At 42.4% G+C, this 72,089-nt stretch overlaps 3 pseudogenes; 2 read left to right on the top strand and 1 right to left on the bottom strand.

Moving 5' to 3' along the window:
- Positions 1–5,276: 5,276 nt before the first annotated feature.
- LOC147963562 (uncharacterized) lies at positions 5,277–8,012 on the top strand (annotated as a pseudogene).
- Positions 8,013–30,714: 22,702 nt separating this feature from the next.
- On the top strand, positions 30,715–31,799 carry LOC147963561 (uncharacterized; annotated as a pseudogene).
- A 2,189-nt stretch (positions 31,800–33,988) lies between these two features.
- Positions 33,989–42,062, bottom strand: LOC125512823 (uncharacterized; annotated as a pseudogene).
- Positions 42,063–72,089: the final 30,027 nt, after the last annotated feature.

Below are 72,089 nucleotides of genomic sequence, written 5' to 3'. Positions count from 1 at the left end.
GAAGAGGTGGCCCGGCTTTTGGCGGCCGGGTTCATTGTGGAGGTCTTTCACCCAGAATGGTTAGCTAACCCGGTGCTCGTGCTAAAAAAGAATGGCACCTGGCGTATGTGTGTGGATTACATAGATTTAAACAAGGCCTGTCCGGCTGATCCTTTTGCTCTTCCCCGTATTGATCAGATTATTGATGCTACAACGGGTTGTGCACGGTTGAGTTTTTTAGATGCTTACTGCAGGTATCATCAGATTAAGATGGCAGTCAAGGATCAAGAGAAAACAACGTTCATAACGCCTTTTGGGGCTTTCTGCTATGTGTCTATGCCTTTTGGGCTCAAGAGTGCTCAGGCGACTTACCAACGGTGTGTGCAGAATTGTCTTCATGATTAAATTGGGCGCAATGTTCATGCCTATGTGAATGATATAGTAGTGAAATCTAGGGAAGAGGAAACCTTGGTAACAGACTTGAAAGAGACTTTTGATAATCTTCGGGTGTACAAGATGATGCTTAACCCGGCCAAATGTGTTTTTGGAGTGCCAGCCGACAAGCTTTTGGGTTTTCTGGTGTCTAACTGAGGCATTGAAGCTAACCCGGAGAAGATCAAAGCAATTACATCCCTGGCCAAACCAACCTGCGTCAATGATGTTCAACGACTGGCGGGTCGTGTGGCTGCTTTGAGCCGGTTCATGATAACTTGCCGAATAAATATAACATGTCATGTGGAGCATGGTGGCTCCTTACTGACTGGGTCGTAGAGACTGCCGATTAGGCATAGCGGTAGCTGGACAGAACCTGCCAACTGAGGTATGGCGGCATGCCGACTGGGACAGGCTGAATTGGTGAGCCACTTGTCGATTGGGAGATGGCAACTTCTATCACCTTGGGAGATCTACAATTGGTAACTGTCGGACTCGTGCGCCTTTCTACAAAGTGCGAACAATACATGACATGTTCCATGTTAAAAATGAAGAAACCATGTAGCACATGTGGTAAGCAATTCAATCAATTGAAAAACAAAAAGAAGAAAAAATGGCGATGATTGCAGACTTTGTTTTTTGTACATTTGCCATGCGAGTAATACACATTAATTTAGTATTTTAGTTGCAACAGAAATTGCTGGAGGCTGCAACACGACCAAGAGGGCTGGGCGGCAGGATTCTCGTGCCTTGGATCGCAGTGACCGTTCTCAAGGACGAGTGGCCTTCGGGTTGTCTTCGGCGTACAGATCCGTTGGTCTCGGGTGACTCCAAATTTATCGCTGTGGGATGCCTCCCCTAGTTGCGCTTGGTGCCTGCTGCGCGGCAGGATCCTCCACATAACGGCGTGTGGCGATGTGTATGCGACGACTTGAGGCAGCAGCAAAGGTTGTGCAGCAGCGGTGGCGTTGAGAACAACCGACAAGAATATTGTTCGACCATACCGGAGATTCCTCCTCCTGGTATGATGTCGGCTGATGATATGTTGCCACAACTGAGGATGAAAGAGTAAAAGTTGGCATATGATGGTGTTGTCTGTACAGATCTGCCACGAGTTGCCACTTAGGAGGATGATACTTGACTGCCTAACTGTTCCTGTTGGGGATTTTTGGAAGTGCTATGACGTTCCTCCCTCGTCCATGGCGTTGTGTGGCGATCAAATCTTGTCGGAGCTCGGTCACCTGTTTGTGAGGGCATGGTTATCGTTTGCATGGAATACGTCATGACTGTGCGCACTTGTAACTGTTGGGATCGTGGAAAGTGGAGGCGACAACATACGAGGACTTCAAATTGGTGATGCTTTTCAAGTACCTAGTCTCGAGCTCTAGGGTGAAAACCCAAGGTTGGACCCTAGTTAGTCATACACATGGCAATGGCGTCGCTTTCCGACGTGACCTTGTTGAAGGCTTTGCTTGGAGTTTGTTGAGACTTGATCTTCAGGGTGAAAATCCACGGTCTCACCTCTGATGGTTGGACCCGGCGACTATGGCGCTAGCACGTCGTTTTCTTCTTGAAGGCGTTGCTGTTGAAGAATCTTACTCGTAGTCATCTGTTGTCAAGGTATGGTTGGTGCTGATGGTTGTTGCAGCATTTTGTCGATGGTTGTTTCGATGGCTTCGATTTTTTCTCTCGCTTAGGCAGCTTGGGTCTGGTATGACTTTGCTTTTGCCAACGTGATTTTTTGTGTGTGTGCGTGCGTTGATATTGGCTGTGTGCATCTTAGCTATGCAGAGACCGGGTGCATACTCATTGTGTTTGTATCCTCTTGATGCTTCATTATGAGTTAATAAAAAACGCCCTTTGTCGAAAAATGTGAGTACTTAGTTGCAACAGAAATTGCCGTGAAAAGAAATAAAGGTTGATGGACATGAAGGCATGGCAATTTCAACTCGGCTGCAGGCTTATTTCAAAAAAAGAAAAAAGAAAAAAAAGGAAACAGTATTGGTTTCAGTCTGGCCGGCACGTGGCCTCATTTCCGTGGCGTGTCCCCTACGCATGCGATTCCGAGAGTAGCTAGCTATCCGAGTAGAGAAGGAACACACACAGCTAGGGATCGAGCTACTATAAATGTGTGCTCCCAGGTAACTCGTGGACTCATCTATTTCTTGATCGATTTCCTTCCACGTCTTCTATCAATTAGCACAAAGAGCAATTGCTTTGTGGCGGCTGATCCACGAACAGCAATGGCGGCAGTAGCAGGAGCTCTTCTCCCGCCGCTGCTCCCGACGCCGCCCAGGAGCGAGATGCTGCCGATCCTCCCGACGCCGCCCAAGAGCAAGATGCTGCCTCTGTTGCCGACGCCGCACGGTGTCGTCCTCACCATGCTGGTGTCCGCCATGCATGGCCGTGCCGACTTCGTCCAGAGGTGGGACTGGAACAAGACGGGCAAAAAGCCATGCAGCTCCATCTGCTCCTCCTCGTCATCGTCGGGCAGCGAGAGCACCGGTCGTGCTGACTCCGTCGACAGGTGGGACTCGGACAAGAAATACAGGAAGCCCCGCACCACCACGTCGTCCTCGTCGTCGTCCTTGGCATCGTCTTATAGCGCCGGGAGCCCCGGACGCGCCGACTCCGTCGAACGCTGGGACAGCAAGAAACTCGCTACCTCGTCCCCGCCCACAGGTCGCGGCCGTCATGACGGCAACAACAAGCGCCTGCCTAGCCCTGGCCGCGCGTCCTCGGCGGAGCGCTGGGACTTGCACAAGAAGCCTCGTCCAGAGCACAAGCCTCAGAGTAACGCGACGGCCACGGCACCGCAGAAGTCCATGTTCGCCGGGTCCAGCTTCTACGCCTCGCCGGACCCGAGCATGCTCCCCATGCCCTCCTTCTTTCTGCGCGCACATTAGCCTTCACTCTGTACTACAAGTAGTAATTGTTACAAGTCCACCACGGCGATCTAGTTCCTTCCTGAGGAGTAGTGCTTTAGTAGGATGTGGAATTGATTGGTTCAATCCCATAATTCTTGTAGTAATCTTTTTATTTCATCTCTAGTGAAAACACATCTGACTCACAACATTTGGCCGAGGCTACTTCTGATGTTATGATTGAATATATGTGAAGGATGTTTATTTTTCATGAATTTATTCGTGGTCGTTCAATTTCAGCGACATTTAATGTACATTAGCGTTCAACTTGAAGTTAACGAAGATGAACAGATTACATGCTGTTCTTAGAACTACAAGAGTTGTTATTGCTTCATGAATCGAGCACAAACATGAACCGGTCACCCCCGTTGCTCGCTCAATCAAACACCATTCCATTCTTCGAATTCACTCTTCTCCCCGGCCAAGATCTCGCGCCGTGTGGCGAGCGAATCACGACACTCGCTACTGCCTTGATCAAGCATGGAGAAGAGTTACATATTAGTTGCCTTGCCCGTCAAGCTCGTCGTCGCCTCACTGGTCTCCCTCATCTCTTTATAATCCATGGCGCCAACATTTCACTTTAGGATAATCATAAGTTGCCTAGTGTTTTGTTGTAAGGCGAGCTTACGCCGAGTATGTAAAACCCTCGCTTTAGATGTTTTGCTCGGCATAGCCCTCATAAGGTATTCGGTTTACATGGTGTTTTCGGTAAACAGCTTGCCCAGTGGCCATCATGGATGAACTTGACGACTACGTTATAGTGAGAAGCCGAGTACTAGCCGTTAGACACACAGCTTAGATTGTACCATTTTCCCGTTGAAACACAAAAATGTGAGCAAAATGTAAGCCGTGTCCTCGATATTCGACAGTCAGTTTACATTTTCTATCTTTTTGGCCCTAGTTTTTCATAGTGCAAAAACTATTTTTCATTGTTTTCCATTGCATTTATGTTTATTTATTGCATTTCATTTCTTTCCCCTCTCTTTCTCACACATTCTTCCCCGACCAGTTATCATCACCCTTTTGATGCCCACAATTTCCTGCTCTTTCTCTGATTAACGTCACTTTAAAGTTGTGGTATTGTCTTGTACTCTTCATATCCCCTAGTGTACCCAAATTAGGATATCATTCAAAAGGAGAAATGGTTCCGACCCTTACTCGTGCGATTTGATGCCTCCCTATCATTTCCTCTTCCAGCGCTTGCCCTTCGATCTTCTTTTCTCCTTCAATTTATTATGCTTCGGTTGCTATTTTGGTTATCGCCTGTGTTGCTGACAGTCAGCGCCTGATGCCCCGGTAGATGGTGTCATGTTGCAGCCGAGCAGGGTGACGTTGTCCTCTTATTTATGGCACCCACCATTATTACAATACCTCTATCCAAACCGTACGGGGGACACTGGTTTTTAGGCCGTCAATTTTAGTTGTGAAACATGTGTTTTATATGCCACTGAAAATATATCACAAGATTTATCGTGGAATGAAGTTTCTAAAAATATACAACCTTTTGGCATGTACACACATTTCGTTAGTAAAATTGAAGACCTAAAAACTGTGCCTACCTTACAGATGAAGCGAGAATAATTATTCCTCAAATCAATTTCAATTACAAAGCCTTATCTCGATTACTTTTTTGCGAGTAAAAGAACATCAATACGATTTAGTGGGATGTTTTTTATCTTCTCCAATATGAAAATTCATCAAATTATCTTTTGATGGTTGAAAACTCATCTAAGTGTTCTAGGCTAGTTTATTGTTTTTTAGCAGTGGCTAGTTTATTAATGTGACAGCATAAGACGAAAAACAAAATCGTCTTTTTAGGGTTAAAAACAAAATCATCACTCTGTGTGCAACTCAGCCCAGCTCAGCCTAGTGCAGCCCTGACCAACGCGAATCTTCATGAGCCTCTCCCCGCCTGCCGCTCCCCCAGCCACCGCCGCCGCCATGCTCCGGCTCCGGTGCCCCATCCTCGCCCAACTGCTCTCTTCTCCCTCCGCCTCCACCATCTCCCCTCTCCACCACCTCTTCTCCACCACCACTCCCCGCATCTCCCCGAACCCTACTAGCTTCGCCGTCGAGGAATACCTCGTCGACAAGCGCGGTCTCACCCGAGCCCAGGCCCTGAAGGCCTCCGCTGAGCTCTCCCACCTCAAGTACCCCTCCAATCCCGACGCTGTCCTCGCCTTCCTCGCCGGCCTCGGCCTCTCCACGGCTGACCTCGCCGTCGCGGTATGCAAGAATCCCAAGTTACTCTGCGTGAAAGTGGAGACAACCCTGTCCCCCATCATCGTCGGGCTCACCGGCCTCGGCCTGTTGCATCCGGAGATTGCACGCTTTGCTTTGCTCAGCAGGAACTGCTTCTGCAATAGATCCGTGGTCACCAAGGTGCAGTACTACCTGCGCCTCTTCGGCTCCTCTGGCCAGTCCCTCCGGGCGGTAAAGGTCAACTCGTACCTTCTCTCGTCCAAGGTTTTGGTTACCGAATGAGGCAATTTTACCGAGGAGGGTGGATAAATGTGGTTACCACGGTTACTAAGAAATACTGAGAATATTTCGAGCGAATTTTATAGTTGAATTTTGAATTTAAATAAGTGAATGAACGAATATTCGAACAGGAGACCTCTCAAAATAGGAACTAGGTTGATACCAACATGCCAGAACCAACTCTCATGGCATTAATTAGATCCTACGTACTTTACTGTAAATTGAGTGTTTAAATTCAAAAATTTCAAAAAACTGGTATTTTTTGCTCGGTATGGCGATTTACCGAGGGGTATGGAAATATGCGGTAACCATGAGAAATCTTGAAATTTCGACTGGTAACCAAAACCTTGCTCTCGTCCAACCTCAAGAGTCAGGCTGGACGGCGCGAGCGGGCTTTTCGGCCCGCTCGTGGCCCGTTCAGGACCGGACCAATCGGTCCTGGCTCGCTGCAAAAATTGGCTGGTCCGGTTACCAAATTTCGGCCCAAAGTTTCCTCGGTCCTGTCCGGTATTTGACCGGTCCGACCGAGCGGACCAAAGCTGCAGGCCGTTTCTCGTCGGCGCGGCCACCGGGGACATCCTGCTCTGGCCGTGAGATCCGCGCAGCCACTACAGAAGAGCACACCCTGCCGACCTTCTCCCGCTCCTTACGTAGAAGAGAACAGAGAATAGAAAGAAAGCGCGGTCACGCCCGTGATTATCTGAGATAGACTTGATTTTTTTTCCTTTTCTTCAGTCAAATACAGAAGAAGACCCAGGTTACGCCCGTTATTAGCTGAGTCACACATGGACAGGCAATTTCCCCAGGGGTAAGAGATAGAAGAGGAATCAGATCACGCGCTGCCATTTTATTCCTTTTAATCAGTCAACAAAAAATTGGAAGGACAAGATCAACGAGATTTGATCCGGTAATTAAGGCGCCTTCACTTCACGCTCCCGTTCCTTTTGTTGGCGACTAAAGAAATGTGTTCGTTCCAATAATCATGTGCCACCATGCTACCGTTTCCTTTTATTCAGTCGAACATGCAGAAGAAAGAAGGAGAGAAACATGGTTCGATCCGATAATCACGGCGTCGTCACACGATCAACTTGACGTTAGATTTCATCCCCTAATCATGGCAAGCCCCGCACACAGAAAATTGTGGGCTCATGCACGCCATAAATTACTTGCATGCAACAACAAAAATGCTAAGTAATAAACATGCGCAGGATAATCGGTAACGATTGCGCCCCTGCCGGCTCGACCCAGCACACTTCCTACGGCATGTCGCCCATGATGCCGCCGGCGCACACACACACACACGTTGTCCACTCGCCGTAGCACCCGCGCACGTCGCCCACCACGTCGCTATACCTGCGCATGTTGCCGCCGATGGTGCTTGGCCGGTCCGCTCGGTCCGGCCCGAGCTTCGACGCCGCCGGTCCGGTCCCTGAAAACAGGCCCGCATAGCTGGTCGGTCCGGTCTGGTCTGGCCCGCCGGCGGCCGGTCCAAACGTCGGCTCAGTCAGGGACCGGACCGGCCCGGACCGTGTCCACCCTGACTCAAGAGGGTGGTCAAGCCTAATGTCGCGTTCCTGCGGGAGTGTGGGATAGGTGCTGGCGACATTGTCTCGGTGGTCGTCCGTGTGAAGAGGATTCTGACCACCCGTCCGGAGCGCGTCCGGGCAATGGCGGCGTGTGCCGAACGTATAGGTGTGCCCTGGGACTGTGGGATGTTCAGGAAAGCACTGCGGTCTGTTCTAAACCTCGGTGAGGAGGAGATCACCGCCAAAGTTGAGTACTTGAAGAACACCTTCAGCTCCACGGATGACGAGGTGGGCATTGCTGGGTCGACGGCTCCAATGGTGCTGCAGTCGTCTAAGGACTTTCTGCGGACTAGGTCTGAGTTCCTCATCTCTGAGGTGGGTTTAGAACCGGCATACATTTCTCACTGGTCGATCGACAATGCTCACTTACAGCCTTAAGGGCCGGCTCAGACCACGGTACAACGTTCTAAAGTTTCTTAAGGAAAATGGACTGCTCGAGGACAAGCGCAGCTACTATTCAGCAGTCTTGATGACTGAGAAGGTTCTCATGGAAAAGTTCATATGCCCTCACAACGAAGCTGCCCCACACCTTGCTGAAGACTATGCTGCCCCTTGCAAAGGGGAAATGCCGACTAATTTGATATCTACATCACCCAAGAAGGGGCTATGAGAATTGGTAACTTGTGTGTGGTGCAACAAAGTTTTCACTCTAGCTGGTAATTCCTGTTTCCGTGCCTAACTGGATGTTGGTGTGCCTCCTGTTGACTGTTATATGCTTGTTACATGCTGGTTTGGTCATTTTTAATGTGATGAAACTGATAATTTGATTCCTAAATCATGATATGTTTGTGCAATAACAAACCGTGGCTTGGTTACAAATTTTTTCATCCTCATGACATGTTATTTAATACACATATTGGAACTAAGAAAGTGCGCTCAGGCCATTCCAAATGCATTTAAATATCTAGTTTCAGTTTTTTTAGGGAATTTCTAGTTTCAGTTAGTTGCTGGTGTATTGCAAGAAGTTTGGTATTTTAACTAGCACATCATAAAGTTATTATTTTCTAGCTGTCCCTGGAATTGGTAAAAGTGGTATAGTGTTCCTCATTGAGATTAGGAAATGAATTGAGTACAATATAATGCAATTCAGAGCAGAGTTATGCTCATCAATCATCATACAGCAAAAGGTTCATATTTTTAGTTCACAATCTGCCAACTTGTGACCATCTCAGATTGGATTTCGTGGGTATGACAGTACGACAACCAGGAAAGCTAGAACATCCTGGATTTGAGTGACTATAGTTACATTGCTAAGTTGCAGTGAAATGTTTTCCACCGTGTCCACAAATTAGTTAAGGTTTCTCCAACAATGTATTTCACAGTTATGTCTAGTGCAAATTCAGCACCTCCAGTGGGAAGTATTGAGAGCATTTACATTCATGGATACGCATCAATATTTTTCTGCGTGGACCTCCCAATCTCTGTGGCAAGAACTAAATACTTTAACTGTACATATTATAGCTGAATTGGTGTATTGATTGTTGACACTTAAACACGTGGTTTTAAATCTTATCCATTCTGGCACACACCTGTGATATGATAATTCAGATAAACCTAGGAGAGCTTTGCACATCTACAACTTCTGCCTCCACTTGTCTCATCATAGTATTAGTTCTTCACCGAGCATCAACATTATGGAGGGAGGTCTGTACATCAACTGCAATTGTTTTGATATCCGTAGCACCTACAAGCAGTTTTAAGGGGCATACAAGAGATGGCCTGGTTATTACCCATCTTTGTAGATTGCCATTGGAAAGAGGGGAAAAAAGAGGTTTGTATGATATGATATATTTGTTCCTTGTTCATTTTTTGTCATCAGGTACTTTACAGAGCGTTTGATACAGGTTGTAGTTGCTCATTCATTCCACTTATCCACTGAACTAAACATTGATCCATACTCTCAAATTGCTAGGTTATGTTTCATTGGTGCATACCACTTGGAAATGTCCTCAAGATTTGCCAGCCCTGAAGCCATTTAGCTCTGTTATGACTTATTACCTGCATTTTTTTCTAGCTTAGTGCAAGTTTACTTGAAAAAATTCTGATACTATTGAAGACGCCATATATACATGCTGTGCTGTGCAGTCTTTGTGATGAATGAAACATGAAGAGGACAGCCCCAATGTTGTTACGATAGGTAAGAGGGAACTTAATCTGCAGCCATCATTTGCCATCTGCACTTTTTGTTTTGGAAAAGTTTGCAGCTCTTGATGGCTTCTGGTGTTAGAAAAGTCTCTAATTTAATAAATCCGGTGCTGCAAGAATGAATCATACTATTGCAAGAGGTGCACTTATGAGCTGCTTGCTGCATGGAAATGATTGATTTACTGTACTTTGATTTCTCTCGGTTGTTTGTTTGAACTGGAAACTGATTACTCTCGATTATGACCTCTCCTTTCACTTCCGGAAACTTTTAGTTGCTCCATTATTACTTCTGTTGGAGTAGATATTGTATGAATAGTGGAAAGCATCCTGATCACAACGTAATTCTGAAGCTAATTATGTTTGCTCGCTGTTTAATATGGATAATAGCATCCATATTTCTGTATGCGTCTTTCTAAAATTTTATCCTTTGACGAAGTAAATTTTCATCTGTTTCAGTTGACGGCTTACCTGTAGCATTGTTTTCTGCCTTCCAGATGTTGGAGGAGATGAACCATGGCAGGCTGGGGCTTTGATATGCTATATACTACACGTCATTCTGAAGGAGAATCGATTTCAGGGCAGAGGCTGATTGCAATCTATCTGGAGTCAGACTCAATGACCCTAACCGATGATGCCATGAAGCTGATTTCAACCTACCAGGGGTCAGACCCGACGAACCTAGCCAATCATTGCCCTGAAACAGCTTCAGTAACATGTATTCATGACCTGACGCAGGAAGGAAGAGGCTCCTACTTTTCTATTTTTGCATTTCACAGGTTATGCGATCCTTCTGTATTTGTCCTAAAGACCGTGGGCAAAACGATGGCGCACACGTTGCCGTCGCATGTCTACTGAATTGATCAGCTCAGCCGAGGTAACCTGGCTTGTGTAACTTCAGTTCATTATTCTCTGGTCCACGGTTCTTCAAATGACAGTTGTTTAGAAGGGAGTGATTTGATTAACGAGCGGATTTTGAGCTCGGATGATAGTTTTGACCACGTATGGCGATGGTCTTTATTTTAGGGCAAGCATTTTGTTCTGGAGCAGAATATTGCAGGGCTGAATAATCTGGGGCCTTCATTTTTTAAATACTAGCACAAATGCATGGTGTATGCGTTGCTACGAAGCCAGAAAAAGGCGAGGAGTTTGGCCAACACCGATGACTTCACATTCCTTAAGATACATTTCTCGGACCATGCATAAAGTGAAATCAGGGTCTCATTTCATTCTTATTACTACACCGCATGTTTTTTTTATCAACAGTCTGAATATGCAAGAGTTTGAGTTTGAGTCTATATTCTTACTCCCTCCGTTCCGAATTACTTGTCTTGGATTTGTCTAGATACGGATGTATCTAGACTCATTTTAGTGCTTGATACCTCCGTATCTAGACAAATCTAAGACAAGTAATTCGGAACGGAGGGAGTATTTGTTATCTGTCTTTTACAAGAATTTAACCTTTGGTTGATTCTTCAAGAGACCTTTCGTGAACTTTTTGAAATGACAGATCAGTATCAGCTCTTGTGGTTTGAACTGCTGGCCACTCCCTCCGTTTCTAAATATTTGTCTTTCTATAGATTTCAACAAGTGACTACATACAGAGCAAAATGAGTGAATCTACACTCTAAAATATGTCTATATACATCCGTATGTGGTAGTCCATTTGAAATCTCTAAAAAAGACAAATATTTAGGAACTGAGGGAGTAGATTATAATTACTCAACTTGTCAATTGTTTCCTTCTATAGTTTTTTTCGTTGCAACAAATTGCAAGTGGTTGATGTGACACCTACTATGCACCGATCTTTAACTAATCTTATGTAATGGTTATGAAGTTCGGAAGATGCTAAATCGCTAACCCAGTTCAGTTCACCTGACTTGGGTGTAATTAGTTAAGCCATATGCATGCATATCCTGGATTAATCATCCTTTGGTTTTCACCTGAAACTGAAGGTGCAAAACAGTTGGAACAATACATGCATATTCAGACTTTTGATAGTAGAAAACATACCATGTAAGTAAAACGAAATAAGACCCTGATTTCAGTTTTCGCATAGACAGAGGAAGGTACTCATCTTAAGAAATGTGAAGTCATCTGTGGTGGCCGTCTTCTAAAGAAAAATAAAATAAATTAACAGTAAACCAACAATTTTGATAAAGCTCATGAACTAGGTGGTGATTGGAATGGTACCGTCTATAGAGGGATTTTGTTGGACCTCCATGTTGCAGCCATCAAGAAACTAAAGATGGTTGATCCAATCATAAATCAACCATAGGAATTTAGTAAAAAAGTTTAGTACTTTGGTTATTGCCTTGAAGCAGGGGTCCCATTATTGGTCTATGAGTTCATATACAATAGAACTCTTTATGATCATCTTCGTGTCCAAGGATCAAGATCATTGTCATAATATGATTGGCGATAAATAGCAACTGAATTGCCAAATGACTAGCATATCTTTTTTTTTTTGCGAAACAAGAGCTTTCATTCATTAAACAATGGGATTACAATCATTTTGCAGGCAAACAACTAAAAAACTTCGTACATAATTTAACCAAAGACATCTTCTCCTAGTTGATGTCGCCAGCTTAACACACAAATGTGCCCCTTCGTTAGCCTCACGACCAACAAAATTTAATTGGAATGACTGCAAACTCCAGCTGAGCTCTTCTATTTCCTGGAGTATCGGAGCTATCACAGAACGATTTTGGTTTCTGTCCCTCCATAGCTTGACAATCTCCTGGGCATCAGACTCAACAATAACCTTTGATAGACCAATATCACAGGCGAGTCTAACACCATCACATACGGCAAGGGCCTCCATAATTAAAGCATTGGCCGTCTGACCATACCAGATGGCTTGGCCCCTTAGTAAGGCACCACTCTGATCACGTACAATCACTCCTGTAGCTCCCTCATTGTTGTTTCGCAAGAAACCAGCATCCACATTCAGTGTAATTATGCCAGAAGCTGGAGGTTTCCACCTTGGCCGCTCCTTATGGTGTTGCTTCCCTGAAGCCTGTCCTGTTAGTGTATGATCGTAGGCAATATCAGCAGTCCACTTCACAGATTTATACACGGATCTTACTCTCTCTCTTCATGGAGTCGAGCATTCCTCTCAGACCATACAGCCCATCCACCACATAATATAACAGCTGCATCTTCACCAAAAACTTTGCTACTATCAATCAGATCTACAGCCCAAAAATATGGGTGAAGCTCCAGCACCTTGACTGAAGTGAGATTCTTCAACTCCTGCCAGAACAATTTGGCCCATGTACACTCGAACAAGGCATGTTTGATGGTCTCCTCTCTTCCACATGATTGACAGAATGAGGTACGATCCATATGTCTCCCATGGAGAATCGCTTGGCAAGGTGTAAAATTTTTAATCTGCCTCCACCAGAAGTTACAGACTTTTGGCGGTACTCGCATTTTCCAAAGCTTTTTCCAAAAAAAATGTTTGTCGCCATTCGATCTGGAATTCTAGACACTGAAGTGATAGAGTGATTCATTTCCAGAAGTGCTCGATAGGCTGACCGTACTGAAGAATTGCCATTTCTCTCTAGATGCCATGCCCAGCTATCTTCTGCTAATCAGACAGTCGGAATTTGCAGAATAGCCCGAGCATCAACCGGCATAAACTTTGCTTCCACCAACTCCTCATTCCACTCACCCAAGTCCGGGTTTAATAGTTCTTCCACCAAATTTATTCCTGAAGATTGCAACTTAACAATAGGCTTTAGTCCAGGATTAGTAGTGATCCAGGGGTCCTCCCAAATTCTTGTTGATGATCCATCTCCAATGCGTCGAATGAGGCCCAACTCCAAGGCTTCCCTACCAGAAAGGATTGCCCTCCAAGTTTGTGAGGAATTACTCTTACGCCCTACTGTCATAAAATTGCCATCATTAAAATATTTTCCTTTCAACACCCGTGCACACAACGTCTCCGGATTACAAATCAAGCGCCACCCTTGTTTCGCTAGCATAGCCTTATTGAAGAGGATGAAGTCTTTGAAACCCATGCCACCGCATACTTTGGGTATAGTGAGTCCTTCCATTTGACCCAATGCATCTTCCCTTTGGTCTCATCTCCCCCCACCAGAACCGGGCAATTGCTGCTATTATCTTTTTACACAACTTCTTGGAAAGCTTGAAACAGCTCATGGAATATGTCGGAATAGCTTGGCAAATTGATTTAATCAATACTTCACGGCCTGCACTGTTTAGTAATTTTGGCGCCCAACTTGTAACAAGTTTCTTGATAGTAGCCACCATATGATCAAAGTGCTCATCAGAGGATCTTCCCACAGCCGTAGGAAGTCCCAAATATCTTCCCACCAAGGCTTCCGTGGGAATCCCCGTATTTTGATGAACTGTCATTTTCATAGCCTCATCTTCATTGCCACTGAAAAATATAGCCGATTTGTGTTTATTCACCATTTGCCCGGAACCCATACGATATTGTTCGAACACATCTTGCAATCTGTGAGCACCCTCAGTTGTTGCTTGTGTAAATACCAAACAGTCATCAATAAACAACAAGTGAGATATCCAAGGGCAATGGATACCAATTCTCACCCTCTTTGATAAATGTCCTGCACCATAATTCTTTAACATACAAGAAAAACTTTCAGCACAGAGAAGGAATAAATATGGTGAAATAGGATCGCCTTGTCTGATACCCCGTGTTGGCTTGAAAACATCAGAATAGTTCCCATTAACTCTAATAGAGAAAGAAACAATCTCCACACATGTCATAACTCTATCAATCCATTGCACAGCAAAACCCATCTTACTCATAATCACTCTCAAGCACGACCACTCCACACGATCATAGGCTTTTGCCATGTCCAACTTTACCGCACATGCAGCTGCTTTTCCTCTTTTCCTTTTCAAATAATGGACACATTCATAGGCTAGTAACTGTGAGCACTAATCTTGATCGTGGCCGGTTGGTGATGGCTGAGTTGCGCGGAGCTGGCAACGAGCAGCAGCATCGGACGGGCAGTTGGGCAGCCATGGAGTGCGGACGTGCATCAGTGGGCGCTGCATGCAGATCGTGGCCAGGCTGTTGAGTTTGCGTGTGCATGCAAGTTTGTTAGCGGCCAAGTCCTGTGGCTGTGCCATTGTGGAGAGATCGCGTGGGCGATGTACGTGCGCCTGCATGTAGCTGATTAGTTGGGTTAGTGGCCCAAGCATGGCGGCTGGCTACAGCGTGCGTTGAGTCTCCTGTACTAGGCTATTTAAGTGTGAGTCTGGTGCAAGTGTAACAAAGGAGCCAGAGAGAAATGATGTAGCCTCTGGGAGTGTATGTGCGCTCACGGTGGGGTGGTGTGTGTGTGGCAGAGTTCGAGCTCGCCGGAAATACAAGGGGTTGTTTGTGCGGCCGGAGGTGTTTGTGCGCCGGGAAACCTCGTGTCCTCTCTCTCTCTCTCTCTCTCTCTCTCTCTCTCTCTTGTTTCTTCCTTGTCTCCGGTGATCGCCGTGGTTCGGTGAGTAGGCTAGACAACAACAGTAACACATTATCCGTAATGAGAATACTTTTGGATGATACTCTAATAGCAAAGGTATTAGACTTTAGAGCTTCAAGGTTTGCTCCATTTGGACCGACCATGGCTAACAAGTTGCGCACAACACACTAGTCTAACAACATGGCGCCTCACGAAGAAACATTTTTTTTAGCTTCCTCATGAAGAAAAGTTAATTTTTTTGAGCTTCCTCATGAAGAAAAATTATATTTATAGCTTCGGTGTTATGCTTGTACATTGTCGTAAAGCTTGACGGAGAATGCTGAGGGGGGCAAGCAAAGATCAGGGGGGCAATGAGACAATTTATGCTTAAACATTGAGTAGTGTTTTATATTTAAGCTTGAGAACTGCATTGATCTTTAAGCATTTAATTTTAGAGTAGATCTTTGGCTCTATGGAAGCTTCACCCCTGCTGCTTATGGAGGTGATATCTAGAAATATTTTTTTTACCTATATAGCGTCTGAAAGCATTGGTCTTGCGGAACATTTTGCTACCTTGTTTGCAAAAGGCAATTTGTCACAAATATTAAGACTTACTCCCTCTGTAAAGAAATATAAGAGCACTTAGACCACTATTTTAGTGATCTAAACACTCTTATATTTCTTTACAGGGATAAGTATATTTTTCGTCCTTCAACTCTTTCAGAAGTATAGCAATGGTCCCTCGACTCCGAAACCAGCAAAACTTAGTCCCCGAACTTTTAAAACCGGATAAGTTTAGTCCCTCAACTTTCAAAACCAGATAAGTTTAGGCCCTTGTCTCGCTTATGAGTGTGCGTGATAACAAAAGTGGTGCGATAATTGGAATTTCAGTAGAATGTTTAAAATTAAGAGCGGAGGAATGACCAAGCATGACACAAGTGGAGTTGAGACCGGAAGCTACTCAATGACCTAAGGAATTGGAGGCAAATGGTGATGTTGCAGTAAATTCTCCATTAGCACGAAGTAGTATAGCACGGATGAAGAAGAGTAGGGCGTTTCGGTGACCAGGCTCATCTGCACCCGGTTAGAAAAACAATCGTAACAAATTCCAAATAAATCAAAAAATTCCAAAAAAAAATTGTGTGGTAAAAAATTTGATGCATGGGGCCTGCTCCAAATTTCAAGCCATTTGGACATCTGAGCAGCTCTCAGCAAAAGAGACAAATCGGACCAAAACAGTGCATGAACAGTAAACATTTATATAGACCCCCAATTTGTTTTTTTTTTCTGAGAGATTCTCATATGTCCAAATGATGTGAAAATTAGAGTAGACCTCACGCATCAAATTGTCTACCACACAACAGAAATTGGGATTTTTTGAATTTTTCTAACACTTGTTTTTTTTTCGTTAGCATGGATGCAGATGAGCTCGAGTGCAGAAATAGATTTTCGGGTTGAAGAGTGTCTACATAATATCCACAGTAGTTCTTCTTACACATGAGCCGAGCACAGTTTACTTTTGGAGATTTATGTGCACTCTTTTACATTAGTTAAAATGGGAATCCATTCATACCGTTTTTCTCTGATGGCAGCTTTGGTACTTAGCTCTTTTTTAAATCCGGTGCAAACTGGTGCAATCCGTTTTTTTCCCATTGTTGCTAAGAAATCTGTGTCCCTTTTTTTTAGTTCCACTATACCACTCTGGTACCTAGACAAATTAGAATGTTGCTGGCGCAAAATGCACCTTGCGCTCAAAGTTGAACTGGCCAAATCGAAGCGCACAGCCAACATTGAGCTCCCAAAAACAACAACCCCAGTAAAACATTGGTAGACATTTTTTGTTCCACGCTGGTGTCTAGACCAAGGTGGTGTGTAAACCAAACCAGTTAATGGTGACTAGATACCAAAATACTGCTTGCTGGAGCAACACACCGTGCATTACTGATAGATCTCCTCTGACTAAGCTTTCGCATCCTGATGTCTCCTATTCTAAAGTTCTCTACATTTCCAAATATGCATGTGCACATACATGTATCTATGCTGCTACTTGCTAGCTAGCCGGCAACACCTATGTCTATTTCTCTAGCCTTGTTCTTGCTAACTAGTCTAGTTCTTATAGTCGAGAAGACTAGTGAAACACTTGAAGCAGAGAGGAAAGTTTTGTTGAAGGGTTAATTAGATAAATGCACTCCAATTATGGGGATTCATAAAAGCTTTATTGAAATGTACTACATTGTGGTTTGTTGAGAACTTTTATCTACATTGAAACCATTCTAGGACATATATATTACTAGGTGGAAGATATTCATAAATGAGTGATTCTGAGATCCTTTGTGCGGTTTGGACTTCTGACCATTCTGAATATCATATTGTTCAACTTGTCGATTGTTTCCTTCAAAAAGTAAACTTCTCAAAAAAGTATTGGTAAATCTGCAGGTGCTGATGTGCTAATAAGCTGCACCGATCTTGTATATGAAGTGTTTATCCATTTCTTTCATAGTCCACAAGACATAGCGCCATTCAATCCATTGCACCTGGATGGTGGTCAGAGGCCCACAGGTCAGCCATGCAATATCCTTGACTAGTTAATCTTTTGTTATTACCTGAACCTGAAGGTGACAAACTGGTTTGGACTGGACGACAAGCAAGATATTTTTTTGACAAAGGACAAGACATACAGACTACGGATATTAAAAAGCTGTTCATTAGTAGCACAGTTGCAAGACGGGAGTGGACACAAGAAAGATGCAATTGACTAGCTAACAGAACTTCCTGCGATCGCCGATCAGCCTACTAACCAACCAGGCGGCCAATGAGGTTATTGCCGTAATAAAAGTTCCCGGTTGCCTCTCAATCCTAGCTAGCCAGCGGGGGCATGATCGAAAAGCTAGCTATGTTTCACCCGTTACAGTTCAATTCCATGCATGCTTGCCATGCATCATGCATTACTCTAAAGAAGGAGAAAACTCCAATAGTTGCTCTCTGCTAGCTTCTCAAAGTAACCCCATCAATCAAAATTTATAGAGGTGCAATATTGCATGTGTTTCATTAATGTCCCCACTGGCAACTATTTGCTCAAAGAAATTACGAGGGCCTGGTAGTTTCCTCTACTTGTTGGAGGTAACGAAAAAGAAGGAATGAAAATATATAAAAAGTTGCAATTCTAAAGAAGGAGAAAAACCCAATAGTTGCTCTCTGCTAGCTTCTCAAAGTAACCCCATCACTCGAAATTTATAGGGATGCAGTATTGCACGTGTTTCATTAATGCCCCCGCTGGCTACTAATTGCTCAAAGAAGTTGCGAGAGGGCCTGGTAATTTCCTCTATATATAGCTTGTTTCGTTGGACGTGACCAAAAAGAAGGGATGAAAAGATTGAAGTTTTGAGATACAAAGTTGCTCATTTGGAGAAAATCATCATTTATAGGGGTTAGAGTATCTCTAGCAGGTCCCTTAGAAGAGCCAAAACTGTAAAATAATCATTTTTTACGGTTTTGAGAGGTAAAACTGACCGAACCAGATCCCTCAAAATCGGTTGACCCGATTATTTTTTGAGGAACTCTAATACGAGCCTCCAGTACCTCAATGTTTACGATTCGGGGCAGAATTTTCAGTTCACCTTAAAATAAAAGGACGGTGGCGGGAGGGAAGTTTCAGGTCCAACGGCCAGAATAGTGCTCATTCCGTCCAAGATCCATCATGCCACTCTCGATTCCGGCCAAATTTCAGATGGACATGCCCGATTCGGAGCGATTCTAGTTGATTTCAGCCGGCACGAGCTCCGCACGCTGTTCCTTGGGAGGGACGGTGACATGCCGTTGCCGCCGCAGCTGTTCATGGATGGGAGGTATGCCGGCGTCACCGATGAGGTGGTGGCAGTGCACGAGCAGTCGCGGCTCCGGCCGATGCTCCGCCGCGTGGCCGGACGGCAGCAAGGTGGTGGACTGCACGGTGTGCGTGGTTTGCGGTGGCGAGGGTTCATGCAGATGCGGGTGAGGTGATGAAGAAGAAGACCACGAGGAATATTTGGTTTTAGGGAAAAAAATTGAGGGATCTATTCTGCCGCAGCTAGCCCTTATAATGTTTGTACAGTACCGCAATATAAGGTATCTACTAGAGATGCTCTTAGGCATGAGAATAGGAAGATGAGCTCGTAACATATTAATAACAGGCCGGGGAGGGATGAGAATTATGACGGAATTGTTTTACGGAGAAAAACTTGATACTTCGTCATAACTTCTTTTATCATCACTAAACAAACATGTCTCCTATTCTAAAGTTCTCTACATTTCCTAATATGCATGTGCACATGCATGTATCTACGCTGCTACTTGCTAGCCTTGTTTTTGCTAACTAGTGTAGTAGAGAAGACTAATGAAACACTTGAAGCGGAGAGGAAAACTTTACTGAAATGTACTATACATTGTGGTTTGTTGAGAACATTTATCTACATTGAAACAGTTCTAGCTACGACATATATATATTACTGTCTGGAAGATATTCATAAATGAGTGATTCTAAGATCCTTCGTGTGGTTTGGACTTCTGACTATTCTGCATATATTATACTGATCATTATAATTAATTGTTCAACTTGTTGATTGTTTCCTTCAAAAAGGAAATTTTCCAACAGAAGTCTTGGTAAATCTGCAAGTGCTGATGCGGTACTCACTTGCATCGATCTTGTATGAAGTGTATGTACGAAGCTTGGTAAATGTGGCAAATCACTAACTCGATCCAGTTCATCTATTTTTTCATAGTAAACAAGACATACAGATTGTAATTGGTGAATTACTAGCGCCATTAAATCCATGCCACCTGCATCTGAATGGTGTCAGAGTCCCAGAAGTCAGCCATGCAATATCCTTGACAAGTTAATCTTCGGTTTTTACCTGAACATGAAGGTAACGAACTGGTTTGTACTGGACGACAAGCAATATATACGGACTACAGATATTAAAAATCTTATATAATAAGGAAGAAATAATACATCTGATCTGACATTTTGCAGAGAGACAGAGGAAACTGATGATGTTAAAAAAAGGTAATCCGTCGTCCGCTGTTTTCCGAATAAAAGTAATAGAAAATAATACAGTTGCTTAGGAAGGCCTGATCGAGGCGTAGACCCGAAATTTTCTGTTTGTAGAATGTACTGCATTCATTACTGCCACTTGTAATTTTCTTCACTGGATAGACAGCTACTCCCTCCGTTCTAAAATAGATGACTCAACTTTGTACTAACTTTATACTAAAGTTAATACAAAGTTGAGTCATCTATTTTGGAACGGAGGGAGTAGATGGCTACGACATGTCTTATATATTCATTGGGTGTGTCTAGGGCACATCTAGATGTGCTCTAGTTATTGCACATCTAAGTGAGTGAATCAAGCATAAAGAGAAAAAGAAAAAAGAAAAAGAATATATTAACACGAATCTTAATGTAAGATCAATGACATATGACTTAGATGTGCAATACTTATGGCACATCTAGATGTGCTTTAGCAAAACTGATATTCATTTTTCAATTTGGTCTTGCTGTATATTCATTTCTCAATTTGGTCTTGCTGTAAATAATTCTCACAGGAAGATTTGGCTGTTGCAAAGTTCATCCTCGCTTCGTCGTGGCGATTGGTACTGATGACTTAGCTAGCTAAAGCTTGTTCATTAGTAGCACACTTGCAAGCTGGGGGCGCCACATGCCACCTTCCGAAGGCAGTAGTCCTTGCAAAGGAAGGAGACGGGAGTGGACACAAGAAAGAAGCTAGCTAGCCGGCCAGGGAGGTTATCGCAGTAATAAAGATTCCCGGTTGCCTCTCAATCCTAGCTAGCCAGCTCTTACATTCTTGGGGAGATCAAAAGCCATGAAAGAGCTTGATCAAAAAGCTAGCCATGTTCACCGGTTACAGTTCAGTTCCATGCATGCTTGCCATGCATGATGCATTACTCTAGTAAAGAAGGAGAAAAATCCAATAGTTCTTCTCTGCTAGCTTCTCAAAGGAACCCCATCATTCGAAATTTATAGAGCTGCAGTATTGCAAGTGTTTCATTAATGCCCACACTGGCTAATAATTGCTCAAGTTACGAGGGCCTAGTACTTTCCTCTATATGTTGTTTGGTTGGAGGTAACTAAGGAAAAGGAATGAAAATATATGTATGCACGTTTTGAGATACAAAGTCGCTCATGTGGAGGAAATCATCATTTATGGTGCTTTAGGCATGATAGTTGGAAGATTAACTTGTTTTTTTAGGGAAAGGCCTTCATGGCTAGCTTTATTAATTTAGATAACACTTACATCATCCGCTAAAAACTTCAACAGAAAACTTGGGGGGTTATCCGACCACACAGTTGGTGGACTACCTCTCCCGAAACTAGCTAGCTCATGCACAACATAGTTAGACTCTCTATTACTAAAATCTAAGTAGACCTTTCCGAATTCTTTCAGTAACACTCGACAATCATTAAGAATTGGAGCAGCAACCAATGAATGGCCTTGATTATTCTTCAATGCGTCCACCACAATAACGTTATCAGATTGTATAAGGACCTTGCTGCATCCTAGGCTTTGCAAAAACAGTAGACCTTGTCTCATTGCCTCAGCCTCTGCGGAGACCACATTAGGGACATGCTCCATTGGTGTTGTACAAGCTCCAATGAATCCACCATTGTGATCCCTCACTACAGATCCACAAGCACCTAGGCCATCTTCCACAGAAAAAGATGCATCCACGTTCAAAGCTTGAAAATCTGACATTGGCTTCCTCCATTCATTCAAGCGAGGTACTTGTCTAGTTTGTTTAGATGCACGCACAAAATTTAGAGTTAGAGCCAGCAAAGATAGAGCAGTTCGGGGTGGAGACTGAACTTGTTCTCCCCTCACCATCTCTCTCCTTTGCCACCATACGTACCAGCATGTAGCCGCAACAATCTCTGGAGTATCCACTACTCCATCATATGTTTTCTGAAATTTAGTATCACAAAGCAGGAACTCAAGGACTGCAGCGCCCGATCGGTCCACCAAAACTGCCTCATCTATTATTTCATTCAGACTGAGTTCCCTCCATATCGTCTTCGCTCTGCTGCATGTAAACATAGCATGTCTTACATCTTCGGCTGCACCTTGACACCATGGGCATTCATCATTTATAGGGATGTGGCGATTTGCTAACGTGCTCCGGAAAGGGATAGAATTATGAAGTTATCTCCAAATAAATATTTTGACCTTGCATGGCATCTTAAGTCTCCAGATTTTCTTCCACACAGGATGGTTCAGACTACTTGATTGTCCTCCATTAGAGCCAATTTTTGCTCCGTACTGATCCTCCCACTCAGCATAATAAGCAGATCTAACACGGAAACTACCCGTCTTTGTAAACTGCCATGTAACATAATCTTCCATTCCATACTGCGGTAAAGGGATTCGCAGAATTCGTTCAGCATCAATATGCCAAAAATTATCACAGACCAGTTGTTCATCCCAAGTACCAGATATAGGATCAATGAGGTCATTAACGGATGTCAAAACCTGATTACCTCGGATTGTAATGACTCTCCTGGACAGGCTATTAGGAATCCAACAGTCCTCCCATATGTTTATCTTGAGGCCATCACCAACTCTCCAAATGTGTCCCTTCTTAAAAGTTTGGATCCCAACAAAGATGCTCTGCCAAACAAAATAAGATCATTTCTTTAGTGTGCTATTAAGCATGTCACCAATAGGGCAGTATCTTGCACGAAGTACTTTAGCACACAGTGAGTCATAATTTTCAATTAGCCTCCAGCATTGCTTGGCAAGCATTGCCAAGTTAAAGCAATGGATATCTCGAAACCCCATACCACCTTTCTCCTTCGGGATACACATCTTCCACCATGCAAACCAATGCATTCTTGTCTGGTTTTCATCATCACCCCACCAATACTGCGACATTGCATCATTGATCCCCTTACAGATTTTTTTCGGGAATTTAAACACACTCACCACATAAGTCGGGATAGCTTGAGCCACCGCTTTGAGAAGAACCTCCTTACTGTCAAACGACAAAGTTCTCTCCTTCCACCCAATCACCATCTTCTGAATTATCTCTATTAGATGCAGAAAGCAATCCATGCGGTCAACCCTAATCATAGAGGGTAAACCCAAATATTTGTCAGCCAAGGCCTCTGTCATTATATCAAGAATTTGGCATACCTCTGCTTCCACTTCCACCTCTGTATTGGGACTGGAAAAAATTGAAGATTTTGCAACACTAACTAGTTGCCTCGACGCTGCACAATAGTCATCCAATATACTCTTCAAGGACGTGGCGTTATCAGAATCTGCCCGCATCAAAATCAAAGAATCGTCCGCAAACAAAAGGTGAGAGATTTTTGGTGACTCCCTACACACCTGGACGCCTAGTAACAGGCCTTCCCCATAGAGAAGGAATAAGTATGGAGATAGAGGATCCCCCTGTCGTAGACCTCTTGAGGGTTTGAATGGGAGTGTTTCATTTGAATTGAACCTCACCTTGTACTCTACTGATGTGACACAAGCCACGACAAGTTGGATCCATTGCTGGGCAAACCCAAGTTTCTCCAACATAGCTTGCAAGAATACCCACTCCACACGATCATATGCCTTATGCATATCTAATTTTACTGCACAAGTACCATGTTTACCTTTCTTTCTCTTCTTCATAGTATGTAGACACTCGTAAGCAACGATAACGTTGTCTGTAATTTTCCTCCCCGACACAAAAGCGCTTTAGGTTTCGCTGATGATTTCAAGTAAGAACACCTTTAAACACGCTGCCAACAATTTGGAAATTACCTTGTAAACCACATTACAAAGGCTAATAGGACTAAATTGTGTGATTTTCTCTGCTTGTTCTACTTTGTGTATTATCACAATTGTGGCCGTGTTCCATCCTTCTGGTATCACTTCGTTGTTCACAGCTTCTGATACTTCCTTCACCAACTCATCACCCACAAGTGGCCAGAATTTTTTGTAGAAGATCGCATGTAGCTCGTCTGGTCCAGGAGCTTTCATATCACCAATGCTAAACAGCGCCGCCTTAACTTCTTTGGCTGTGTATGGAGCAAGCAAGGACTCGTTCATATATTCAGTAACTTTAGACCGAACCTTGTTAAGAACATCAGCGTTTGGGTGTGCTACTTCCGCTGTGAAGAGCTCTTTGAAATAATCTGCGATCAACTTTCCCATAGACTCTTCATCCTCCAGCCAAATGCTATCATCTCCTAGGAGTTTCCGGATTCGATTCCTTTTCCTCCTAGCTGTCGCAAAATTGTTAAAAAAGTTTGTATTTCGATCCCCATATTTTAACCTTGGCACGGCTTCTCTGAACCCAGTATATTTCTTCCTTCTCCAATGTTTCTTCTATCAAGATGAGAATTTCACGTTGCCAGTCTGCCCCTCATCAGTAAGAGGACCCAACCGCATCTCCTCCAGCTCCGCCTTTAGCTTTTTCAGCTGTCGCTGGGGTGCACATAGCACCTCGCGATCCCACGAATGTAGTTCAGCATGTACCGCTGCCGTACGAGCAGCAAATGACGACTGAGCATCCATCCTCTCCCATGCATCTGTTACCCATTGTACCAAATCATTTTCTTTGAGCCACCGTGCTTCGAACCGCTTCACTCCCGCATGAGGTCGCTGGACATCCGAGTCTCCTTCTATGTCCAGCACTATAGGCCTATGATCTGACTTAGAATGTTCAACGTTTATCAATTTAGCATTAGGATATAGCAACCGAAAACCTCCATCACAGACTGCTCTATCAAGTCGTTCCCTTAGGCGTCTTCTACGCCATGTGAACTGATCACCGCTGAAGCCCATATCATCTAAGTGGCAGTCCACTAATGCATCTCCGAAGTCTTGCATCATGTGGTTTGGTCGTTGGGCACCTCCTTCTTTCTCATGCGAGTACAAGATTTCGTTAAAATCACCGATCACCACCCAAGGCAGGTTGTTACGGTTATGTAGATCTCTGAGATAAGCCCACGAGAGATGCTTATCATCCCATTTAGGTTCGCCATAAAAACCGGTAAGCCTCCACTTCTGCTGATTTTGGCCTTCCACTACCACATCAATAAAGTTCTTATCTATACTCAACTTTTCAATCTTTACAGAGCTTCGCCAAGCCATCAGTAGACCACCGCTTGCTCCATTACTCTCAAAAACCTCCACACGATCCATGTTTAATTTCCTTCTTAATTTTTCTTCCTTCACTATATTCAGATGTGTCTCAGACAGGAACGTCACATCGGACCCCCATTGCTTCTGGATCTCCAGAAGCGCCCTAACTGCCGCGGGGCTGGCCATCCCGCGACAGTTCCAACTTACTGTTTTCATTGCGAGCAGCAATACTCCTGGAGTCTCGCAGCAGAGAACTAGAAACCAGCGACAGCACCACCGGTGCTGTCTTGGGAAATAACTTTGATGCACCCGATGATCGTTTGTCGCAGACACGACGATGCAGAGGAACAAAAAACATTGATGAAGAGAGAAAAACAATAACCGAACACATCAGCTTGGAAGATTAACTCGTAACATGCTTGGTGTGTTTGCAAACGATGTAATCATTGTTTAAGCTCTAATAAAGCTAGCCGTGATGGCCTTTTTGTCAGAAAAAATAAGAGGGCGGGGACGGATGATAATTATGAGGGAATTGTTTCATGGAGAAGAACTTGATACTTCATCATTACTTATTTTATCATCACTAACTAACACAAGGGAACAAACTTTTGTATCAAATATGGTATAATTTCACATGACGTACCAAACATAGCATTCTGAGGTGCCAAACGTTTTTTGTTTTGAACAAGTGGATGTTTTTTTGACCAACACAGTTGGGAAAACCGCTACTGTGAATTGGTGGAGGTGGTAAGCATGTCGTCGAGTTTTTACGATGCTTGTAGAGTTGTCTAATAGTCCAAAGTACAATCATTTGACTTATAAAAACACATGGTTGACATTATTTTAGATAGATCTATGTTTGATGACTACCAAGTTTCTGCTATTCCTTTCACGAAGCGTTTCCGTCCTCTCCACCAGAGTCTCCGAAAAGCAACCATGTTTTAACTTCCTTCCATCGGTGCCTTCGGTGTTGATGGTCCGTCCCATCTGTGATGTCCTCTGAGCCGTAGAGGTGTGGAGGACCTCAACCACTCATCGTCTGAAGGGACCCGACGTGTGAAGGTTTGTCTCCGGCAGATCTATCTTTGGTGGATTTGCTTGGATCTCGTCGTTGTTCGTCGATGTTCGTGTGTCTTTGGATTGGATTTCTCTGAACTACGTTATTCTTCATCTGTGACGGTTGCTATTCTGGTGCGCTGGTCCTATGGGGTTTTAGCATGACGACTTCCCGACTGTCTACCACACCAAGTTGTTCCCGACTCCGATGATGGAGGGGTGATGACGGCGGCGCGCCTTCGGCTCGCTTCAGTGCTGATAGTTGTTGCTAGGTGGTCTACGGATCTGGATGTAATTTATATTATTTCTAGTATTCATTGTGTTGGGGAACGTAGTAATTTCAAAAAAATTCCTACGCACACGCAAGATCATGGTGATGCATAGCAACGAGAGGGGAGACTGTCGTCCACGTACACTCGTAGACCGTTAAGCGGAAGCGTTATAACAACGCGGTTGATGTAGTCATACGTCTTCACGATCGACCGATCATCAGCACCGAACGTACGGCACCTCCAAGTTCAGCACACGTTCAGCTTGGTGACGTACCGCAAACTCACGATCCAGTAGAGCTTGGGGAAGAGTTTCGTCAGCACGACGGCGTGGTGACGATGTTGATGAATCTACCGATGCAAGGCTTTGCCTAAGCACCGCTACGATATAACCGAGGTGGATTATGATGGAGGGGGGCACCACACACGGCTAAGAGATCAACAGATCAATTATTGTGTCTTTGGGGTGCCCCCTACCCCCGTATATAAAGGGGGGGAGGAGGAGAGGGCTGGCCAGGGGAGAGGCGCGCCCAAGTGGGGCAATCCTACTCCAAGTAGGTTTGCCCCTCCCTTTCCTATTGCAAAGGGGAAGGAGGAGATGGAGAGAAGGAAGGAGAGGGGGGCCGCCGCCCCTTCCCCTTGTCCAATTCGGATTGGGGCAAGGGGGGCCGCACGCCACCTCCTGGCTGCCCTCTCTCTTCTCCACTAAGGCCCATGAGGCCCAATAGCTTCTCGGGGGCGGGGGGGGGGGGGGGGGGGGGCGGTAACCCCCGGTACTCCGGTATATATCTGAAACCTCCCAGAACCCTTCCGGTGTCCGAACATAGTCATCCAATATATCGATCTTTACGTCTCGACCATTTCGAGACTCCTCTTCATGTCCATGATCATATCCGGGACTCCGAACTACCTTTTGTACATCAAAACACAAAAACTCATAATACCGATCGTCATAGAACTTTAAGCGTGCGGACACTATGGGTTCGAGAACTATGTAGACATGACCGAGACATGTCTCCGGTCAATAACCAAAGTGGAACCTGGATGCTCATATTGGTTCCTACATATTCTATGAAGATCTTTATCGGTCAAACCGCATAACAACATACGTTGTTCCCTTTGTCATCGGTATGTTACTTGCCCGAGATCCGATTGTCGGTATCTCAATACCTAGTTCAATCTCGTTACCGGCAAGTCTCTTCACTCGTTCCATAATGCAACATTGTGCAACTAATTCATTAGTCACATTGCTTGCAAGGATTATAGTGATGTGCATTACCGAGAGGGCCCAGAGATACCTCTCCGATAATCGGAGTGACAAATCCTAATCTTGATCTATGCCAATTGAACAAGTACCATCGGAAACACATGTAGAGCACCTTTTTAATCACCCAGTTACGTTGTGATGTTTGGTAGCACCCAAAGTGTTCCTCCGGTAATCGGGAGTTGTATAATCTCATAGTCATAGGAACATGTATAAGTCATGAAGAAAGCAATAGCAGTAAACTAAAACGATGGGGGGTCAACTTGTGACCATCACTATTGGTAACTGAAAGGTCATTGCTTTTCATTTGCGACCAAAAACAGAAGGTCAAAAGATGGCGGTCGTAAACTGGAATTCCATGACCAAAACAAAAGGTCGTTGATTGCATGACCTTCAGTTTTGGTCGCTAGCTCTCTGTCCAGGCCACGTCGGATCCGCCGTGTCAAGCTGACATGGCAAAATCGGGTCACTATGGCTTAATCTCGGGTCTATATGCTTAATCTCAAGTCAAATCGCACTCTGTGGTCAAACTTCCCGGAAGGTCACCCATCCTCACACTACTCTAGCCCGAGCACACTTAACTTCACAGTTATATCCAACCCCAGCACCAGCTCACTTAACAGGCACTTGTTGATATATCTATCATATCAATCCTATTAAACCTTGTTGATGTCTAGGACTTTGTTCATGTCAATGAGTGTGATGAAATTTTGAAAAATATTTCAAACTTCCCGGTCATATTACGTAACATATTTTTTAAAAATTCAAAAAAAATCGAAACCAATTTTTTTTCTGTTACTAGTGGCACACCTAGCTTGATTTTTTTTCCATTTCCCCCCCTCAAGATCTTAAAAGCCCCGTATATTTTATTCTGTTAGGTTTTTTGGGATTCTGAAAATCTTGAACAACGTTCCCCCGGTTCAATTCGGATGTAACTTTTCGAGTAGATAATCTTTCATGCAAAAGTTATGCCCCTTTTTACTAAATTTCAGAGAGATTTTGCAAATAAAGTCAAAATTCATATTTGTAAATTTTCCCAACAACTAGACCACATATCACATGGAAAACTTATTTTCTTTTATTTTTTTGACATTTTCTTTTATTTTTTAAACTGAAAAGGCGGTCAGGGGGGTGCATTTGGTTAGCAGTAGCGCACCAGGGGATAGTGCACCATTACTAGTTGTAGTATAATGGCGCACCATCACAAAGTGCGCCATTACTATGTGTATGACCTGGTCAAACCTTGATCAAACTTAGTAATGACGCACTTTATGTAGGTGCGCCATTAGTAAGTTTGACATAGTAATGTCACACTATACCCTGGTGCGCTATTACTAGTTTTGAAAGAAAAAGAGTGTGTGGTGTGGCGCATAGAGTGTGACTAGTAATGGCGCACAGAGTGTGTGGCGCATAGAGTAAGACTAATAATGGCGCACTATGCCCTTGTGTGCCGTTACTAGTTTTGGAAAAAAATTGTTAGTAGTGGTGCACCGTGGGTGTGGTGCGCCATTAGTGATATGGACACTAATGGCGTACCTACACATGGTGCGCCACTGCTATATAGCAGTAGCGCACCACATAGGTGGTACGCCACTGCTATATACATAGGTGGTGTGTCATTAATGTCTATATTAACTATCGCCCTTTTCCTAGTAGTGTAAATCATACTAATGCTACATGGAATAAGCCACGAGTGGAGGAAATCTTCTTGGCGATGGATTCGCGTGTTATCTGGGAATCCCAATCTGTACTCGAGCCATGCAGGACTTTTGGAGCTGGCAGTTTGAGAGGCATGGTTCCTTTACGGTAAAATCAGCTTATAATATGCATGTCGCCACTAGACAGCGACGGGAGGCGTGGCTGGAAGGTACATCAGGTTCTTCGAGCAGGGGAGCAGAAGCAAGATTAGAATGTTCCTGTGGAGGCTCTCTAAACACTCTTTGCCGATGGAAGATGTCCGAGCACATAGGCACATGACTGATACATCTTCTTGCGGTCTGTGCTGGTCTTTGGATTCATGGACACACTCTTTAATCAACTGCACAACATCACGAAGCACTTGGACACTCGTTGATGATGACATGGCTCAGATTTTGAGTTCTACATCCGAGCCGAGTGCGAAGCAATGGCTCTTTACACTTATGGAATCTTTATCACATGAGAATATTGTCTTGCTCACTGTCACTCTTTGGGCGATTTGGACTGCCCGACGCAAAGCTATCCATGAAGGCATATTTCAGACTCCGCAAACTACCACCGTCTCCTTTGTCAAAAGATTCATCGATGAGCTGGGGATTATCAGTGAGAAGAAGCCAGTACAGCAGCCTAGTGCAGCTCATGCACCTTCTCCCCAGCGACACAAGGCACCACCGCCGGGTTTCGCGAAAATTCACGTACATGTGGGTGTAATGAAAGGAAGAGGTGTGGTTCAGCCGCAGCTGTCTGTCGGGACAGCAATGGTTAATTTCTGCGCAGTTCAGCGCTGGTTATTGAAGGTATTGATGACCCTGCAATTCTTGAGGCTATAGCTTCAAGAGAGGGGATTGCTCTAGCTGTGGATCTCAACGTCCAGAATATTGTTATTGTATGTGACTTCAAGCAAGTCGTTTCTGATATAAACAAAGGTAGCAAAGGAAGATATGGTGCTATACTTAGTGAGATCATTCTCAATTCAGCTCATCTTCTGTGTAATTTTGTTTCCGAGGGTCGTGCTGTTAATTATGAAGGACACAGTCTAGCTAAATTTTCATTATGTCGGGGTCTGGGACGCCACGTTTGGCTTGGCCAACCCCATGACCAAAATTGTATCCCACTATCTGTGGATTTTGAATAATAAAATGGCGTTTTACCCCTCAAAAAAAATCTCTTGCACCGGTTAGCGGCGCTCGTTGCCCTTGCCGCCGGCGTAGCTACGCCGTCGCCTGCGCCACTCTCCGCCTCCGAAGCTGCATCCTCGCTACCCTCTCTGCCGTCTCACCGCCCAAAATCTCTCTGACGTCTCACCGCAGCCCCCGTTTCCCCACACACCCGATTCGTGGTTGAGGAGTACCTGGTCGACAAGTGCGGCCTCACCTGACCACAGGCGCTGAAGGCCTCCACGAAGCTCTCCCACCTCAAACCCCCCTCCAAGCCAGACACCGTCCTCGCCTTCCTCGCCGGCCTCGGCCTCTCCACGGCTGACATCGCCGCCGCCGTTGCTAGGGACCCGCAACTCCTCTGCGCCGGCATGGAGAGGACCCTGTCCCCCATCGTAGTCGGGCTCACCGGCCTCAGTCTGAGATCGTGCGCCTCGCCCCGCTCTGCGCGAACCATTTCCGATGCAATTCCGTCGTCTCCAAGGTGAACTACTACCTGCGCCTCTTCGGATCCTTCGAGAAATTCCTCCAAGCGTTGAAGCGTAACAACGGTCTCCTCTCGCACAGCCTCGAGATGGTGGTCAAGCCAAATGTGGCGTTATTGCAGGAGTGCCCGCTAGGTGCTTGCGATATTGGCAGGGTGTGCACCACTGCGCCAAGGATGCTCACCGCCAGCACGGAACAAATACGGGCGGTGGTGGCATTAACCGACGGTCTTGGTGTGCCCGTTGGCTCCGTGATGTTTAGGAAAATTCTGCTGTCTGTTGCATTCCTCAGCGAGGAGAAGATTGCTGCCAAAGTGAAGTACCTGAAGAGCACCTTCAGCTGGTCGGATACTGAGGTGGGCATTGCTTTGTCCAAGGTTCTGTCTGTGCTGAGCAGGTCAAAGAACATGCTGCAGCGCAGATCCGAGTTCCTTCTCTCTGAGTTGAAGTTGGAGCCGGCCTACATTGCTCATCGACCGGCAATGCTCACTTACAGCCTCGAGGGCCGGCTCAGACCCTGCTACTATGTTGTGAAATTTCTTAAGGAAAATGGATGGCTAGCGCACATACATAGCTACTATACAACACTGCTTTGGATTGAGAAGGTATTTATGGAGAAGTACATATGCCCTCACATGAAAGCTGCACCACACCTTGCTTAAGACTACGCTGCGGCCTGCCGAAGGGAAGTGCCGACAAGATTCAGATTACATCACCCAAGAACGAGCTATGAAAATCGGTAAACTGTGACGGTGCGAGTTTTCATTCTCCATAGTAAGCTGGTACTTCCTATTTCTGTGTACTTGGCCTAACTAGATGCTGTTTTTCTGCCCTGTTAGATGCAGAATCTGATTGAACTGATGATTTGGTTCCTGATTGCTGATATCTTATCATTTAGTAGGGAATAAACCATGGATTGGTTATGAACTTGTTCATCCTGATGCCATGTTATTTAGCACACATATTGGAGCTAAGAAAGTGCGGAAATAGGCCATTCTGCAATGCATTAATTTGTATGTCCTGGCTTACATTACTTATCACTCGGCACTCTATTATACACTGGCCGGCCGACTGGAATTTTGGTTCTGTGTTCTAAAGCTTCTTAAGGCAATTGTTTTTTTTAATCCTTACAGCACAACAAAGATTTTGCATGGCGCAAGATGGCAAGCTTTGTTTCAGTGTTGTTGCCAAACTAGATGTTGGTCTCTGGTATATTATGTATCTCACATGCTAGTTTGGTCACCGCTAACGCTTGATCCAGTAATTAGATTCACGAGTACTGGTATGTCCATGTCATCATAAAATTTCATTTGAATGGCAATTATGGACCTTTTCTTTTGTGGTGAACTGTTTTGGACTTGCTGATGGCCACAATATGTTGATCAATCTGAGGATGCAGTTTTGACCCAGTTTGTTGGTTGCTTGTTCCACTTCTTCTAAGCTAAAAATCTTAGTTCTTTCTGGAGCATCTTTGTTTGAAGAGATTAAATGTTTTGAAAGGCATTCATGCTTTGCTAGTTTGAATACACATCTAACACGCTCCAGCTGGTTTGTATATCTGTCTTCATCCATTACTAGTAAGGATTCAGCACATTTACAACAATCCCAGCCTGTATCTTTCTCTTGTGAATACGCATAAGCTAGAGTATCATTGCATTGATAGAAGGAGTGGGTAGAGGTATAAGGGTACCATCATATGGGACACGTACACAACCTGGAAGCTAGAGCGGAACACGGGATGCTCAACCCGAAGGAAAACAAAGGCCTGACTCTTGGAAGAATATTAAACCCTTTGGCTGTTGCCCTAGCCCAAAGGTGTGCATCTTCCTGGATAGACTGTACCAGGGGTGAAGCAGAGGGCTGCTGCGAGTTGAAGACACAACCGTTGCTGGAGGATGATGGAGGAAATACCTCGGCAGCAAGAGGACGCCCACCAGTCTGCGAACGTCCACGTCTGGTCTGGGGCGTGGCGGTATACCGATACCTTACCAGGAGAGGATTTTGTGCCAAATCTGCCGCTAGAAGGGGCAGTCAGTGAGTAGATGTTGCATCTCCTCGGAAGCCTGATCACAGAGGATGGCCGCCTTGTGCTAGTTGTTTGGCGGTCCACAACAGAGAATTCTATTTCATTGTTTCCTGGCCTGTTATTTTCTCAAGTTAGTAGAAGGGAAAAACTTGGCTATGTCCCAAATCAAAGGCAGACAAATAGGGACACAAGCATATATGTTGTGCGCACATATGTGTTGTGTCACAACATGAATGGGAAAGAAAAACTCGACTGTTTCCCTCATAATCGGGTCAATTTGTTTAGGTTTTCGATCCGCTTTTCCTTGTAAACTAGCTCATGGTTTTTGACCCAGTTTTTCTCATGACCTGGTTCAGTTTCTTTTGAACTGAGATCGATATTTAGATGCCCCCCCCACTGGAAAGCTTATTGGGCAAACGGATAGCATATCCTAGGGAAATTTATCCTGAATCGACGACGAGGGAGGTGTTTGATAGTATTTTTAGTAAAAAAAAGAAGCCCACCAATGTGATGATGAGACTACAGGACTTGTTCCATCGTGATATCTACCATACGGAATAGTTTACTAGACATACGCTGTAGCTATTCAGAAGAAAAACTTCCTATGACTATCCAGAAAGATACATGATAACCTCATCAATCACCAAATCTGAAGATACATGTAGCAATGAAGGTTGGAACATACTAGTGCTAGCAAACATCCTATCAGGAGACTGAATGAAATGTCATATGCATCATTGTACACATCAGGAATTATGTTCTATGGATATTGGGAGTAATTGGCCCGATTGGAAATAGAAACAAGAACCCATGTCCTGGTGTCTTCCTTGTAATTCTGAATACACCAGTCTAAGACAAATCATTCAGAATGTTTCTTGGGACAAGGCTGCAATTTCATCAATTACTTTAGTTGGGAGGCGTGCTACCTGGCCCATTTTTGAATCTAGAGTAATATGTGGAGCTATAACCACAGAAGCCTTCTGATCTTTCAAAACCAGGATGATTATTCTCGGACCTTGGGCACGACATTCTATGCCACAAATGACCAGGAGCAGAACCGGTAGGTGGCCTCAAGTGTTGTGAACCTGCAATAACATAGTCAGTCTCGAGCCATTCGCTAAACATCCAATGTTGCTGGTCAGGAGAAATACCGTTGTTGTTTCCATGGTCTATTAAGGGCTTGAAATATTCTAGTGCAAAATTGGGAGCATGTACGATGGGTAATGAATCCTTGACCTCTTGGACAAGGAGGAAGCTGATGAAAGATTTCTTGACATTCTGGTGCATGAGGATTGAGGAGGATGTCGAGGATGTAATCCTTGACCTGATAGTCCAAGAAGAGGATGCCGAGCATGGAAGTTGTGACCTAGTAGTCCAGGAGGAGGATACGGACAATATGAGCCTAGCTCTGCTAGTACCAGAGGAGGACGCCGAAAATATAGGCCATCATCTACTGGCGCACGAAGAGGATGAACATGGTATGATCGTTGATCTGAAAGAAGAGAAGGATGACGTCCATGATCAGCAAGTACTAGAGGAGGACATCGAGAGAATAAGACTTCCATGCATGTGGACTAATATATAGTACAAGCTTACTGCATATCGCTTCTTGTGATTCCACATGAGTGCCCCCGATTTCTTGTATTTTCGCAATACTTATCTCTCCCTTGCTTGTGTTTAGAATGTTTTAAATAGCGGGCTATGGAAAACAGCGGCGGACCTCCAAATAAGCTATAGCGGGCTATTTGTGAAGGCGACCATTTAGCGGCACCCTGCTGAAAAGGCTATAGCGGGCTGTAGCAGAGCTACAACTGGCTATTTAAAACTATGCTGTTTACTGGGGATTTTTGGTCCCGTACAACAAAACCGATTAATGAGTCTTGGTTTGTATCGATTGTTGACTCGCCTTTCCAGAAACCATATTTTGCCTTGTGTCCAGGACATACATAAATATATGAACCATCTTCTGTAGTTGCTAAACCAATTCTTTTGTTCAATTTTAACATCTTCGCAACCTGCAACGGTGTCATAAATAGCTTAAGCATAATACTCTGAATGTCCATACCTTCTAAAGACAATAAATGAAAAATCAAGTGTCAATCTTACCTGCTTCATTCCCTCTAAGCCGTTTTTCGAAGACTCAACATTCAACAACAGTGAAATCACCTAATATGATATTGGTTGCCAGAAAGTCAGTTCATGTTTATTTCTGTGATGTTTCAGTAACTATTAAAACTTATGATGAAAGCAAACTGATGCTAACAAAGACATAGTTATCTAGGTATATCAAATACAATTTCAAACTCATTTTAGCACAAAAGTAAATAATCCTGAAAGGGGAGAATGCCAAATCATAAGAACAAGGATGAATGTTCTGTAATGTAAGAATGTGATCTTACCATTATTGACCAGCTTTGAGAGTGACAAAGATCCTTGAGGATTTTTTCTTAAATCCCCCCATTTCACTCTTCCTTTCATTTCTATGGTTTTCAGACAGACAATATCTTGATTTTTTCCCCACTGCAAAGAGTCACATGGTAATAATCAGAAACAACATGATTCGAATGTCCACCATTCAAAACAACTAAATATTTGTTTCTCAATCTAAAATATTTGACTCTCAATCTAAGACACAAATATAATCCTGCTTTAGGATTATAGTGGAAAAAATATCATCTTGGAAGCTCATTACTCTGACATGTCTGCCACAACACTTTGGCAGGCATTGCTCTTTTTGTTCGAGACATTGTATGTCTCCATGGAACCAATTTTAGTCTTTGGCTAAATGTGATTTTGGGAGATGTGATACTATTTTGTTTTGGTAGGACACATGGTCTGATCATACTACGTAATCTAAATCCACCCAATTGCATTATTGTACTATTGATGAGGAAGAACACCATTCAGAAGGCCTTAACCTGTGAATCTATATATGATATGTTTCACCCCTATCATCCATGGCCTACTCCCAATGCAACAACCTTGTCATTATTCTTGATAAATTAAGCTACATTGATGATGATGGCTCCTAGAAACTCTCTATGGGCAAGGTTCTTTTTTTACAGTAACAAAATTTACAACACTATAACCAATCATGATCCTTCTCCCACCCCTATGTCATGGATATGGAAGCCATATTGTAAACATAAACATAGGCTCTTTTCTGGCTTTTACTTGACACGATCTATAATAGAGATATTCTAAGGAAGGACTGCAACACGCTTACTTTTGGATGTGGCTTTAGCCAAAACTTTTGGTGGATGTTGAAACAAGACTGGAATTTGGGCATGCAACTCATGTATACGTTAGAAAAAAGTAAAACCAGGAACCAAAACAAAGGCTTCTCTGGGACGGTTTCTTGTATGCTGGAGCTAATGGAATCACAATAGCATGATCATATTTGATGGTAAGACACCTACCATTCATGAATGTTTTAGCATATTCAAAGAATACTTTGCTAATGATACATACAGAGAAAAACCTTGCCTCAAAGAGGGAATGCAAGAGTGCTTAGATCCTTTATAAGCGTAGTAGGATCTTTCCCACTATTTCCCTCTCCAAAATTGATACACGGGATATTTGAGCAGGAAAAGGAAAATAGACATGAACAGAAGTGCACATATACATACGGAATATACACTATTTGATGACCAGTACAAAAAGTCGGTAATATATATGCAAACTCATGTTACATACAAAAAGAATAGAATCATATGTAGTGGATATGTTGCAACAATGAAATGTTTCAATCCCGAAATAATTACCATGTTAATAACCTCTATAATTCATACAATAATATGACGAAATACTCATTTTGTTGGAGTTTGACATGTTTTGACCTCATTGGCCTCTCACTATCAAATCCTTTTTGGACAATATGCCCCACTAATTAGTACCAATAGAAAATGTATGTGCTTTCCTTGTACAATTATGAAAAGTGATGCCTAAAGGACCACGATCATCTCACGTCCTACACAACAACTTCAAGGCTTCAACACCTATTATGTAAGGAAATGGAGATTTGACTGGATTGAGTAGTAAACAGTTACATAACTTAGAAACACGGTGCAAACTTCTACCAATCAACATCCTAGTAAGGATATATGTTGGGTTGAGTGTATGTGTGGGGTGTGTGTATGGGTTTGGCCCAAAGTCCCACCCTTGTGTATATCTACTCATACATGTAGGTTATAGCTAGAGGGTAAGAGAGTGTTACCGATTTTCCCCCAAGAAACAACATGGTATGGTCCCTGTAAGAAAAACATGGCATGAAACCCAGGTTAAAAATAATTAAAGTCATTGCTTGTGGTGAGAGGAAAGTTGGTACTCGTAGTCGTAGTTGTGGGTGAAGAGAGGTTCTGGTGCTAGTGGAACTTCTGGAGTGAGGGGAAAATTTCATGGGAGAAGCTGCAACACATCCGTAGCCCTTAGAGCAGAGAGAAGAGGTGCTTGTGGCCAGGAGCGCGGGGCAGCGCAACAAATTGGTACTGAAGCTTTTGTTGTGCAACCAGGGACCGGTCCCCTCCTTGTGGCTCGTGCAGGAATTGTAAGTCGTGGGTGCTGGGGGTAGCAGCAAGAGGCGGATGTGTGGCTGGCTGGTTGCTCGAAATCAAAAGCTCATCCGAGACGACCGTCGATAGTGCGTGCAAGTAAAAGAACCTGTAGGTCTGCGGTGTTGGTCTGTGGTGGTGAAAGGAGAGATGGGTGATGTATGTACAGATACTATCCATTGGAGGTAGCGATGTTGGTGTAGTGAGTACTGTAGCAAAGAAGCAGAGAAGAGCTGTGTTGCCTGAATCTGTTTTTGGGCCGCTAATGTTGCTGTCTTATAGTGGATTGAAGGAGAATTTTTTTTGCTGGTTGCTGAAAGAAGGCAACTGAGAACTTCTTGTAGGAGGTGTGGTTTGTGTTTGTGGTAGAGCAGCATGGTGGATTTAGGGCCTTGGTGTGCTAGTTGCATTGAACCTGGTTGTTAATTGTTCTTGCTCAAGTAAGTTGAAACAGAATATCTAATAGGGAAGAAGAGAGGAGACATAGTTCCTTGCTCTTTGTGCTTTCTAGTGAGACTGGACAATGGGGGAAATTCAAAAATTGAGAAGCCAATTCAAAGACCCTAAAAAAACTCATGGAATCTTCAACCATAGCCCTAGGGCGCAAAAAAGCAGTTGGAGTAAAATTCGAGGCTCAAAAAAGTGAATTTTAGGGCACCAGAAAATGTTCACAACAGCCTAAAATTGGTGCCCTGAAATACATTGCAGCTGTCGTTTTGTGGGTGTTCTATATTAGGGAAGCTTTTGGAGAAGCGTTTCTGGCAAAAAGTGATATAAAACAACCATTTTATTGACGTCCTGCATGGTCCCCCATTTGGAGCAAATTTTTCGGCAGCAGCCGTAGTGTTGTATATTTGCAGCATATGGCCGCTTGCGGCCGCCGTTGTAGGGTAAGGCTTTGCCAGAATTGTCGTAGAAAGATTAGAGCCTCTACGCATACTATCGTGTATGCTGCCTGGCCAGGAGGCTATCAGAGGTGTTGAGGAGGCTCTATGCAGGAGGAATCGAGTGGGGTTTCACCGGAATCAACTTTTCCTTTGCGGTGGAGGTACTAGCCAGAGATGAAGGAGACAGACTGGGAAGCTTGCAAGCCGCACCTCATGGAAGGGGTCCACGGTGAGTGTGGTGGAGACGGGCTAGTGTAGTTCCACATCAGGGCGCCATCATCTCGCTCAGATTGCTCCCAGTGGTTGTGCCCTATCAAGAAGGAGGAGGTTATAGGCCGCCATCGCGTCGGTGGCACGGGCCTCTTTGCTGAAGAGGTCAAGGTGGGTAGAACCAACGACGAGGTGGATTGGTGGAGTTCATTGATGGTTTTTTAATTTCATGATCTGCTTTTGATCTGTCATTGATGATTTTAAAATTCAACTAAAATTTCACGATTGTCTCTTGATGCATCCTACATGTGCTTGAGTAAGCATGATGCGGTGTGTTTTATTCTGTAGATCTAATAGTTGATTAGGTTGCGTCCCAAGTGTTTGTTCTGTCGCTAGAGGACAATGAATAGAGAGGGAGGGGTCCCTAAAGAATGATGAGCCAGTCTTTCGTAGGTGGGGTTAATGGTGTTCGATTTACGAGTTAGGAATTCTCTCTTCAGAAACAAGGAAACAAAGCCATTGAGATGATACATGCTCCCAGCATTAGTGAATTCATTGTGGACCAATTGGTAGAATAGATCATTGTAAGTGGCACAACATACAAGTTGATTCTTATAATTCAGACATTTTCTAAATGGCTCTATCCCTTTGTGCGTATATGACTAAAGGGCATATTGCTTCTTCAGCCTTATTTGAGTATATAAGGCGTGCATGCAATTTTAATAATACTCTCTTTTTTGCTCCCATTTATTCGTTGTCTTTTGAGACTGAATATTTTTTCACTCATACCCAAGACACAAATAGAAAGAAGCCACATCAATTTAGAAGCAACTATTGTGGCTAATAGTTCAACGGGCAAATTTTTTTCCTCAGTGCTCCATAATATTTAAGCTAGTATTTTAACAAATTGAAAGATGGTCCAAACATTCTCTTTCACTGGTGCGGTTCAATGAAGGTGAGCCACGCGGTGGCCGAGATCAATGCCTTGGGATTGACCATCAGACATATTGTGATAGGGTGGACACCACGCTCACTATTAGTGATGGTGAAAAGAAGGATAAGCAGTGACACGGGTAGGGGCGCCATATTGAAGTAGAGGATGTAGACCCGTGGGAGTCTTGAGCCATGCTTACTCGGCTAGGGGCATGTTTTTTTCTCCCGTTGCAACGCACAAGAATGTTTGTTAGTAGAATTAAATCACATAAGCTTGGAGAATCAAGTAGTACATTCTCTAACAAAGGGTTAGCACTCAAGTAATATAATTTAGCTTGTAACAGGATGGTAATGATAGATACTTATCACCCATCTCAGGGGGAGTGTTTTTTTAGAAGTTGAGGGGGAGTGTTGGGTTGAGTCTATGTGTGGGGTGTGTGTAGGAGTTTGGACCAAATTAAAGCTCCACGCTTATTTATGTCCACTCATACTTGTAAGCTGTAGTAGAGATCAAGAGAGTGCTCCAGATGTACCCCCGAGAGACAACAACATTTTAGTGTGAATAGTGTCATCTGAGTTACACCGTCATCCATGATGTTTGAATTAATGTGGTTGTAAATCATTACCATCTTGGGGGTATATATATATATATATACATATATATATATATATATATATATATATATATATATATATTATATGTGTGTGTGTGTGTGTAAGCGCCCATCCTCATGCTCCTCTATACATTTGGTCGTAATAGCGGCATGTAGTAAAAAGTGTTAACTTCACTACTATAGATGCATGGTCATCTATTGATAGTAATAGCCCGTGCGACATGTAATAAGAAGTGTTAACTTCATTACTCAGGTGCATGGTCGTAAATTGTTAGTAATCTCTCATGTAACATATAGTAAAACATATTGATTTCTTTAGTGTGAAAGCTTGTGCGAACTATCGGTCGTAAATTCCTATGTAACATGTAGTAATAAGTAATAATCTTTTTACTACATATGCAGATGCTATTCAGTGCTCTACTGTACGTGCAGACAGCCTAGCAAACTCATGGGCTAATTTTTTTATTCATTCCGTAATATGCTTGCTGTTCTGTAGTAAAAGAAAATACTAGATTCGTTTACTACTTAATCTGGCATTAAACTTGATGGTAAAACGCTTTAGGTTTTGTAGTAAATGTGGTAGACACTTTTGCAACTTAATTATAGGTTTAGGTTTGATCGTAATACACTTAGTTTCCAGTAGTAAAACTGATGGATCTTTTTACCACCAGTTACTACAGGAGAGAGGTTTGCATGCGGAGTGGATCTGGTTGGCTGCTTCATTGCCATGGGATGGCCGGAATGTAGAATAAATTATTTGCGGACAGACATAGTTAAGGTTTTTGATGGTGTAAAAGTTCTCAAAAATCGTGAAAAAATACTGAACGAACACACCTATAATATAACATGATCCAATGAATGGATTGAAAAAATATGATTGAATGTGTCCTAGACAAAAAGGAACAAATGTTTCGGTATATATTGATCCTGCAGTGAGCTGAAATGCTTGTTTTTCGCCGAGGACAAATAAATGCATATTTTCACAATCACACCATTGGATCATCTTATTGTATTAGAGTGAGGCTCCCCTAATTATTTCATATTTTAATAACTTTTAAACTGTTAAATGTTTAGCAAGCCTTAACTAGTTCTATGACAAGCTATAATAGACAAAGTTTACCTAAAGCTATTTCAAGTAATTCAAAGCAACATGAAAAATGGTTTATCTAAGGAAAATGTGTCCTAAGGAAAAAAATCCCTATTTAAGCATAGCATTAGTGGTTTTTGCACCGAGGAATTATAAGAAAACATTGATTAAGACCATTATATGACGTATCAAATGTTGCACAGGAACTAATTGTTCTAAAAATCATCATCAGTTTAATAAGACTTGCAGCTAATAATGGGCAATCTCCAAAGAAGAGTGGAACTTGAAGCCATGTAATAATAAATCCAAAAGGTTAATTTTGGTTGACACAAACTTTATGTTCACTGTGGTTCAAATATTATATTATCTGTCAATATTGACATTTGTCCTAACTCATCAAAATACACAGACATTAGAGCAAAACAACAATTTGGTAAGCCAAAACAACAATCACTTTTACATGGTTGTCTGTTATCAAAACAGAATCTACTACTTTTCTAAAGACACGACAATCAAGACATTATACCAAATCAATGATAAGAATGATGTCAAAAAATATCACTTGAAAGCATAACCATGGTACATATTCACCTTTCTAAAAAAGGCGAGAACGGGCACCATGGTAGACTTAAGCTGGTTCACACCATCCCATAGAATTGTACAGGTAAATGGAGATATGCGACCAATGACAAACTTCATATCAACATTTGAAAAATAAGATCACAATGCATTAGAAATATAATATGTTGTTTTACATTCATGTAAATAAAGATACCTTATATATATAATCCTCCTGCAATATTTTATTTTGCAGATAAATGTACATGCCTTAGTTACCTATACAACTTCCCCGAGAAGCAACTGCGAGCTGATGTTGTGTTCTAGCCTACATATTTTTTGATATTTTAGTTTACTACCAGAGATACAAGCTAAAGGTGGAGAAGAATCTGTGCTTTTCACTGTACTAGCATAGTGGCTCGCCCGATGTGCGGGCTAGAATTTTATAAAGTTGTATCATGAACACATATTATTTAACTTGTCCAAGGAAACTTGCATCCAAATGTGATCACATTCTCAAATATGCGCCTTTAGCGAACATAGTTTTGTCTTAGGCATGTTTGATGCAAGGGGATCATCATTATCCATTGTTAACTTATTATGAAATTACAATGTCGTATTAGGTTACTATTATTCTTATTGTAAAAAATGTGTGTTTTCCATATATTGTACCTTATTTTTGTGTTATATACTAATTAAACGAAAAGGAAACGATACAACCTTTTAAATTGTGTTTTATATCTTTTCTGTGTAAATGATTTTAGTACATAAAATTCTTGGTAAAACGATGTGAATCATACTCTGAGATATTAGTTATATTTTGCATGGGCATCGATTCTCAAGAGACGGGTTTGTTAGGGTAAATTCACTTATATGCTATTGAAAGTGGACTTGACACACTTGAAATTTGCTTCAATTAATTTGGCGTTGAACATTTTTGTGAAATTTTTTATGACTAACGACATTTCTAGAAATAGTTAATGATTTATAGTGATTGAATGAACCATACTAAGAATTCTTTCTGGAAAATTTGTTATGTTTTGTACATGAAAATTAGCAATAGCTCAACTGACTCGATGTGAAATATACATAACTCAAGCTAGCTAAAACAAGAGTAACATGTAGAAAAACGATGGACATCAGTATGGGTTGCTTTGCTAATGTCCAATGTTAGTTGGCCTTTAGATAAATTTATCCATGTTGGTGGTTCTCTCTATGGTTCTCTAGGGTGAAGGGACCAAACATGGGAAAGCTATAATAGTTTCTTCATACTCTATCACATTCTTTGATGGTTTCACACTCCTCACATAAGCTTCTTCAATGGTTTTAGTGTTACTTTTCAATAGATTCTTTTTGTCGAGCAAAGAATAACCACATCATTGAATACTTGTAAATAATTAGATAATGAAGGAAATATTTTTTTACTATCCATTTTCCCTTTGATTTCTCCCTAGTAATAGTAACATTATTGAATTCTTTGTATTTCACTTGTTTGTAGGGGAAATGCCATCTTATGTTATGAAATAATAAGATGTTGTGGTCCTATGTAAATATTTATTAGTTACACTACTTGAAGAAATTAGGTGTGGTAAATGTTGTCGAGAGGATGTTCTCTGGAGGACATATATTCAAAACATATTTCAGAAAAAGTATAGTGAAAAGGAGAACATATATGTAATATTAGCTAGTCTACTTGGACCTAGACATCATTGAGATTGTAATCCGAAAGAAACCAAGAGACCCCTTTGTTGTGATTAGACAATGGAGAAACATATCTCGTTTTGTTGGAGTTTGACATGTTCTGACTTTATTGGCCTCTCGCTATCAAATTCTTTTCGGACAACATGCCCACTAATTAGTACCAATAAAAAATTTATGTGCTTTCCCTGTACTATTATGAAAAGTGATGCCTCAAGGACCAAGATCATCTCACGTCCTACACTTCAACTTCAAGGCTTCAACACCTATTATGTAGGGACATGGAGACTTGGCTGGATTGAGTTGTAAAACGGTTACATAACTTAGAAACACGGTGCAAACTTCGACCAATCAGCATCCTAGTAAGGATATATGTTGGGTTGAGCGTATGTGTGCGGACAGCCTAGCAAACCCATGGACTATTTTTTTATTCATTCTATAATATGCTTGTTCTTTTGTAGTAAAAAAATCTAAAACCATTTCAAGTAATTCAAAGCAACAAGGAAAATGGGATATCTAAGGAAAATGTGGCCTAAGGAAAAAAATCACTATTTAAACATAGCATTAGTAGTTTTTGCATCGAGGTATTATGAGAAAACATTGATTAAGACCGTTATATGACATATCAAATGTTGCACAAGAACTAATTGTAATAAAAATCATCATCAGTCTAATATGACTTGCAGCTAATAATGGGACATCTCCAACGAAGAATGGAACTAGAAGCCATGTAGTAATAAATTAATAAGGTTAATTTTGGTTGACACAAACTTAATGTTCAAAATGGTTCAGATATTATTTTATCTGTCAATATTGACATTTGTCCTAAATCATCAAAATACACCTACTTTAGAGCAAAACAACAATTTGGTAAGCCAAAACAACAATCATTTTTTACATGGTTGTCTATTATCAAAACAAAATCTACTACTTTTCTGAAGACATTATACTAAATCAATGATAAGAATGATGTCAAAAAATATCACTTGAAAGCATAACCATGATTCATATTAACGTTCTAAAACAGGAGAGAACAGACACTTTAGTTGTCTTAAGCTGGTTCACACCATCCCATACACTTGCACAAGCAAACGGAGATACGCAACCAATGACAGACTTCATAACTTCATTTGAAAAATAAGAGGACAGTTCATTAAAAATATAATGTGTTGTTTTAATTTCATGTAAATTATGTTACCTTATTTATATAATCCTCCTGCAATATTTTATTTTGCAGATAAATGTATACGCCATAGTTACCTATACAACTTCCCCGAGAAGCATCTGCAAGCTGATGTGGTGTTCCAGGCTACATATTTACTGATATTTTATTTTACTCCCAAAGATATAAGCTAAATGTGGAGAAGAATCTGTGCACGGGCCTCATGTTCTACGATGAATTGTTTGTGGGAGTGAGAAGTGTGCATTCAGTAGTAACAATAAATGATTGTGCCTTTCGAAAAAGCAACAAAAAAATAGCGTGTTAAGAGAAATAGGGGTGGCCTCCTCCAGATACAATACATGGTATAGCGTGCTATTTACAAATGGTGTTTCAAAGTAATGCCATATAGCCTAAAATTAAAGGATTTTAACAAGAATAAATGATATAGTTTAATAATAAAGTACTAAAAAAGATTTAATGTGGCCTAACACAAAAACCAATGAGGCAACAACATAGCAAAAATATGCAAATTTAGAGTTAGGTGCCACCGGGATCTCCATTGCTAAAGAATAACCTCTCATTGCATGATATTGAAGTACTCCATGTAGCTAGCTATTTAACAAAGCGACGATCAATCAATCGAGTGCTCGGAGTTAAGATGGATAACTTGTAACATAATTGGGAACTAAGATCTAGCAAACATCATGATCCAATACATACATCATGAACCTACGAGCCCAAAGAACTCGCAAACGGGGGAAGACCGGCGGAGAACAGTGGAAGACCAGCGAGGAATTGAAGAAGACGGGCCAAACAGGAGGAAGAAGAAGAAGCCGCCAGCACACATGACTGCATGATTGGGTGGAGAATAAAGTAGAGAGTTGGGTACTAGTAGCGCTTGGTCGGATGGGGGATTGGCTATTTTTCCTATTTGGGCTTGGTCAGATATTTGTCTTTGGGCTAATGGGCTACTAATAAAACATCACACCACAAGCTATACAGTTTTAGCGCAATATAGCTTGCTATTTCATGAATAGCCCCATCATAAGAAAAATTGCGAAACTTTAGTGTGGCCTCTCCTCGTATGCTATAGCGCGCTACTAGTAAAGAAATTGCGCACTATTTTTTCATTGAAAAAAGACATGAGCTTCAAGTCTGAATGATGGAAAGATTATGTCGTATTTATTTCTCTAAAAGCACCAAAAATGCATTGACTATTTATGTTGGACATGAAAATACTCGAGAAAAGATAGTAACCTATACTTGAGATTTAAGGAGTAAGTTGTGGTTGACATTAGCATTGTCACTATTATTCAGAGAGAGGGATCAGTGCCAAACTACTATAAAATAAGGAACCCAAGGATCGAAGGTAATTAGTGTTATCACTTTCCAATTACTTATGTATGTTTGTGCTTTTCACTGTACTAGCATAGTGCCCCCCCCCCCCCGATGTGCGGGCTAGAATTTTATAAAGTTGTATCATGAACACATATGATTTCATTTGTCTAAAGAAACTTGCATCCAAATGTGATTACATTCTCAAATACGCGCCTTTGGCGAACAAAGTTTTGTCTTAGGCATGTTTGATGCACGGGGATCATCATTATACGTTGTTAACTTATTATGAAATTATAATGTCGTATTAGGTTACTATTATTCTCATTGTAAAAAATGTGTGTTTTCCATATATTTTTACCTTATTTTTGTGTTATATACTAACTAACCGAAAATGAAATAATACAAGTTTTTTAATTGTGTTTTAAATCTTTTCTGTGTAAATCATTTTTAGTACATGAAATTCTTGGTAAAATGATGTGAATTATATTCTGAGATATTAGTTATATTTTGCATGGGCATTGATTCTGAAGAGATGGTTTTGGTAGGATAAATTCACTCACATGCTATTGAAAGTGGACTTGACATAGTTGAAATTTGCTTCAATTATATTGGCGTTGACCATTTTTGTGAATTTTTTATAAATTATGACAATTCTAGAAATAGTTAATGATATATAGTGAATGAATGAACCATACTGAGAATTCTTTCAGGAAGATTAGTTATGTTTTGTACAAGACAATTAGCAATAGCTCAACTGTGAAAGTGAACATCTACTTGACTCGATGTGAAATATTAAACTAACACATAACTCAAGCTAGCTAAAACATGAGCAAGATGTGGAAAAACAATGGACAATAATACGGGTTTCTTTGCTAAAGAATGATGAGACAGTCTTTCGTAGGTGGGGTCAATGGTGTTCGATTTGCGAGTTATGAATTCTCTCTTCAGAAACAAAGAAACAAAACCATTCAAATGATGCATGCTCCCAGCATTAGTGAAGTCATTGTGGACCAATTGGTAGAACAGATCATTGTAAGTGGCACAAACATACAAGTTGATGCTTATAATTCAAAATTTTTCTAAATGGACCTATTCCTTTGTGTGTATATGACTAAAGGGCATATTGCTTCTTCAGTCTCGTTTGAGTATATAAGGTGTGCATGCAATTTTAAGAATACTCTCTCTTTTGCTCGCATTTATTTTTTGTCTTTCGATACTGAATATTTTTTCACTCATACCCGAGACACAAATAGTAGGAAGCCACATCAATATAGAAGCAACTATTTTGGCTAATAGTTGAATGGGCAATTTGTTTTTCCTCGATGCTCCGTGATATTTAAGCTAGCATTTTAACAAATTGAAAGATGTTCCAAACATTCTCTTTCACTCTTGTGGTTCAATGAGGGTCAGCCATGCGGTGGCTGAGATCATCGCCTTGGGATTGACCATCACTACAAGAATACCCCTTATAAAGCAACACAAATTCTACAACATTTTGACTATATGTTGTAAAATACACAAAGAGATACGCATATAGACGTTGCAGCACATGCGTTGTAGATTTAATACTATTGACCCTATTGTGGTACAATGTACATGAAAAAAAATGGGAAATGTGAGAAAAATAAACAGAGGCAATGAGAGAGAGACGAGCGAGAAACAGAGTCCCTGATTCCCCTCATCTCTACGCCGCCAACCTCCGCATCGTCTCCCTCCTCAGACCCACCTTGCTGCCGGCCGTCCCCCTCCCCTCCTCCCACCTCGCGGCTTTGGAGTCCACCGGATCCGTCGCATCACCCACCCACCCATCCCTCTCGTGTCCCATCTCTCTCTTCACGCAGCTCGTCGCTGCGCCACCTGCGCCGGCTTATTGAGGCGACGGCCGGCGAATCCTGCCACCGCGAAGCACAGCCCAAGGCCCCCTCGTAGCGCGGCGCCCTCCCATACGGCCAGATGCGGCGCTGGCGACAACGAAAGCCCACACGGGACCACCCCCTTGCTAGGGTTTCGGGCGTCGTCTGCGGCGCCGGTGTCTATGTCGTCCCCTCCCCCCCCCTACTATATCTAACCTCGGATCTATTCTACCTGCATAATATTAATGCTGCTTAGTTTCAGTTATGGTTTTAGCATAAGAAGATTGAACTGATGTGATGTGTATTACACAAAATTGACGTCCATGACTGTTTGTTTCCTGGGATGATCTGTTTGCCTTGCTTGAGATGTCTATGAAAAATCTAGAAGCACTCTTCACTTATAGTTCTATAATGCCACTGAAAACAAACTCACTGATGACCCAGAATTATTTCATTGTACATGAAAAGTTTCTACTTTATAGTAAAAATTTATCCAGCTTTACATTTCACAAAGCAAAGTCTTATGAAAAGCATTACTTAAAGCATCTGGTAAAAGCCTTCAGTAAAGCGTGGGGCTACTGCTAGTTGTTCTTGTATTGTTGTTCTCTGTTTCCGATGTTAGTTTTGTCTAGTTATTCTCTGGATTTTTCTGTATAATTTTCACAGTGGTTGATTGAGGTTAATCTTTATACAAAGTTTTGGTTTTTTTGTGAGAGAGTATTGCAACTTTGTTTGACTGAGATGGCATCAGTTGTTCTGCAGGTATCTAGATTTGCGTTCAAGTTACTGAGAGTCTGAGATGCAGAACTGACTATTTGGTGTAGGCCCTTCCATTTTGTGTGTTGTGTTGCCATGTGAAGTTGCTGACTCCGAAATTTTCCCTTTGTGCAGCATGTTAGCTTCTCCCATACCTGTATGCCGTGGCATGCAAAGTTGACTTCCATATCTGTAGTCATTAGTGATCATGCAGCATACCTAGTCAGCAGACTGTTAGAGTTGCTTTGGTTAATAGCATCGTGATGTGATGTAGTACTACTTAAGTAGGTTGATGGACAAGAAACAGTAGGTAGTGGCGGTTAACACTTGGTCGTTGTGAAGTCCGTATTTACAATTGATTTGCCTACCTTGAGTCCTATCGTGATGTGATTTTTTTACACTGTAGTTTTTTCTGCTTGGATGATGGTCTTGGGATCACAAGTGCATAATGTTCTGACTCTTTTCTTCTTTTTTGAATGTGTATAGACATACACATGCATGATATGTTATCCATCTTCAAATATTCTTTGCTAATATGCAGATTTTTTTTGTACTGTAGGTTTTTCCGCTTGGATGATTGTCTTGGGATCACAAGTGCAGTATGTTTGGGCTAGTGCCCAAACAGGAACCATTGTTGTTCTGCTGGTGTTCGGATTTGTCACTGTTTGGGCTCAAGTGTGTTCTGCTTGAGGTCAATTTGATTTTGTTGTGCTGCTAAAGTGTTAATCGATGCTTCGATTGCACTGCAGGACTAACCCCTAGTGCCAAGATGCAGTTTGGAACTTGAACCACAATGATGCTAGTTGAATTCCTCAATATTGAATTCTTGTTTTATTAAGCTAGATGTAAATAGTAACTAGGACACATAGAGTTGCTCTTCTTTTAGCAAAGAATATTTAGCTTGCTCTTCTTTTATTAAGTAGGAATGGAACTTCATGAAGCTTTACTTGTGTTGCGCTGTTCTAGAGATGCACAAGACACATGTAACCTTTTTCCCTTGGCTTTGCAGCTGCACGCACCAACTCGATGTAGGGGGACGCCATGTAGCAAGTCTGAGTTCGTAGAGCAAGTCATGGACGATGCCATCGAAGGTATAGTGTCTCCCTCCCCCGATCGTGCTAATACTCGTTGTGTCCACGGCCATTGAGCTGTGCTAGGTTCTATGCTACTGTCCATGCATATTTATAGGATTTGGGGCTGTAGGTTTCACTGGATGTATTTAGCAATAAATAAAACTGTTGGTTCACACAAAATAGTTTGACTGTAGGTGTATAGAATTAACAATGGATTTCTGGGCTGGTGATGACCATGTAAATTCGTTTCAGTTTTGGGCGCAACAGGTTTGTTCCAACTTCCAAAGCTTGGTAAGCACCTGTAGGTTTGTCTGTTTTCCGTTGGATGACTGAAACAAACTAGAGCTAAATGTTTTGGTTTAGTTTTGGATGACTAAAACCGTTTTGGTTCCGTTTGCTAACTAACTGGAGAAGAGAAAAGAAGTGGTACTATCACTCACATTGCTCTTGAATGCACATCAACACTTAGGCTACTGTCCATATAATTTTATTGACCCATGCTGTCCTGTAGGCTGTGTCGTATATTGTGGCTTCTGGATTAGTCATCAATGACAACTAACACATGCTGGTATCATTTCATAGTCATAACAGGGACGTTGCTCTTGCTGCACTTATAAATTGTGATCCTAAATTTAAACTTGATGGCTGAAATTACAAATGAATTTTGAGCAGTGCATGGTGATACGACACTTGTGAAAACTGAAAATTTGGTAGGGAGTTGCAAAAACTGCAATACTCTTGGTAATGCAGAAAAAATAAAGATCGCATTGGCCTTCAACCGTTGTATGTGCCTAATATCCTACCTCTATCACTACTTTATCATGTCAATGCTTGTGTGTTAACAGTTCATTTTGTTATTTTCTTTGTAGATCCAAAGATATATGGATGATTATATGGGTGCGTGGCAAGTATACTGCACTAATGATGATGATGTTCCAGTTCATGATGCTGATGATGGATGCTTCCAGTTTTAATTAAGTTGTAGGGATATTGTTCCTGTTGGATGATGTTCCTCGGTTAAGTTTTAGTGATGCTGATGTATGCTTTCAGTTTAAATTTTGATGTTAAGAAAATATTTAGATTCTGCATCACATTTGGATGATGTTCCTCTTCTAATATCCACTATTGTAATCCAACAATTTTATCCAATATATGATTTCTTCCTTGTGAGTATATTCTCAATTTTTTTCCTCACTTGACATACATAATTATCACAATTATGTGGAGCATTAATTTAAATCTAGCAATAATAATGTATATACAATAATAATAATAATACAATAATAATAGTAATTCACATTATATATGTACTAGCACCTAAAGCGTTGCAAATTCTTTGGTGCCAGAAATGAGATTTGGATTCTTATACGTCAAGCACCAACATATATAAGTGTTGTAAAAGTCGGGTTTATGCGTTGTATTCTTGCAACAGTCCCTTTTACCAACGATAGTATAAGCGTTGCATTATGCGCTAGTAACACTGGATAAGGCTACGCATCCCAAACCGTTGGTAAAGACAGTTGCAACGCATATATGGACTTTTAAATACGGAAAAGAGCGTTGCTATAGGTGGGTCCTGTTGTAGTGCATCATACATACTGTGATAGGGTGGACACCACACTCACTATCAGTGAGGGTGGAAAGATGGATAGGTAGTGACACGGGTAGGGCGCCATATTGAAATAGAGGATGTAGACCCGTGGGAGTCTTCAGCCATGCTTACTGGGCCAGGGGCATGTTTTTTCTCCCGTTGCAACACAGAGGAATGTTTGCTAGTAGAATTAAATCACATAAGCTTGGGGAATCATGTATTAGATTGTCTAACTAAGGGTTAGGACTCAACTAATATAGTTTAGCTTGTAACAAGAGGGAAATGGTAGATACTTATCTCTCATATCAGGGGGAGTGTCTTTTTGACAAGTCGAGGGGGAGTGTTGGGTTGAGTCTATGTGGGGGTGTGTATGGGTTTGGACGAAATTAAAGCGCCACGCTTATGTATATCCACTCATACTTGTAAGTTGTACCTAGATATCAAGAGAGTGTTCCAGATGTTCCCTCAAGAGACAACAAAATCTTAGTGTGAATAATGTCATATGAGTTACACCGTCATCCATAAAAAGTGTTAACTTCATTACTCTAGATGCTTAGTCATGTATTGATAGTAGTAGCCCGTGTGACATGTAGTAAAACGTGTTAACTTCATTACTCAGATGCATGGTCATAAATTGATAGTAATGTCTCATGTAACATATAGTAAAATTTATTGATATCTTTATTGTGAAAGCCAGTGCGAACTATCGGTCATAAAGTCCTGTGTAACATGTAGTAAAAAATAATAATCTTTTGACTACACATGTTGGTGCTATTCACTGCTCTGGCGTACGTGCGTGCAGCCTAAAAACCCATGGACTAATTTCTTCATTCATTCCGTAATATGCTTGTTGTACTGTAGTAAAGAAATACTATATTTGTTTAATACTTAATCTTCCATAAAACTTCATGGTAAAACTCTTTGCACTTTGTAGTAAATGTGGTAGACACTTTTACAATTTAATTCTGGATTTAGGTTTTATGGTAATACACTTAGTTTCCAGTAGTAAAACTAACGGATCTTTTTACCTCCAGTCAGTACAGGACGGAGGTTTGCATGCGTGGTTGATATGGTTGGCTGCTTCGTTACCGTGGGATGGCCTGGGGGTAGAATAAATTATTTGCACTCAGGCATAGTTTATATATATATAGGTATTTTAATACCTAAAACCATTTCAAGTAATTCAAAGCAACATGGAAAATGGGATATCTATGAAAAATGTGGCCTAAGGAAAAAAAATCCCTATTTAAACATAGCTTATTGGTTTTTGCACTGAGGAATTATGAGAAAACATTGTTTAAGACCATTATATGACGTACCAAATGTTGCACAGGAACTAATTGTTCTAAAAATTATCATTAGTTTAACATGACTTGTAGCTAATAATGGGCCATCTCCGAAGAAGAGTGGAACTAGAAGCCATGTAGTAATAAATTCAAAAGGCTAATTTTGGTTGACACAAACTTAACGTTCACCGTGGTTCAGACATTATTTTATCTGTCAATATTGACATTTGTCCTAACTCATCAAAATACACCTACATTAGAGCAAAACAACAATTTGGTAAGCCAAACCAACAATCATTTTTACATGGTTGTCTATTATCAAAACAAAATCTTCTACTTTTCTAAACACACGACAATGAAGACATTATACTAAATCAATGATAAGAATGATGTCAAAAAATATCACTTGAAAGCATAACCATGGTACATATTCACCTTCTAAAAAAGGCGAGAATGGGCACCATGGTAGTCTTAAGCTGGTTCACACCACCCCATAGAGTTGTACAGGTAAATGGAGATATTTGACCAATGACAGACTTCATATCAACATTTGAAAAATTAGATCACAGTGCATTAGAAATATAATATGTTGTTTTACATTCATGTAAATAAGGTTACCTTATGTATATAATCCTCCTGCAACATTTATTTTGCCTTAGTTACCTATACAACTTCCCCGAGAAGCATCTGCGAGCTGATGTTGGGTTCCAGGCTACATATTTTTTTTATATTTTATTATACTACCAGAGATACAAGCTAAAAGGTGGAGAAGAATCTGAGCTTTTCACTGTACTAGCATAGTGGCCCGCCTGATGTGCGGGCTAGAATTTTATAAAGTTGTATCATGACACTAGTAGAAAAAGGGCCTATTGTCCCGGTTCGTAAGGGCCTTTTGTCCCGGTTCCTGAATCGGGACTAAAGGGTCGGTACTAATGCCCTGTCCCTTTAGTCCCGGTTTAATCCAGAACCGGGACAGATGGGCCTCCACGTGGCTTGTGCGCGGAGCGCAGGCAGGAGGGCCTTTGGTCCCGGTTGGTAGCACCAACCGGGACCAATAAGCATCCACGCGTCAGCATTTCTGTGGCTGGGGTTTTTGTTTTTTAAGGGGGGGGGGGGGTTGGGGGTTTTGGGGGGTTAATTTAGGTGTTTCATATATTGTGTTAGCTAGCTATAATTAATAGAGAGAAGTGTCCTCTCTTATGTCCGTGCTTGGTCGACGCTACGTATTATACATACGTATAGAGAGGACTAGACACGCTAGCTAGCTAGTAAGCAAACGAAAGAAACAGAAGATCGTCATGAACATATATGCATACAGAGAGAAGTGGTATCGACCACCTCTCCTTCTCCGAGAGATTGGTCGAACAACAAGTTCTCGTATATCTATCCGACACTACCGGCTACATATATACAATAATTATCTCTTATAAATATAATCTCCTAACATACGGACGCATGATCCACATAGTATTCTCCGTCTTCAGTGATCACGTGGTCAAGAAAGAATGCCGCCAATTCCTCTTGAATTGCTCGCATGCGAGCTGGTGCTAGGAGTTCATCCCGCTTCCGAAACATCTAATATGAAGAAGGGGGTCAATACATATATATATATATATATGAATGAATGAAACTCAACACAAATGATGGTAATAAAATAAAATTGTGAATGTTGTTATTTACGCACTTCATATTTTTCGTCAGAGTAGCCCCGCTCACAGGTCGTGTGGCGGATGGACTCGCAAACGTAGTATCCACAGAAATCATTCCCTTGTTCCTGCCACAACCACTTTACAAGAAATAGAGGTCAATCAAACTGATAAGCAAGAATGCCAAATGGTATTGATGAAACTAGCGCTTGAATCAATAGGAGATGCGCGGAACATGCTACTATAGTACTTACTTTCGGGTGTCTAAATTGCAGTTTCTTCAAGAGTCCCAGAGCTTTTTTGGTGAATTTTTTCCAAACCCTGCCAGACAAAGAAAACAATTACTTGATATATCAGGAAATGAACAAAGTTGCTGATATGGTGGATAATGATTGATTTAACTTACTTCTCAAGCATTTGAGTCATGTCCGCATAGTCCTGGGGATCTTTTGGTCTTGAGTCTAAGACGGTTACTAGTCCCTGCTCAAGCTTAATCTCTTGGAGAATATAGTGGAAACTGCACATGCATGCATTACTCATCAATTACATTACTATAACCTTGACTAATATATAAGGGAAACCGAATATGCACAAGACAGTAACACTCACTTGAAGTTGTAAGGAAAGAGTATTATATCTTTGTTTTTATTTATTACCAACGATCGTAGCAAGTTGGCCTCGGTATCTGCGGCATGAAATTTAACCTGAGTTGCATCTATGAGATTTGTGTTAATGAACCCAATATCACCGATTTGTCTTTTCTTCAATTCGACGATCTTCAATCTGCATAATATAGTGAGGATAATTATAAATACATGCAATGAAAGAGCTGAGCTATATAGAGAGACTTAATGACAGAAGTAGTACTACTTACAGACAGTAGCACGTGACCGTTGCTTTATCGAGGGCCAATTGATTGAAAACTGAAAGAACTCCTCAAATGAAACAGGCAACAGTTCAATTCCAACGAGGTCATGCTCCTTTTTAACTCTCACATACAAAGTACTCCTCCCCCCACACTCTCTGCAGATTTTCAAGTACCAATCATGCAATCTTCGCATCATCGTTGATAGAGATCTTTCATCTTTGACGAGAGGCTTCCTGTACTCGTATCTTTGTATCTGCACCTCCATGAAATCATAATGTACATCGTCGGGCAAGTAATCTCCAAGATTGCTATAACCGGGCACCATCCTCAGATCATTAGCGACGATGTCGCTAGGCACCTTGAGCGGGGGGCACGATTGCTTCGCTTGTTCGCTGAGCTGGGCAATTTGTTTCCCAGCTCGTCGTTCTTTCAGCCTTTGATCACTGACAGTACTTCCTGACCACTCCGCTTCGGCAAATTCCTTTCCAATAATGCGCTCATAGTTTCCTTTTGGCGGAGACTTGGGTGGTTTTGTCAGGGAAGCCAGAGTGCTCTTTGCTTTCACCGGATCTACCTTCTCCTTCGGAGGTGGATGTTTCTTTGCTTTCACCCCTTCAAAGAAGTTCCTCACTTCTTCTCGCGCGATCTCGGCGTTCTCCTCCGGGGTCCTCTCGTATGGTAACTTCTCTGGAGTCTTCAGAGAAGGACCGAATCTGTATGTCCTCCCGCCTCTGGCTGTACTGCTAGACGCCGGCAGAGCATATAGAGCGGTTGTCTTCTTTACTTTCTTACGAGCCGGAGGAGAAGGACTACGACGCGCCGGAGCAGCTAGAGCGGCGGCAGGTCTCTTCTGCCCTTGCTGACGAGGCGGAGAAGGAGGAGGCTGGCTGCTCGGGCACGCCGGCACAGGCGGGGAAGGAGGCGGAGTGCCGCCACGCGCCGGAGAAGGAGCCGGCCGAGTGCCCTGATCGTCACTCGCCGGAGGAGGAGGCGGTGGAGGAGGCGGAGTGCCCTGACTCGCCGGAGGAGGAGGAGGAGGCGGAGGCGTCCAGTTCGGAAGGTTGATGAGCTCCTTCCGCCATAGGCATGGAGTCTTTAAAGAAGAACCCAACCGAGTCTCCCCTTCACCGGTAGGGTGGTCAAGCTGGAGGTCCTCAAATCCCTCCGTTATTTCATCCACCATCACCCTAGCATATCCTTTTGGAATCGGCCGACAGTGAAAAGTTGCGCCGGGTTCAGTAGGAAAAACAGAGCCAATAGCCGCCTTGACCTTCATATTAATCCATTGCGTCATAAGGTGGCAATTTTGAGACTCCATGATAGCATCCACGGGATAGCTGGCAGGAGCCATCAAGACATGCTCCGGCTGAAGCAGCTCGGTGGAAGCCACGCTGCTTCTCCGCTGAGATGGCGGGGTAGCTTCGGGGGAAGCTTCGGCAGTTCGTTTGCTGCGATTTGCTTCTCGTTCCTCTATCGCTTGTACCCTAGCATGCAGCGCCTGCAGTTGGGTCTGCTCCACTTTCTTCCTCCTCTCGTGGCATTTGTAACCGCCTGCGTCTGAAAAAACCCAGCCTTCCATGGAATGGAGCCTGGCGTGCCTCGTGTCTGTCCAGGGTGCTCAGGATTCCCGAGGGCCATTGTGAGTTCGTCGTTCTCTCTGTCTGGAATGAACGTCCCTTGCTGCGCTGCTTCGATATACTGCTGAAGCTTCTTGACTGGTATGTCCATTTGATCGTTCGTCCAAATGCACTTCCCTGATACTGGGTCCAAGGTTCCGCCAGCCCCGAAGAACCAAGTCCAGCAACGGTCTGGCCAGTTAATTGCCTCTGGTTCGATCCCTTTATCAACCAGATCATTCTCAGTCTTGGCCCACTTAGGCCGGGCTACGAGGTAGCCACCTGACCCCGTGCGATGGTGATGCTTCTTCTTCACAACATTTTTCTTGTTTGTCGCCGACATCTTCTTACTCTTTTCCCATGTCTTGTGGGCCACAAATGCGGGCCAGTGATCTCTGATCTTCTCATATCTGCCCTTGAATTCTGGTGTCTCTTTATTTTCGACAAACTTATTCAGCTCTTTCTTCCACCTCCTGAATAGTTCTGCCATCCTCTTAAGAGCAAAAGACTTGATTAATTGCTCTTTAACTGGCTTCTCCGGATCATCCTCTGGCGGTAGGGTGAAATTTGACTTCAGCTCAGTCCAAAGATCATTTTTATACATATCCTTGACATATGACACCTCAGGGTCTTCTGTAGCCGGCTTTAACCATTGCTGGATGCTGATCGGGATCTTGTCCCTAACCAAAACCCCGCACTGAGCAACAAATGCGCTCTTTGTCCGGAGGGGTTCAATCGGTTGGCCGTCGGGCACGATTGCTATGATCTCAAACTTTTCATCCGAGCTCAACTTTTTCTTCGGGCCTCGTCTCTTTACCAAAGTTGTGCTCGATCCGGAGGGCTAGAAAAAAGAACAAAGACTTAATTAATAGGTGTACATACCAAAACAATGGATGCATCAATTAGCTAATCACTAGAAGCTTAACTAATATATATACCTGGCCGGACTTGGTTCAATCACCGGAGACGTCATCACGGTCTCCTTCTTGCACCGGCATTGGGTCACCTCACGGTCTCCTTCTTGCACTGGCATTAGGTCACCGGAGCCATCATAATCATAGCCAGCTGCTTCCAGACCATCGGTGTCCTTGAGAAACAATGAGCAGACGGCATCACTTCCTCGTGCGATTATGTCCCCCAACAACTCTTCTTGTACTTCGTCTCAGGCGGTGTCCATAGTTTCTACAAATACTTACAACATGGCAATTATTATTCAAACATGACAGATGGATATATTAGTGGCAAACGTAAAACTAATATTAATTAGTGGCCTCGACGCTGGTTCTCTAGGGTTTGGGGTGGCCTTGACGCTGCTTCTCTAGGGTTTGGGGTGGCCTCGACAACGCTTCAAGGATAAAAAAAGAAGAGGAAGAAGAAAACAAAGAGGAGAAGAAAGAATAGAGGAGTTCTTCTCCTCTATTCTTTCTTACTCCTCTATTCTTTCTTCTCCTCTTTTTTTTCTTCTTCCTCTTCTTTTTTTATCCTCTTCTTCCTCTCATGTTCGACGACCCTCGACCCCTCGGCGACCCTAGACCCCCTCTCGACCCTCGACACCTCGGCGACCGTCGACCCCCTGTCGACCCTCGACCCCTCGGCGACCCTAGACCCCCTCTCGACCCCTGTTCCCAATAAAAAAAAGAGGAAGAAGAAGAAAAAAAAGAGGAGAAGAACTCCTCTATTCTTTCTTCTCCTCTTTTTTTCTTCTTCCTTTTCTTTTTTATCCTCTTCTTCCTCTCATGTTCGACCCCCCCCTCGCGTTGAAGTTATTGGGAGGGGGTATATCGACCCCCCACGTGTTGAAGTTATCGGGAGGGGGTATATCGACCCCACCCCACGTGTTGAAGTTATCAGGAGTTTATATCGACACGACATACGTACATGCGGGAAAATAATATTATCGGGGAGGGGGTATATGTATCGACCCCCTCGTGTTGAAGTTATCGAGAGGGGGTATATCCACCCCCCCCCCCCACTTGTTGAAGTTATCGGGAGTTTATATCGACACGACATAGGTACATGGGAAATAATATTATCGGGGAGGGGGTATATCGACGCCCCCCTCTTGTTGAAGTTATCCGGAGGGGGTATATCGACCCCCCCTCGTGTTGAAGTTATCGGAAGAGGGTATATCGACCCCCCCATGTGTCGAAGAAAAAAAAGAAGAAAAAAAAGAGGATAAGAAGAAAGGAATAGAGGAGAAGAAGAGAAAATAGAATATATTCCATTTTCTCTTCTTATCCTCTATTCCTTTCTTCTTCTCCTCTTCTTTTTCTTCTTTTTTCTTCTTCTTATTTATTTCTCCTCGTCTTCCTCTCCCCTCTTCTTCTCCTTTCTTCCTCTTCTTATTTCCTTTTTCCTCTCATTCTTTTTCTTCTTCTTCCTTCTTAAAAATACATGAAGTAGTATTGCTTGTTTTTTAAAAATAATGTTCAGATAGAAATTTTAGAAAAAAGTAAAGGTTTTGCCTAATTCATTGTTCATATGAATATACAAACATTTGCATATTTACAATAATCAATATCACCAAAAAAATCTATGAACAGAAAAAAATACTATTTTTTCTGTTAATCTATCTTTTTCATACACACACACATACATATACTATACATATACATATAATCAGGAAAAACCATATATATTTGCAAAAAACAGGGGGGAAGAGGGGGGCGGTGCCGGCCCTGACCAAAGCGAGAGGCGACGGCGGCGCGGGGCGGCGACGGCGAGGCAGAGGCGGGGCGGCGATGACGTCGGGGTGGCGACGCGGGGAGGCGATGGCGTCGGGGCGCGACGCGGGGCGGCGACGGCGTCGGGGCGGCGCGGGGAGGTGACCGCGACGACGCGGGGTGGCGCGCGGCGACGGAGTCGGGGCGGCGCTGGGTGGCGACGGCGTCTAGGCGACGCGGGACGGCGTCGGAGGTAGGGGCGACGACGGCGACGGCGAGGCGCGGAGGGGCGGCCTGGCGGCGTCGTCGGGGCGGGATCGAACTGAACCAATTTTTTCACAAGTGTGGCTTATATAGACGGAGCATTGGTCCCGGTTCGTCCTACCAACCAGGACCAATGCTCCCTTTAGTCCCGGTTGGTGCCACCAACCGGGACCAAAGGCCTCTTTTCAGCAGCCCAAAGGGCGGGAAGCGGCGGCCTTTGGTCCCGGTTGGTGCCACCAACCGGGACTAAAGGGGGGCATTGGTCCCGGTTGGTGCCACGAACCGTGACCAATGCACCCCTTTAGTCCCGGTTGGTGGCACCAACCGGGACCAAAGGTTGTGTGCTAGAACTGGCGCAGTGCAGTGGGATGTTTAGTCCCACCTCGCTAGCCGAGAGAGGCTTGGAGTGGTTTATAAGCTCTGCCGAGCCAACCACTTCGAGCTCCTCTCTATTGCAGGCTTACGGGCCTAAATCCACTGTCTGTGCCTGTGGGCCTACTGGGTCTCCTGCGGGCCTGAATCCTGGCCCATGGTAGGGTTTCTAGTCGTATTCAGGCCGCGGGGGCTCAGTAGGAGGCACTTTTTTTTGTTTTCTTTACTTATTGTTGCTATTTTTCATTTTTTCCAGTTTTTTTGTTTTGTTTTCTGCATTATTTATTTTCTTTTGTTTTTTTCTTTATTTTTTAATTCCTTTTGCTTTTAGTTGTAGAAAAATTATAAACTTTTTGTTAGTGCCATTAGTTTTCAAATTTGAAATCATTTTTTTTGTTTTTTTGCTTTTAGTGCCTATTTTTTTCTAGTTTTTTTGTTTTGTTTTCTGCATTATTTATTTTCTTTTTTTTGCTTTATTTTTTAATTATTTTTGCTTTTAGTTTTAGAAAAATTATAAACTTTCTATTAGTGCCATTAGTTTTCAAATTTGAAAACACTTTTTTAGTTTTTTTTGTTTTCTTTGTTGCTTTATTTATTTTATTTTGTTTCTACTTACAACAAAATACTTATTGTTGTTATTTTTATTCTTTTTAGTTTTTTGTTTTGCTTTCTGTATTATTTATTTTCTTTTGTTTTTTGGTTTACTTTTTAATTCTTTTTGCTTTTAGGTCAGCAAAATTATAAACTTTCTGTTAGTGCCATTAATTTAGAAAAATTATAAACTTTCTGTTAGTGCCATTAGTTTTCAAATTTGAATAGTTAAAATTTGAATTCTTTGAAATTTGTGTGAATCACAAGTTTGTGATTAACTTTACTAAAAAAATGAACATAGATGCACCTATAGAGAAAATTTGACCTAAATTCATAGTTTTCAAATGAACTCTGAAAAAGTTGGCATAGCATACTCGTGTGTTACAAAGTTGGCATGGTATCATCATAATAGTTGCGGGAGAAAGTCTTCACTTTTTCTTCGCTTGTGTCATTTGCTTATTGCGCCGTAACCATGGATAATCTTCATCGTTTATCAGGATGCTTGGGTCAGCCTTGACATTGAAGGGAGGAATTTCATGAAACTTTTCATAATCTTCAGACATGTCTGTCTTGCCGTCCACTCCCAGGATATCCCTTTTTCCTGAAAGAACTATGTGGCGCTTTGGCTCATTGTATGATGTATTCGCTTCCTTATCTTTTCTTTTTCTCGGTTTGGTAGACATGTCCTTCACATAGATAACCTGTGCCACATCATTGGCTAGGACGAACGGATCGTCAGTGTACCCAAGATTTTTCAGATCCACTGTTGTCATTCCGTACTGTGGGTCTACCTGTACCCCGCCTCCTGGCAGATTGACCCATTTGCACTTAAACAAAGGGACCTTAAAATCATGTCCGTAGTCAAGTTCCCATATGTCCACTATGTAACCATAATATGTGTCCTTTCCGCTCTCAGTTGCTGCATCAAACGGACACCGCTGGTTTGCTTGGTGCTCTTTTGATCTTGGGCGATCGTGTAAAATGTATTCCCATTTATCTCGTATCGTTTGTAAGTCAATACAATCAAAGATGGTCCCCTGAACAACAAGTACAACTCATCACAAACAGTGTTGTCACCTCTGAGACGTGTTTCCAACCAATTGCTGAATGTCCTGATGTGTTCACATGTAATCTAGTCATCGCACTGCTCCGCGTGTTTGGAGCACAGACTGTTCTTGTGTTCATCGACATACGGGGTCACCAAGGTAGAGTTCTGTAGAACTGTGTAGTGTGCTTGAGACCAAGAATATCCGTCCCTGCATAGAGTCACTTCCAAGAGTGCCTTTTCCAGTCAGTCTCCCCTGATACCGCGATTTAGGAACACCTATCTTCTTAAGGCCAGGAATGAAGTCAACAGAAAACCCGATAACATCCTCTGTTTGATGGCCCATGGAGATGCTTCCTTCTGGCCTAGTGCGGTTACAGACATATTTCTTTAGGACTCCCATGATCCTCTCAAAGGGGAACATATTGTGTAGAAATACAGGCCCCAGGATGACAATCTCGTCGACTAGATGAACTAGGACGTGCGTCATGATATTGAAGAAGGATGGTGGGAACACCAGCTCGAAACTAACAAGACATTGCGCCACATCACTCCTTAGCCTTGGTACGATTTCTGGATCGATCACCTTCTGAGAGATTGCATTGAGGAATGCACATAGATTCACAATGGCTAATCGGACGTTTTCCGGTAGAAGCCCCCTCCATGCAACCGGAAGCAGTTGTGTCATAATCACGTGGCAGTCATGAGACTTTAGGTTCTGAAACTTTTTCTCCCGCATATTTATTATTCCCTTTATATTCGACGAGAAGCCAGTCATGACCTTCATACTTAGTAGGCATTCAAAGAAGATTCTTTCTCTTCTTTCGTAAGAGCATAGCTGGCAGGACCTTTATACTTCTTTGGAGGCATGCCGTCTTTTTCGTGCAAACGTTGCAGGTCCTCCCGTGCCTCAGGTGTATCTTTTGTCTTCCCATACACGCCCAAGAAGCCTAGAAGGTTCACGCAAAGGTTCTTCGTCATGTGCATCACGTCGATTGAAGAGCGGACCTCTAGGTCTTTCCAGTAGGGTAGGTCCCAAAATATAGATTTCTTCTTCCACATGGGTGCGTGTCCCTCAACGTCATTCGGAACAGCTAGTCCGCTGGGACCCTTTCCAAAGATTACGTGTAAATCATTGACCATAGCAAGTATGTGATCACCGGTACGCATGGCGGGCTTCTTCCGGTGATCTGCCTTGCCTTTGAAATGCATGCCTTTCTTTCGACATTGATGGTTGGTCGGAAGAAATCGACGATGGCCCAGGTACACATTCTTCCTGCATTTGTCTAGGTATATACTTTCAGTGTCATCTAAACAGTGCGTGCATGCGTGGTATCCTTTGTTTGTCTGTCCTAAAAGGTTACTGAGAGCGGGCCAATCGTTGATGGTCACGAACAGCAACGCCTTTAGGTTAAATTCCTCCTGTCTGTGCTCATCCCACGTACGTACACCGTTTCCATTCCACAGCTATAAAAGTTCTTCAACTAATGGCCTTAGGTACACATCAATGTCGTTGCCGGGTTGCTTAGGGCCTTGGATGAGAACTGGAATCATAATGAACTTCCGCTTCATGCACATCCAAGGAGGAAGGTTATACATACATAGAGTCACGGGCCAGGTGCTATGATTGCTGCTCTGCTCCCCGAAAGGATTAATGCCATCCGCGCTTAAAGCAAACCATACATTCCTTGGGTCCTTTGCAAACTCATCCCAGTACTTTCTCTCGATTTTTCTCCACTGCGACCCATTAGCGGGTGCTCTCAACTTCCCGTCTTTCTTCCGGTCCTCACTGTGCCATCGCATCAACTTGGCATGCTCTTCGTTTTTGAACAGACGTTTCAACCATGGTATTATAGGAGCATACCACATCACGTTCGCAGGAACCCTCTTCCTGGGGGGCTCGCCGTCAACATCACCAGGGTCATCTCGTCTGATCTTATACCGCAATGCACCGCATACCGGGCATGCGTTCAGATCCTTGTATGCACTGCGGTAGAGGATGCAGTCATTAGGGCATGCATGTATCTTCTCCACCTCCAATCCTAGAGGGCATACGACCTTCTTTGCTGCGTATGTACTGTCGGGCAATTCGTTATCCTTTGGAAGCTTCTTCTTCAATATTTTCAGTAGCTTATCAAATCCTTTGTCAGCCACAACATTCTCTGCCTTCCACTGCAGCAATTCCAGTACGATACCGAGCTTTGTGTTGCCATCTTCGCAATTGGGGTACAACCCTTTTTTGTAATCCTCTAACATGCGATCGAACTTTAGCTTCTCCTTTTGACTTTCGCATTGCGTCCTTGCATCGACAATGACCCGGCGGAGGTCATCATCATCGGGCACATCGTCTGGTTCCTCTTGATCTTCAGCAGCTTCACCCATTGCAGCATCATTGGGCACATCGTCTGGTTCCTCTTGATCTTCACCAGCTCCCCCCGTTGCAGCATCACCGTATTCAGGGGGCACATACTTGTCATCGTACTCTTCTTTTTCGTCGTCTTCCATCATAACCCCTATTTATCCGTGCCTCGTCCAAACATTATAGTGTGGCATGAAACCCTTGTAAAGCAGGTGGGAGTGAAGGATTTTCCGGTTAGAGTAAGACCTCGTATTCCCACATTCAGTGCATGGACAACACATAAAACCATTCTGCTTGTTTGCCTCAGCCGCATCGAGAAATTCATGCACGCCCTTAATGTACTCGGAGGTGTGTCTGTCACCGTACATCCATTGTCGGTTCATCTGCGTGCGTTATATATAATTAAGTGTCCAAATTAATAGAAGTTCATCATCACATTAAAACCAAAGTACATACATAGTTCTCATCTAACGCATATAGCTCTCCAGAGCATCTAATTAATTAAACCATACATTGAAACTATGTAAAACATTTCAATGCGAAAACAAATCCGATCATAATCGCAACCAAGGTAACAATTGATCCAACGACATAATGATACCAAGCCTCGCTATGAATGGCATATTTTCTAATCTTTCTAATCTTCAAGCGCATTGCATCCATCTTGATCTTGTGATCATCGACGACATCCGCAACATGCAACTCCAATATCATCTTCTCCTCCTCAATTTTTTTATTTTTTCCTTCAACAAATTGTTTTCTTCTTCAACTAAATTTAACCTCTCGACAATAGGGTCGGTTGGAATTTTCGATCCACATACATCCTACATAAATAAAATCTATGTCACGTTGGTTGGCATAATTTTCATAAACAATAAATGAACCAATAGTTATAAAGATAATATATATACCACATCCGAATCATAGACAGGACGAGGGCCGATGGGGGCGGATACCAAAACCATCGCACTATATAAGATGCAATAATAAAAGTAAGAAAATAATACAAGTATCTATGTAAACATACAAGTAAGAATATTTTTTCCTTTCAAAAAGAAGATAATAACAAGAGGCTCACCACGGTGGTGCCGGGGATGGGCTCGGCGCGGGTGATCGACGGCGGTGAAGACGGGGACGGGGCGTGACGGACCGCTAAACCTAGACAAATATTGAGGAAAATGGAGCTTGAAGGTCGAGCTTGGAGAGGAGAAAGCTTAAGTAGTGTGGCTCGGGCATTCCATCGAACACCTTGTGTGCATAGGAGGTAAGCTAGAGCACCACCAAGCCCTCTCCCCCTCGGCCAGAAAAAAACAGAGCAGTGTGCTCTGCTCTTACGCCAGGGGGTATATATAGGCACCTCATTGGTCCCGGTTGGTGGCATGAACCGGGACTAAAGGGGAGCCTTTGGACCCGGCTCATGCCACCAACAGGGACCAATGGTGGTGGGCCAGGAGCGAGGCCATTGCTCCCGGTTCGTCCCACCAACCGGGACCAAAAGGTCCAGACGAACCGGGACCAATGGCCCACGTGGCACGGCCGGCCCCCTGGGCTCACGAACCGGGTCCAATGCCCCCATGGGTCCCGGTTCTAGACTGAACCGGGACTAATGGGCTGACCCGGCCTGGACCGTTGCCCCCTTTTCTACTAGTGTGAACACATATTATTTAACTTGTCCAAGGAAACTTGCATCCAGATGTGATCACATTCTCAAATATGCGCCTTTGACGAACATAGTTTTATCTTAGGCATGTTTGATGGAAGGGGATCATCATTATCCATTGTTAACTTATTATGAAATTACAATGTCGTATTAGGTTACTATTATTCTTATTGTAAAAAATGTGTGTTTCCCATATATTTTGACCTTATTTTGTGTTATATACTAATTAAATGAAAAGGAAACGATACAACTTTTTAAATTGTGTTTTATATCTTTTCTGTGTAAATGATTTTTAATACATAATTTTTTTGGTAAAACGATGTGAATTACACTCTGAGATATTAGTTATATTTTGCATGGGCATCGATTCTCACGAGACAGTTTTGGTAGGATAAATTCACTTATATGCTACTGAAAGTGGACTTGACACACTTGAAATTTGCTTCATTTAATTTGGCGTTGAACATTTTTGTGAAATTTTTTATGAGTAACGACATTTCTAGAAATAGTTAATGATTTATAGTGATTGAATGAACCATACTGAGAATTCTTTCAGGAAAATTAGTTATGTTTTGTACATGACAATTAGCTTCATACTCTATCAGTGATTGAATGAACCATACTGAGAATTCTTTAAGGAAAATTAGTTATGGTTGTACATGATTTATAGTGATTTCAGCAATAGCTCAATTGTGACAGTGAGCATCTACTTGACTCCATGTGAAATATACATAACTCAAGCTAGCTAAAACAAAAGTAACATGTAGAAAAACGATGGACATCAATATGGGTTGCTTTGCTAATGTCCAATATTATTTTGCCTTTAGATAAGTTTATCCATGTTGGTGGTTCTCTCTATGGTTCTCTAGGGGCAAGGGACCAAACATGGGAAAGGTATGATAGTTTCTTCATACTCTATCACATTCTTTGATAGTTTCACACTCCTCACATAAGCTTCTTCAATGGTTTTAGTGTTACTATTCAATAGATTCTTTTTGTCGAGCAAAGAATAACCACATCATTTAATTCTTGTAAATAATTAGATAATAAAGGAAATAATTTTTTTACTATCCATTTTCCCTTTGTTTTCTCCCTAGTAATAGTAACATTATTGAATTCTTTGTATTTCACTTCTTTGTAGGGGAAATGCCATCTTATGTTATCAAATATTAAGATGTTGTGGTCCTATATAAATATTTATTAGTTACACTACTTGAAGAAATATGGTGTGGTAAAAGTTGTCAAGAGGATGTTCTCTGGAGGACATATATTCGAAACATATTTCATAAAAAGTATAGTGAAAAGGAAAACATATATTTAATAGTAGCTAGTCTACTTGGACCTAGACATCGTTGAGATTGTAATCTGGAAGAAACCAAGAGACCCCTTTGTTGTGATTAGACAATGGAGAAACATATCTCGTTTTGTTGGAGTTTGACATGTTGTGACTTTATTGGCCTCTCGCTATCAAATTCTTTTTGGACAACATGCCCACTAATTAGTACCAATAAAAAAATGTATGTACTTTCCCTGTACTATTATGAAAAGTGATGCCTCAAGCACCAAGATCATCTCACGTCCTACACTTCAACTTCAAGGCTTCAACACCTATTATGTAGGGAAATGGAGACTTGACTAGATTGAGTAGTAAAATGGTTACATAACTTAGAAACATGGTGCAAACTTCTACCAATCAACATCCTAGTAAGGATATATGTTGGGTTGAGCGTATGTGTGCGGACAGCCTAGCAAACCCATGGACTATTTTTTTATTCATTCCGTAATATGCTGGTTCTTCTGTAGTAAAAATACCTAAAACCATTTCAAGTAATTCAATGCAACAAGGAAAATGGGATATCTAAGGAAAATGTGGCCTATGGAAAAAAAAATCCCTATTTAAACATAGCATTAGTGGTTTTGGCATCGAGGAATTATGAGAAAACATTGATTAAGACCGTTATATGACGTATCAAATGTTGCACAAGAACTAATTGTTCTAAAAATCATCATCAGTTTAATATGACTTGCAGCTAATAATGGGCCATCTCCAACGAAGAGTGGAACTAGAAGCCATGTAGTAATAAATTAATAAGGTTAATTTCTGTTGACACAAACTTAATGTTCAAAGTGGTTCATATATTATTTTATCTGTCAATATTGACATTTGTCCTAACTCATCAAAATACACCTACTTTAGAGCAAAACAACAATTTGGTAAGCCAAAACAACAATCATGTTTTACATGGTTGTCTATTATTAAAACAAAATCTACTACTTTTCTAAAGACATGACAATGAAGACATTATACTAAATCAATGATAAGAATGATGTCAAAATTTATCACTTGAAAGCACAACCATGACTCATATTTACGTTCTAAAAAAGAAGAGAACAGACACTTTAGTAGTCTTAAGCTGGTTCACACCATCCTATAGACTTGTACAAGCAAACAAAGATATGCAACCAATGACAGACTTCATAACATCATCTCAAAAATAAGAGGATAGTGCATTAAAAATATAATGTTTTGTTTTAAGTTCATGTAAATTATGTTACCTTATGTAAATAATCCTCCTACAATATTTTATTTTGCAGATAAATGTATAGGCCATAGTTACCTATACAACTTCCCCGAGAAGCATCTATTAGCTGATGTGGTGTTCCAGGCTACATATTTTCTGATATTTTATTTTACTCCCAGAGATAGAAGCTAAAGGTGGAGAAGAATCTGTGCACAGGCCTCATGTTCTACGATGAATTGTTTGTGGGAGTGAGAAGTGTGCATTCAGCGGTAACAATAAATGATTGTGCCTTTTGAAAATGCAACAAAAAATAGCGTGTTAAGAGAAATAGGGGTGGCCTCCTCCAGATGCAATGCATGGTATAGCGTGCTATTTACAAATGGTGTTCCGAAGTAATGCCATGTAGCGTAAAATTAAAGGATTTCAACAAGAATAAATGATATAGTTTAATAATAAAGTACTAAAACAGCTTTACTGTGGCCTAACATCAACAACCAATGAGGCAACAATATAGCAAAAATATACAAATTTAGAATTAGGTGCCGCCGGGATCTCCATTGCTAAAGAATAACCTCTCATTGCGCGATATTGAAGTACTCCATGTAGCTACATATTTAACAAAGCGAAGATCAATCAATCGAGTGCTAGGAGTTAAGATGGCTAACTTGTAACATAATTGGGAACTAAGATCTAGCAAACATCATGATCCAATACGTACATCATGAACCTACGAGCCCAAAGGACTTGCCTGGTGCCTTACTTGTCAGCGGCACAGCTGGCGGCGACGTCATGCCGCCGCAAACGGGGGAAGACCGGCGGAGAACAGTGGAAGACCAGTGACGAATAGAAGAAGACGGGCCAAACAGGAGGAAGAAGAAGCCGTCGGCGGCGCACATGATTGCGTGGTTGGGTGGAGAATGAAGTAGAGAGTTGGGGACTAGTAGCGCTTGGTCGGATGGGGGATTCACTATTTTTCCTATTTGGGCTTGGTCAGATTTGTGTCTTTGGGTTAATGGGCTACCAATAAAACATCACACTACAAGCTATACTGTTTTAGCGCAATATAGCGTACTATTTCACGAATAGCCCCATGATAAGAAAAATTGCCAAACTTTAGTGTGACCTCTCCTCGTATGCTATAGCGCGCTACTAGTAAAAATGCATTGACTATTTATGTTGGACATGAAAATACTCGAGAAAAGATTGTAACCTACACTTGAGATTTAGCGAGTAAGTTGTGGTTGATATTACCATTGTCACTATTATCCAGAGAGAGGGATCAGTGCCAAACTACTATAAAATAAGGAACCCAAGGCTCGAAGGTAATTAGTGTTATCACTTTCCAATTACTTATGTATGTTTATGCTTTTCACTTACTAGCATAGTGGCCCGCCCGATGTGCGGGCTAGAATTTTATAAAGTTGTATCATGAACACATATGATTTCATTTGTCTAAGTAAACTTTCATCCAAATGTGATTACATTCTCAAATACTCGCCTTTGGCGAACAAAGTTTTGTCTTAGGCATGTTTGATGCATGGGGATAATCATTATACGTTGTTAACTTATCATGAAATTATTATGTCGTATTAGGTTACTATTATTATCATTGTAAAAAGTGTGTGTTTTCCATGTATTTTTACCTTATCACTACTAGGGAAAAGGCTAGCAGCAGCACGGGTTTTAGGCCTATCAGCAGCGCGGGTACCCGCGCTACCAATAAGGCACTACAGCTAACTCTTAGTAGTAGCGCTGCCTGTACCCGCGCTACCACTATTGACTATAGCAGCAGCGCTTTTCAGGAACGCGCTGCTATTACTTAGCTGTAGCGATTTGCCGGTCCGGCGCTACTGTTATATCTTTCACCATTTCCCCATTCCGGCTTCGATAAACTGCAATTTCCAGATACTAGGTACTACTAGATATCAATTTCATGAAGCATTATAGGTACTAGGTAGTACTCCCTCGGTTCGAAATTACTCGTCATGGTTTTAGTTCAAATTTGAACTCAAACCACGACGAGTAATTTGGAACCGAGGGAGTACTAGATAACAATTTCATATATACTCAACATGCATCCTCAAGCAGTACAAGGTGACATCGACGACAATCATCATATTTAATTCTAGATGATATCGACGACGATCATCATATGTAGTTCTACATGATATCGACGACGATCATCATATGTAGTTCTAGATGATATAGCCACATAAACATATGTAGTTCTAGATGATATCGACGACGATCATCATCCTCAAGCCTGGGCGGTGGGTATTCCTGATAGTAATTAGGATGGCCTGTCCAGCACGAAGATTCTTGCCAACGAGGAATCTCTTCCACCCAATCGAGTTCAAGTGTGTGTGACCATCTGTGCCCATGCGGTAAGTACATGTGGTGACGGAGCCCCTTGCGGTAAGGCGTAGTCCAACTGAGCCTTCTTCATCAGGCTCGATACCACAACTCACAGATAGGTTCTTTGGCAATCTCTGAATAAGAAAAACATATCAATTAATAAATAGCCTAAGCATGTGATCAGACTCTACACTAAAGTATATCATCGACTAGATTCCACAAAGCATATCATTGGACTCTACACTAAGCATATCATCAGATTCACTAAGCATATAATCGGATAATTTGCATTTGTAAGTATAACAATAAAGCATATATATATCATCAAATTACTACATGCAGTACGTATAACATACCATTTCATGCCGATCGACCATGCTACTTGTCAGGCGGGTCACGAATGGCACCCCGACAAAGTCATCACGTGGTGGAATTATGTCCCATAGGTTGCACACCTCCTCCTCGCTCAGCCTCATTCTTTGAGCTATGATGGCTTCATAAAGTGGGTTCTCATCATCTTCATTGAGTGCGTCCTCATTATCTTCATCATCTTCGTCATCTTCATCATCTTCCACCAGGTTGATATAAATGACAACCAGCTTGGGTCTTTCTGCTCTGAAGGAGAATCTGATCAACTCACCACCAGTAAGACGCATGCGAGCGAGGAAACGGGCCCATCCATCTCCTCCAATCTGCGACATATTGCGTCCTTTCTCGACCTCCATAGTGTACGGCCCCCCAGGAGCCTCAAATGTCACAGTGTCTCTTGTCAGCTTGTTGAATTTCAACCTCACATTGCATGGGACGATCTGTGTAAGAAAAGCAAAATGACACAATGCAGTAATGCCAACACTAAAAATAAAATAGTTGTTACATTTCATCTAATTTCTTACTGCCGCATGACGAAAACTCGGATGGAAGTAGATGCCGAACAGCTTGCCAGTTGCAAGGCTGCTGGCGCACCTTGACTTGCACAGTCGACATAGTGGTGCTTGTGGTGGCGCCATTTTACTAAATCAACTAAATCAAAATGTTCTAAATCAACTAGCCTACTAAATCAACTAAATCAACTAGCCTACTAAATAAACTAAATCAAAATGTTCTAAATCAACTAAATCAACTAGCCTACTAACTCAACTGAATCATATCAACTAAATCAACTAAATCAACTAGCATACTAAATCAACTAGCGTACTAAATACACTAGCATACTAAATCAACTAAATCAAAATGTTACATATGAAAGCCTACTAAATCAAAATGTATCAGGGAGGAGGGACAAGGAGGGGCGACTCGAGGAGGGAGAAGATAGTAAGACGGAGGATGAAGGCGGAGAGAGGAGGGGCCGGCCGGCGGCGAGTGGAGGGAGGACGGATCGAGGAGGAAGGCGGAGCGAGGAGGGGGCGGCCAGCGGCGAGTGGAGGGAGGACGGAGGAGGAGGCCGGTACCG

Source organism: Triticum urartu, chromosome 6A (genome assembly GCF_056163025.1).
Source record: "Triticum urartu cultivar PI428250 chromosome 6A, HENAU_Tu73, whole genome shotgun sequence".
NCBI lineage: Eukaryota > Viridiplantae > Streptophyta > Magnoliopsida > Poales > Poaceae > Triticum > Triticum urartu.
The sequence above is the reverse complement of the archived record's forward strand: the minus strand, read 5'-3'. Positions and strand labels throughout refer to the sequence as shown.